This window comes from Triticum urartu, chromosome 1 (assembly GCF_003073215.2).
Source record: "Triticum urartu cultivar G1812 chromosome 1, Tu2.1, whole genome shotgun sequence".
NCBI classification, from domain to species: domain Eukaryota; kingdom Viridiplantae; phylum Streptophyta; class Magnoliopsida; order Poales; family Poaceae; genus Triticum; species Triticum urartu.
Genome location: NC_053022.1, coordinates 24,888,587 through 24,959,995, shown reverse-complemented (window position 1 = coordinate 24,959,995; position 71,409 = coordinate 24,888,587). Strand labels below are relative to the sequence as shown.

General features: G+C 46.3%; 4 protein-coding genes and 1 non-coding gene across 5 annotated transcripts; 2 read left to right on the top strand and 3 right to left on the bottom strand.

The window, feature by feature from the left end:
- The first annotated feature begins 8,444 nt into the window (after positions 1-8,444).
- LOC125532615 (BTB/POZ and MATH domain-containing protein 1-like) lies at positions 8,445-9,967 on the top strand. Its single transcript, XM_048696614.1, has 2 exons — positions 8,445-8,481; positions 8,913-9,967. Exons 1-2 carry the CDS (start codon positions 8,445-8,447, stop codon positions 9,965-9,967), a joined length of 1,092 nt encoding a protein of 363 aa, XP_048552571.1.
- Positions 9,968-16,179: 6,212 nt separating this feature from the next.
- Positions 16,180-18,869, bottom strand: LOC125543993 (putative clathrin assembly protein At2g25430). Its single transcript, XM_048707516.1, has one exon. The coding sequence runs from the start codon at positions 18,262-18,264 to the stop codon at positions 16,432-16,434; it is 1,833 nt and encodes a 610-aa protein (XP_048563473.1). The 5' UTR covers positions 18,265-18,869; the 3' UTR covers positions 16,180-16,431.
- Positions 18,870-32,631: 13,762 nt separating this feature from the next.
- LOC125532614 (BTB/POZ and MATH domain-containing protein 2-like) lies at positions 32,632-34,218 on the bottom strand. The gene is made up of 3 exons (XM_048696613.1): positions 34,101-34,218; positions 33,464-33,681; positions 32,632-33,423 (listed from the first exon to the last, which is right to left on the bottom strand). The coding sequence occupies exons 1-3, from the start codon at positions 34,216-34,218 to the stop codon at positions 32,632-32,634; spliced, it is 1,128 nt and encodes a 375-aa protein (XP_048552570.1).
- A 4,552-nt stretch (positions 34,219-38,770) lies between these two features.
- On the top strand, positions 38,771-42,702 carry LOC125543986 (nuclear pore complex protein NUP43-like). The gene is made up of 5 exons (XM_048707508.1): positions 38,771-39,488; positions 40,351-40,420; positions 41,892-42,126; positions 42,213-42,286; positions 42,375-42,702. The coding sequence occupies exons 1-5, from the start codon at positions 38,902-38,904 to the stop codon at positions 42,447-42,449; spliced, it is 1,041 nt and encodes a 346-aa protein (XP_048563465.1). The 5' UTR covers positions 38,771-38,901; the 3' UTR covers positions 42,450-42,702.
- Positions 42,703-42,817: 115 nt separating this feature from the next.
- LOC125533421 lies at positions 42,818-43,004 on the bottom strand. Its single transcript, XR_007294297.1, has one exon. It is a non-coding gene; the product is annotated as a U2 spliceosomal RNA (small nuclear RNA).
- Between the last annotated feature and the right edge of the window lie 28,405 nt (positions 43,005-71,409).

The window sequence follows — 71,409 nt, the reverse complement described above, 5'->3', positions numbered from 1 at the left end:
CATACCCCGTCGGCAACATTTTCCACCTGATGGACGTTGACGGCACCACCTGACACGTGGCAGCTTCTGGGCGACCATGGCCTGGCGATACGCCGACGGTTAGGCCGTTGGCATAGCTATTGAGCTATGCCGATGGCCTAACCGTCGGCGTATCGCCAGGCCACGGTCGCCCAGAAGCTGCCACGTGTCAGCTACGTCGACGGTTGGGCCGTCGGCATAGCTTGTGGGTCTATGCCGACGGCCTAACCATCGGCGTAGCTCACGCCAGGCTTCCCAGAAACAGCCACGTGTCGCCCGCTGGTAACACGTCGGGGGCTATGCCGATGGTTTAACCGTCGGCGTAGTTATGCACTATTTTCTTTTTTTCTGATTTTGTTACATTTCAATTCAAATAACAGCATATATATATCATCATCATCACAACAGAAAAGAGAAGATAATTATCACAAGTTCATCATCATCGCAAGTCCAACATGATAAACATCCTCACAAGTCCAACATAAAAGTATCATCATCGCAAGTCCCACATGATAAACATAATAGCAAGTCCAACATAGAAGCATCATCATCGCAAGTCCAACATAGAAGCATCATCATCGCAAGTCCAACATAGAAGCATCATCATCGCAAGTCCAACATGATCACAATAAAAGGCTTAAGTGGCATCACTTCCACTGCCAAAGCCGAGGCCGCCAAAGCCGAGGTCGTCACCACTACCGCTAGCGCTAGCGCCACCGCCACCGCCGCTGCCAAGCCAGACCGGAGTGACTGGGCTCTGTGACTCAGGAGTGGAACCATCAGTAGCACCACCACCGGTTCCCTGCATGTTTGGAAAGAGATGGTAAGATAATATATGATTGTATTGAATAAACGAGAAGTTGTGGTTGAATAGGTTGGTGATGTACTAACCGGAGTGACATTGTAGTGGTCTGCCAGAAATTGTTCAAACGTAGGCACCACTGGTTGTGGTCCAGGAGGTGGTGGTGGTGGTTCCATTGTAGGAATCTGCCCGGTTGCCATAGACGCAAACATAAGCTGCGTCATGCGACTGTTGTGCTCCATGGCTGCCGCAACTCTCTAGTTCCAGTCGTAGAGCTGCTGACGTTGGAACTCCATGTAGGCCTACAATATGACATGATGCAACTCATAATACATAACAAAGCGGAAAATAAAAGTAGAAAGAAAGAAGATAAGAGGGAAAATACTTATAGAGTTGCGCTGGGCTAGGATGGCCTGTGCGGTGGACATGCTCGGGCGCGGGCTCGGCCTCGGGTTGGTAGCTCGGATCCGTCTGTAGGAGATAGAAGGGGTGATCACCGAATCCAGAACCGCCGACCGACCATGACTCCTCGGCCCTATGCTCACCACCGCCCTCTCGTCGGAATCCGCAGACATGGGGTCTTCTTTGTCAGGATTCCACTTCTTAAACTCCTTCTTGTAGGACTCCAGGTTCTCCCCGGCCTTGCCATAGTACTCACTCTCGTCATCCTTGCGATTAGGCCGCACACGAGCGAGCCTCCAGGACTCGATGTCTGAGTGCGGCCGCTTCAATTTCTCCTCCTGCACCGCCAAACAAAGGTTAGTCATACATATAAGAAAATACGGCAAATAGAAGATCAAGAATGTTTCATGTACATAGATATACCTGAATTTTCTTGGTGTGCCAGTGGTTTCGGTTTCCCTGACCGTGTGTTCCGTCACGTCCTCGATTAGCCTTGTTTATGCTGCTCTTGGCAGCAAACTCTGTGTCCGCGCCGACCCACATATCCACCAATCCCGCCCATCCCTCAGGGTGGCGATAGCACCAATCAGGAGCCACCTACATAATGAAGCATAATGGCATGTGAACATGAAACAATGAAATTTACCACAAACGTCGGAACGAAAAGTCCGTTATGCTTACCAACATGTACTGCTCCCGTTCCAAGGTAAGGTCCTGTGCATGTTTTCTTTTATTAGGACAGTCAATAATATTGCATTTGCATCTTGCCACTAACTTCTTTCAACAAGAGGTCGTCACTAACTCGATCACAAATTGAACTGTAACACAGCAACAATCATAGGGAGGTACAAAACTAAGAAAAAGGAAAAAATCCTCACTTTTAGAGAGGGCCGGCTGGTCGGGGTGGGGACGGGGCGAGCTGCTGCTCAAGTTGGGGAGGGGGCGCCGGACCAGCAATAGAGAAGGGCCGTGGAGGGGGCGCCGGACTGCCGGAGCAGCGGTCGCGGCCGCGAGCGTGCCCAGCTCACCAGCAGCAGGAGGGGACAAGGACGACGGGGCCGCTGCGGGGACGGGGGCGTTGGCGGGCGGGGACGGACGGCGGCGATGCGGGATGGGCGGGGACGGCCGGAGGCGGTGCGGGGCGGGGACGGCCGGCGGCGGAGCAGAGCGGGGGCACGTGGTGCGGGGTAGGGAGCGATGGGGGCCGAGCGGGTGCGGGGCAGGGACGGCGTGATGCGGCCAGGGCGGGGGCGTCGCCGGCGCAGAAGAGGGCGGCAGCGGTGCGGGGCGGGGATGGCTGGCGGCGGCGGGATTGAGGGGCGGAGGGCGGGGATCGAGCGGCGGCGGGGCTGGATCAAGCGCGCGGCGGGGTGGATAAGGTGGACGATTGGATGAGGTTTTTTTTGGTTTTTTTAGTGTGAGACGCCGGTTGGATAAGATGGGCGGTATGCCGACGGTTACACCGTCGGCATAGGTGGGGCCGAACTATGCCGACGGTTATACCGTCGGCATACCTGTTTTACATTAAATTTAATTTATTTTAGGAATGTCCTTACAAAATTAATTATTATTTATACATAAACTAGCTATCCATGTGACAAGTTCGGCACCATTCTAAAGTACAGTAAAAATATTAAAAATATATTCGGTCGTACCTGCACGCCACCCGACCGGACTATATCCTAGCCCCGTTGACGCGGTGATCTAGCCCCCGCGGAGGGGGGCCAAACCCCGGAGCCCCAAGACGGGCGTCTACGCATGCAACATCACTTTCACACATGCATTAGGACCCAGTACGGTGTTTCGGTGGCAATGCTACACCCGGAAGGCCACCACGAAGCCCAGTTGACCGATGATCTAAGTGATGGCGGTACTGCCGTCCGTGGAGGGAGGCAACACCCCGTTGACCCAAGACGGGCGTCTACGCATGCAACATCACTTTGACACACGCATCAGGACCCGTTACGGTGTTTCAGTGGCATAGCTACACCCGGAAGGCCACCACGAAGCCCAGTTGACCCGATGATCTAGCACTTTGACTTTCACCGGACGGGCATGCCGCCAAATCTTGCGTAGGCGGCCTCTCACAAGTCTGGAAGTGTTGTGGCGGTTGCAAACGCCCGATACGCGTCTCCGGGGTGTGCCCCCCCTCACGGACGGCGCCGCCGCCGGCAGCTGGAGGGGGGAAACGGACGCATCGGGTCTACACGGAGGGGATATTGCTGTGGGTCTGGCCCGGATGTTGCTCCAAAGTGTTCCTATGGGCTGACCTAACACAACCGGGTGGGGAGGTCCACTGCTCAAAGCCCGTCTGTGCAAAGTCAAAGGGCTAGATCCCGTGGTCAAACGCTACAGGGTTAGGCGGGACGGGGCCCCTGGGAGGTAGCAATGCCACCGGAGCGTCGCACCAGGCCCTCATACATGCGGGGTGGTGTGGTGGCATGTCCGAAGAGGCGGCATGCGTCTCCGGGGTGTGCCCCCCCTCACGGACGGCGATGACACGGTAGTAGACGTTCTGCGGTAACGATGCGGTGTGAATATTATTAAATACTCGGAGCGCGATAAAATCATGAGTTTTTTTGCACAACGTGGGCACATGTGCTATAGGAACTATGGTAATTTTTCATATTTTTTGGTGATGCAGAAGTTTCCGAAAAATTCCCTCTACGCGGATTGCTCTTCGCGCGTCTACGACTGTGGCCGGCGGCCTCCGGGGGCTAGCATGCCGCCAAATCTTGCGTGGGCGGCCTCTCACAAGTCTGGAAGTGTTGTGGCGGTTGCAAACGCCCGGCACGCATCTCCGGGGTGTGCCCCCCCCCTCACGGACGGCGCCGCCGCCGCTGGCACCTTGAGGGGGGAAACGGACGCGTCGGGTCTACACGGAGGGGATATTGCTGTGGGTCTGGCCCGGATGTTGCTCCAAAGTGTTCCTATGGGCTGACCTAACACAACCGGGTGGGGAGGTCCACTGCTCAAAGCCCGTCCGTGCAAAGTCAAAGGGCTAGATCACGTGGTCAAACGCTACAGGGTTAGGCGGGACGGGGGCCCTGGGGGGGTAGCAATGCCACCGGAGCATCGCACCGGGCCCTCATACATGCGGGGTGGTGTGGTGGCATGTCCGAAGAGGCGGCACGTGTCTCTAGGGTGTGGCCCCCCTCACGGACGGCGATGACACGGTAGTAGACGTTCTGCGGTAACGATGCGGCGTGAATATTATTAAATACTCGGAGCGCGATAAAATCATGAGTTTTTTTGCACGACGTGGGCACATGTGCTATAGGAACGATGGTAATTTTTCATATTTTTTGGTGATGCAGAAGTTTCCGAAAAATTCCCTCTATGCGGATTGCTCTTCGCGCGTCTACAACTGTGGCCAGCGGCCTTCGGGGGCTAGCATGCCGCCAAATCTTGCGTGGGCGGCCTCTCACAAGTCTGGAAGTGTTGTGCGGTTGCAAACGCCCGGCACGCGTCTCCGGGGTGCGCCCCCCTCACGGACGGCGCCGCCGCCGACAGCTGGAGGGGGGAAACGGACGCGTGGGGTCTACACGGAGGGGATATTGCTGTGGGTCTGGCCCAGATGTTGCTCCAAAGTGTACCTATGGGCTGACCTAACACAACCGGGTGGGGAGGTCCACTGCTCAAAGCCCGTTCGTGCAAAGTCAAAGGGCTAGATCCCGTGGTCAAACACTACAGGGTTAGGCGGGACGGGGGCCCTGGGGGATAGCAATGCCACCGGAGCGTCGCACCGGGCCCTCATACATGCGGGGTGGTGTGGAGGCATGTCCGAAGAGGCGGCACGCGTCTCCGGGGTGTGGCCCCCCTCACGGACGGCGATGACACGGTAGTAGACGTTCTGCGGTAACGATGCGGGGTGAATATTATTAAATACTCGGAGCGCGATAAAATCATGAGTTTTTTTGCACGACGTGGGCACATGTGCTATAGGAACGATGGTAATTTTTCATATTTTCTGGTGATGCAGAAGTTTCCGAAAAATTCCCTCTACGCGGATTGCTCTTCGCGCGTCTACGACTGTGGCCGGCGGCCTCCGGGGGCTAGCATGCCGCCAAATCTTGCGTGGGCGGCCTCTCACAAGTCTGGAAGTGTTGTGGCGGTTGCAAACGCCCGGCACGCATCTCCGGGGTGTGCCCCCCCCCTCACGGACGGCGCCGCCGCCGCTGGCACCTTGAGGGGGGAAACGGACGCGTCGGGTCTACACGGAGGGGATATTGCTGTGGGTCTGGCCCGGATGTTGCTCCAAAGTGTTCCTATGGGCTGACCTAACACAACCGGGTGGGGAGGTCCACTGCTCAAAGCCCGTCCGTGCAAAGTCAAAGGGCTAGATCTCGTGGTCAAACGCTAAAGGGTTAGGCGGGACGGGGGCCCTGGGAGTAGCAATGCCACCGGAGCATCGCACCGGGCCCTCATACATGCGGGGTGGTGTGGTGGCATGTCCGAAGAGGCGGCACTTGTCTCCGGGGTGTGGCCCCCCTCACGGACGGCGATGACACGGTAGTAGACGTTCTGCGGTAACGATGCGGCGTGGATATTATTAAATACTCGGAGCGCGATAAAATCATGAGTTTTTTTGCACGAGTGGGCACATGTGCTATAGGAACGATGGTAATTTTTCATAGTTTTTGGTGATGGAGAAGTATCCGAAAAATTCCCTCTACGTGGATTACTCTTCGCGCGTCTACGACTGTGGCCGGCGGCCTCCGGGGGCTAGCATGGCGCGAAATCTTGCGTGGGCGGCCTCTCACAAGTCTAGAAGTTTTGTGGCGGTTGCAAACGCCCGGCACGCGTCTCCGGGGTGTGGCCCCCCTCACGGACGGCGCCGCCGCCGGCACCTGGAGGGGGGAAACGGACGCATCGGGTCTACACGAAGGGATATTGCTGTGGGTCTGGCCCGGATGTTGCTCCAAAGTGTTCCTATGGGCTGACCTAACACAACCGGGTGGGGAGGTCCACTGCTCAAAGCCCGTCCTTGCAAAGTCAAAGGGCTAGATCCCGTGGTCAAACGCTACAGGGTTAGGCGGGACGGGGGCCCTGGAGGGTAGCAATGCCACCGGAGCGTCGCACCGGGCCCTCATACATGTGGGGTGGTGTGGTGGCATGTTCGAAGAGGCGGCACGCGTCTCCGGGGTGTGGCCCCCCTCACGGACGACGATGACACGGTAGTAGACGTTTTGCGGTAACGATGCGGCGTGAATATTATTAAATACTTGGAGCGCGATAAAATCATGAGTTTTTTTTGCACGACGTGGGCACATGTGCTATAGGAACGATGGTAATTTTTCATATTTTTTGGTGATGCAGAAGTTTCCGAAAAATTCCCTCTACGCGGATTGCTCTTCGCGCGTCTACGACTGTGGCCGGCGGCCTCCGGGGGCTAGCATGCCGCCAAATCTTGCATGGGCGTCCTCTCACAAGTCTGCAAGTGTTGTAGCGGTTGCAAACGCCCGGCACGCGTCTTCGGGGTGTGCCCCCCCTCACGGACGGCGCCGCCGCCGGCACCTGGAGGGGGGAAACGGACGCGTCAGGTCTACACGAAGGGGATATTGTTGTGGTACTGGCCCGGATGTTGCTCCAAAGTGTTCCAATGGGATAATCTAACACAACCGGGTGGGGAGGTCCACTGCTCAAAGCCCGTCCGTGCAAAGTCAAAGGGCTAGATCCCGTGGTCAAACGCTACAGGGTTAGGCGGGACGGGGGCCCTGGGGGGTAGCAATGCCGCCGGAGCGTCGCACCGAGCCCTCATACATGCGGGGTGGTGTGGTGGCATGTTCAAAGAGGCGGCACGCGTCTCCGGGGTGTGGCCCCCTCACGAACGGCGATGACACGGTAGTAGACGTTTTGTGGTAACGATGCGGCGTGAATATTATTAAGTACTCGGAGCGCGATAAAATCATGAGTTTTTTTTGCACGACGTGGGCACATGTGCTATAGGAACGATGGTAATTTTTCATATTTTTTGGTGATGCAGAAGTTTCGGAAAAATTCCCTCTACGCGGATTGCTCTTCGTGCGTCTACGACTGTGGCCGGTGGCCTCCGGGGGATAGCATGCCGCCAAATCTTGCGTGGGCGGCCTCTCACAAGTCTGAAAGTGTTGTGGCGGTTGCAAACGCCCGGCACGCGTCTCCGGGGTGTGCCCCCCCCCTCACGGACGGCGCCGCCGCCGGCACCTGAAGGGGGAAACGGACGCGTCGGGTCTACGCGTCGGCACGATGATCTAGCCTTTGACTTTCACCGGACGGTCTTTGACCAGTGTACTCTTCCACCTGGTTGCGATTGGTCAGCCCATAGGAACAACCCTGAACACGGTCTGGACCCAACCAACTAATATATTCCCTCCGGTTCTACCCGACGCGCACGATTCCCCCCTCCAAGTGACGGCGGCTCTGCCGTTCGTAGAGGGGGGCACACCTCGGAGCCCAAGAAGGGCATCTACACATGTCACAACACATTCACACACGCATCAGGACCTGGTACGGTGTTTCGATGGCATTGTTACAAGGCGGTGCCAGATTATGATAAAAAAGTCATTTAAAAGTTGTCAAAATCTATGGAAGTATGAATTATTTGTGATTTTTACTAAGTATAAGGACCTATATGCAAAATTACATGAGGTTACATTTTAACGTACTCAAAAGTAAAAACAAACCGAAAATTCATAATATAGGGAAAATTCTGCCTGAAATATATATATAATTTCTGTATGTTTAAGTCTATATAAATTAGATTTAAACTAATCAAGTCTAAATTTTAAAATTATAAAATAAGAAATAAGAAACATATATAGACCACAAAAATAAAAAACATATAATTTCTGTATGTTTAAGTCTATATAAATTAGATTTAAACATATATGCCGACGGTTTGGCCGTCGGCATATATAGACCACAGATATGCCGACGGCCAGGCCGTCGGCGTAGATAGCACACGTGTTTTCTGACAACTAAAAAAAGTGTACTAACTATGCCGACGGCATCCGTCAGGGCCGTTGGCATAGTGGTGACAGCGTCAACTCCCCATCCGGTCCTGGGTCGGCGGGCCCATATGTGTGCCGACAGCGTATATATGCCGACGGTCCCCGTAGGTATAGTGGGGGAGATGCCGGCGGCTAATCTATGCCGACGGTGCCCGTCGGCATAGACGAAGTTTTGCCGATGGCTTCTGTACGCCTACGGCTTTTCCCCGGCCATCGGCGTATCTCCATCTATGTCGACGGGGGCCGTCGGCAGCGTCATTTATTCTGGTAGTGTATGTCCTATATATACATGGTCGATACTACATACAAGAGATATACATGGGAACAAACCCAAAGAATCTTATGTTAAAAAAAACCCAAAGAATCTTAACGATAAATAGTCTGATCGCATGGTACTAAATAACAGCAGGCCCAATAGGATTCTGGAGAAAAAGCGCAATGCGTTGGGGACGGTAGTAGATCGAACCCTAGGCATCCAGGAGACCCACGAGAAGCGAGCAGGCGACCGCACATCTGGTGTACGACGGCTCCGGCAAGGACCGTGACGGGGCCGGAACCACCGATCGCCGCCGCCAACTCCGGAGACTAGCCAGCCAGTGGGTGCCCTCTCGTTTGGATCGTCTACTGTGTATACTTTTCTTTTGATCTCCCGGTTTGAGAACCGGTGTATTTAACTCTTGTTTGATCTGATCATACAGTGAGCAAAGGAATCACCCGAACTCCGGTACTGCCGGCGTCGACGACCACCACTTGTGTGGATTCTGCTTCCATCCACTTCAGGGTAGACTACGAGCAAGTCAAGAACCTTGGCATCGACGAGGTCGTCTGCTCTGAGCTCCTCACCGTCGGCCAACACCTATGGAGGATCGACTGCTACCCGCGCGGACCGGTAGGGTACTCCAAGGATGACATGGGGAATTATGTTTCCATCTACCTTAAGCACATGAGCGATTCCGAAAGCGTACGCGCAACCTTCATCGCCTTCATAAAGGATAGAGATGACAAGCCATCAGAAATACGACTGAAAACTTACCTTCATGACTTCACAATCATGGGCGCCCCTGACCACCTCGACGACTGGGGATGGAATCGGTTTGTGCCAAGAAAGGACCTAGAGGAAACCTATCTTATTGACGGGCACGTCACGTTCGTATGCACCATCATGGTCACGCGTGATACTACCCCTGTTGTCACCGTGCCGCCATCCGACATCAAGAACCATCTCGGCTGCTTACTGGATCACGCTCACGCATATGGGACCGACGTGTCGTTTACCGTCCACGGTGAGACATTCCCCGTGAACCGAGCGATTCTTGCAGCCCGCTCACCCGTCTTCAAGGCAGAGCTTTTTGGGTCCATGGCCGAAGCTACAATGGCATCCATCACACTACACGATATCACACCTTCAACATTCAAACGTATGCTTCGGTTCATATACACGGATGAGTTTCCTACTACTACTACAGAGGATAACACATCCAATTCCAATGAGGTATTGTTTGACTTACTTGCCGCCGCAGATCGGTACGCACTTGACCGGCTAAAGCTTATGTGCGTCCAAAAGTTATGGGATAATGTGTCAATGGATACAGTTACAGATATTCAAGCTTGTGCTGACATGTACAATTGCCTCGAGTTGAAGGACAAGTGCATTGACTTTGTTGCAAAAGAGAAAAAATCGAAGAAACCTCTTGTTTCAAAATCGATTCGAAGAAGCCCACGACATCATCAGGCTAAGGCACAGATTTCATAGAATTTTGTTGGTGAGTTTAGACTTTAATTAGAACAATAGTGCTGGAACATTACATATTAGACTATTTCACATTTGTGTTTTCTTTTGTCTTTTACATTGGTGCATTGGCACCCGGGATTCTATTTGTGGTTTGACGAGAACTATGGTTATCTTGCGTTTGACAAGTATTTTACGTAGTACAAGAATCATTGTTTTCCTATGAAAAGGTGTGTCGAGGGGGGTTAATTTATTGTTGCTTTGTGGTTGCTAAATTCCTATACTGGATATGATTTCTAGTTTGTTAGAGGATTTTTTTTCTCACTAAGTAAGACGTAGTTGCATTTTAAAGAAAAAAATTGCTACTAATAAATAGTTATCCTCATAGATGAAAATGTATAATATATTTTGTAAATAATCGCTTATGCCATCAATGTAATTTTTTTCTCCAAAGCTCACGGAATTGCATATCAATTTGTATTAAGAAAACAAAGTCTACTCATAGATGGAAAATAGAAAGCTATTTAAAGCAATTTGTGACTAATTGTTCTTTCAAGACTTTTCACCACAACTTTGTAATATGTACTGCTCCAACGAAAATAATATCCTTTCATCTCCAAAGAAACTGGAACATCCCCATGCTCCAATATCTCTCGCGCGGGATGCATGCATACATCCAAACAGAAACCACTTAAAATATTTGTATCACTTCCTTGAATCTAATCTAGGAACCGAACAAAACAAGCCTTCACGATCACAGGGGGTCTTAATCCGTGTGACATCGCCTCTTCTCCCGCCATTTGCATGTAGCCGATGCACTTCTATTCGCATTTACGCATTTAGTCAGGGCATGATGTGCAGCGCATTATTAGGAAAAGGCCTACTAGTGGCGTATCAGCTTTGCCTACTAATGGCGCTATACTGGTGCGCCACTAGTATTATATACTAATGGCGCACCACAGGTGCGCCACTAGTATTATATACTAATGGCGCACCACGCCGTGCATCATTAGTATAGACTAATATGCGCTATTAGTATGCCTCCCAGGGGGCATATTTACCCATGTGCTTTGGCATACTAATGGCGCACTGTGGGGTGATGCGCCATTAGTATGAATATTAGTGTTTTTTTACTTTTTTGATTTTTGCACAGGTTACAAAATATATTATTGGACAGAATATAGACAGCATCACACAGCAAGAGGAGATTCATCGAATACAATAGAAAATTAGTCTTCGAATACAATTCATCATATTAGTTTCTGAATTCAAAAGACCGAACAAAGATAGAACATTACAAGTCTCGAGACCGCGAGTAGCGAGTTTGTCGGAAGTAATACTAATCCTAACAAGTCCTACTAATCATCATCATACAACTTCTACTCGTTATTAATAACAAGTCATACGATCATCATCCTGATAGTCATCGAACCAACCCTACTTAATTGTTCTTAGCACATGATCATCAGTATTATGCAGGGCCTAAATACCCTATTTAAGGTAAAATAGCATAAAACAATATAGACCCTGACTCTCCATTATGGAGAATGGAGAACATCCTGTCTCCAATTCTTGCGCTTCTCTTCCTTTTGCTTCCAAGAACCTCCTTACGACTGTCCATACATTTTTTTCCATCCTTTGATTTTCATGTCTCCACTTCTTTTAGAAATCTCGTATGGACAGTTGAGATTCGTAGGATGACCTGGCTGTATGTTCAAAACATTAAGACTACCTTTCTGATACATCAAATGAGGCACACAATTCTCTGGGATTATCTGTTGAAAAACATGGTAATAACTTCATAGTTAGCAATGATGTACTAGTTTTAGAAGTATGCAAAAGATGCACGGATGTCGTAATAGTAAAAATCTTACCAGGGTATCTCCATGGTAGTTACCGTAGTTGAACACATGCACAAGTGGCACGTATTGACCATAATGTTGAGGAGTTTGATTGTGGATATTGTAATTCTCAATGTCAGTACAAAATCTGACTAGATGATTTTTCTCCTTGTAAGTTGTTAATTCGGAGCCATCGGTGTAGTGGGTTTTGTCTACCATCTCCCGGACATTCTTTGAACAATAAAAATAAGCTGTCAATGGAAATAAGCTGTCAACTATTTTGAAATAAACAATATAAATTAGCTAATAACTATGTTTGAGAAACTCACATAGCGGTAGAACTGGAGGCGTATCAACAAGGACCCAAATGTCCATATTGTCTTGGTCGATGTCAGGATTACCAAGATCCATGGTGATAAGCATACCCTCATCAAAACCATACATCTTGCAAAATGCTTCCCAATTTTTGCAACCAAAATGGGTTACGCTCTCAGATTTACTTCAAAGTCCACATCGTGATGAGTCCTTAGGTGAATTTTTTTTGTTTCAGAAATTTCATGGTCTTCAAAATTCATCCTCTCCAAGATATAGCGTCTTGCATGGCATGGGCTAAGTTATACTCGAATTGTAAAAGATGAAAATTACACGTTGAAATAGTTGAAGTCATGCTTAATTATGAAAAAAACAATTGTCGTCGTTGCGTATCGTTTCAACTTCGAAGGTCTCCTCGAGCTTAATGCTGAAGCGCCGATCATCATCCAGGTGAGGCATGTCGCACAGACCTCGATCGTCGTGGCACCAGCCGCATTCCCCCGGGAGACTTTCGTCGTCCGATGACGACATTTCCTACATTCATAATTCAAAACTACATAGGATGAGTGGTTCCTCTTCCAGATTAGGGTTTATCGATGACGAGCAACTGACATTAGTAATAACTATGAGTTGATATCACACTTCTATATGTATAACACAAGAGGCAGTTGATCCTACTTAATTAAGTACTAAGATACCCCAGCCCATGCATTTGTCGCAAGTACCCCATATGTCCTATTTTTAGCAAAGTCATGCTAAAATTCACGAAAAATTTCAGCATGACCTTTGCTGAAAATAGGACATATGGAGTACCCGAATTTGCCGGAACGGAAGTTAATCGACATTCCGACAAACTCAAGGCCCTCTCGGGGTACCTGCAAAATCATTACGACACGATGGTCGGAGACAAAACCCAGCAAACTCCTTCCCTTCACTCGGGGTACAAAAATATATCTTCTAGCCATGAAAAATAATACCAACTAGGATCGGTATGACCTTGGTTTTTCATTTTCTGTATGATCAATTAAATCTTCTGCAAACTTATATGAAAAGGTTCGGCAACTTGAAACATAACTCTTGCTTGGTGTTCCAAATCATTTCATTTATATTTTAAATAACAGTAGGAATTATTTCATAATAGAATTTACCCCAAAAACAAATTCCTTTAATGCCATTTTCAAACTCTGAGTTGCCTCTGTTGCACTAAAACTAATTCAAATAATTTTTTACTAAAGTAGGAAATCAATGTTGACTAAATTTTTTAAGTGCTCTTCCTAAAAATCACTAAAGTATGAAATCTTTAACATAATGTACCCTGCAGCTTTGTTCAATTGGTACAGTCAACAGTGGGTTTCGTTCAATTGATCAGGAGTAGGAGATCTTGGTGTTAGACCAAAAATTCATTTATGTCGTCGTCCAAAAATTCCTAATCTAATGTCACAGTAGCCACTATCTACCACGCACCATACAGAAGCACATCAGGCAATCGAACTAGCAGCAGCAGCCAATTCACACTAGCAGGATCATTGGCTGTACCAACAAAATCACACTAAGCATTGACAGTACCAACAACATTGCCAGCACCATACAAAGTTGTTTCACTGGCAGCCACCAATCCAACCTAGTAGTTCACACTAGAGCAGTACACACGAGAGAGGAGACAGAGAGACGAGGAACTCACCGGCGTCAGGCGGTGAGGGCGGGGCGGAGTCGGGGGACGGCGGCGTCGGCGGCGAGGCGTGGAGGGGTCGGAGTTGGAGGAGGGAGACAGCCGGCGGCGCGCTTGGGTGGGGTGGGGGGAAACCTAACAGAGGGGCCGAGCGAGCGTGAGAGAGAGAAGGGCCAAAAATTCAGTGCTTCTTCAGAGGAGGGGAGAGGAGGTCAAGGACGACGGCGATGGCGGCGTAGCAGCGGGTGGGGCGGCGGCGGGTGGGGCAGGAGGCCGAAGGCGATGGACGGGCAGAGGAGGAGGGGGGCTTACGGGCGGAGGAGACCGGGCGGCGGCACAGTAGGTGGGGCGGCAGCGTAGTGGGTCAGCGGCGAGGACCGAGACGGCGAGGCGGGGCGGCGGCGCAGTGGGTCAGCGGCGAGGACCGAGACGGCGAGGCGGGGCGCGGGGGTCGTCGGAGCGAGGGGGGAGTGGAGGGAGGGACGAAGGGATCGGGTGAATTAGCTAGGGGGAAGATTACTAATGGCGCACCCCCTGGCGGTGCACCATTAGCTAGGGGAAAAAACTTAGTAATGGCGCACTGTTTACATAATGCGCCATTAGTACATTTGGAAAAATGAAAAAAAATTGTTACTAGTGGCGCCATTAGTGTCTTCCACACTAATGGCGCATCTGCACATGGTGCGCCACTGCTATATTGTAGTGACGCACCACATGTCAGGTGCGCTATTAGTATCTATTTTATTTATAGCCATTTTTCTAGTAGTGATGTATACACGCCATGCATAAACAAAGCCTTTTCATTCTGGCATGTTGCCTTGTTCGATGCACCTCTGCCTTCTGATATTGTAAAAGCATTTTCGGCAGATCTCCTGTCCTACAATCCTGTAATTTAATTTATTTTAAGGGATTAAACGTTTCTTCATCTAGCAGATCCGGGAAACTTAATCCATCAAACCAACTCGACCAAAAGTTCTCTTCATGTTCTTCTTCCTTCTTCCTCCTTCTTTCTATTTCTCCCTTTCACGCGGCCAAAGACGACTCTCGCCACTAGTGGATGTACGTCAGCCAGATCGGGCCTAGGATAGGTGATCCGGAAAAGTAAATGGATAGGGCCATGGTTTGGACACTTGTTCTTCAGAATGAGTTCTTCACATCTCCCTTGTCCTAGTGGCATGATGGTGTGGTCGAAACTCAACAAATCAATGGAATCGGCGCCGGCTACCATGTTTCTCTACACGTGATGTTTCTCCTCCATAGGACATTGTCAGCTCTTTCGCTGCTCTGCTGGTGGTCGGCGACGATGGGGAGGAGCACCGCCGAACCGTCGATGCTGACAAGAAGCGCCAACGTGGTCAGAAACTTTTGGGAAGACGAAAAAGTTTAAAAAAATGTTTGTCATAATCTTGCCCGAGACATTGAGGGAGGGAGGTGTGGCTGGGGGGAGGCACCACGGGCAGCGGGGTGGGACGGTGGGCAGCCGCCAACGAGGTGAGCGGCGGCGGCACTTGCCGTGGACAACATATCTTGAGATGCCCTTCTTTGGCCTAAATATAGTTTGAAGGGTGTTTTTGTAAAGGGTGTGAACTTGTAATTTTAAGGAGTTAGACGTTTAATGGATCTTCGAGTTAGGGTTAATTCCCTAAACGTAAAAAAATCCTCTCAAATATACTCATATTTGAAGCTGGTCGACCTCCATGCTTCTCCCATCTTGTAATCCCCTCCTAAAATCTAGAAAGATTAACTTTATTGTAGTGAGTGCGAACCATTTTTCGTACGAACCAGAGACTCTCTAGAGGACTACCTTCGTCCTGGTCTATTGGTCTTCATTGCATTTTGTGTCAAATTTTGGCCATAAATTTAACTAATAAAATATTCATGCATGTCACAAAAAATTATATCATTATCCGTTATATTTAAATACGAATCCAACGATATAATTTTTGTTGACATGCATTATCATTTTTTAGTTAAATATTTGATTAAATTTTGGCACAAATTACAAAGGGGACCAATAAACCAAGTCAGAGTTAGTGCTATAAACATATACGTACCTTGTAAATCACAGTCAATTAATGGGAATGTGGGGGGGAAACACTATCAGAACTAATGCTTGAAATATATTTCTGCCATCCAAAATATTGCATTTCAGCTTACTCCTATTGTTCTTTGATTGAAGCATCATCTTATTATTCTGTGATGTGAAGAAACATTCAACAGAGGAGGTATGACATTACATATTCTGGGGCTTTTGATGCTAGCCCCCAGCTGGATTTCAATATACCTTTCAGTTTTAGCATGTACCAAACCAAAATCACCATCATATACGTACATCACACTCTATCACTATCACGACAGTGACAAATTGGCATGAAAATTTCGTACGCCAGCAAACTCCAAACATCAAGGATGAATGAACAATCAATCAATCTCAAGGGGGGAAGAACTGATTTCTTATCAGTAGTTTACTACTGCGTCGTATAAGTATTTTTCACAATCAATCTCAAATTCTCAATCGCCATGGTAACCTCAGCGATCGAGCAGGATCAAATCAGTTCGCGTTACAAAAATTTTCATAGCAAATCACCATCAGAGTCCAGAGTATTATTCACATATAAAAGCTCGACGGGGGAATGAGCAGAGGCCGCTTAGCTCGAGGACTGGAGCTAGTAGTAGTACCCGCCGGCTCCGTGGTAGGCCATGGGCATCGGCACCGAGGTGCTCGACGCGAACGCGCTTCCGCCGCCGCCGACGGCGAGCCCGTTGAGGCCGCCCTGCCGGTACTGCGCCCACATCCTCTGCTCCTGCGCCAGCAGCTCCTGCTTCCGCTCCATCTCCGCCATCTGCACGTAGGACGGCGGCGGCACGGACAGCGAGGCCGCGAACGGGTCGCCGCCGACCGCGCCGTCGGGGCCCGGGAGCGCCAGGATGTTGTGTGCGGCGGGCGCGCCCGGGAGCGCCACGCTGCTCGCGCTCCCGGACGCGGCCTGCGCGCGCGCGTGGTGCCGGACGGCGCCCTGGTCGTACATCCCGTGCAGGAGGAGCGGGTCCATGCCGCCGCCCAGCGCTGCGGTTTGGCGCGACAGGTTGCTCGCCGTCTCCACCAGGGCCAGCTCCCAGTCGGCCTTCCCCGGCTCGGCCGCCGGCGTCTGCCACGCGGAGGTCGTCGTCGCCTTGGGGGCGCTGTCATCGGACGGGAACGCGACCCAGCTGCTGTTCGCGGACTGTGGCTGCTCCGAGAAGAGCGCGAGCGCCAGCTTGTTCCCCTGCTCGTCGGCTCCTGCCACGGACTCCCTGAGGTCCACCAGGTCAGTAGTCTGATCGGGTGCCCTGGACACCGGCGCGGCGCTAGCTTTCGCCGGCTCGGGCCTCGCCACCGTCGCAGCCTTGACATGCTCTGGGGCCGGGAGCGCCTTGATGCCGTTCATGTCGTACTCTGCTTGGTGGTGTTCGTCCTCGCTCGGGGAAGCTTCTTGAACAGCGTGCTGAAGCTGTCGCGGCGGCGGCGAGTTCTGAACTGCCCTGCCGCGCTCACGCACGAACTGCTCGAGCGTCTCGAGGAGCTTGTCGTCGATGCGCTTGACCTCCGGGAGGTCGGAGGACCGCGCCACGCCGGCGTCGTCGCACCACGAGTAGAAGGCGAGGAGGTCGTCGACGAGCCTGGCGGTGCTGACGTGCGCCTCGAAGGCCTTGACGCAGTCGGGGTACTCCATGTCGAAGAAGCGGTCGAGCAGGACGGCGAGCACGACGGCCACGTCCTCGTAGAGCCTGGCGCTCTCTTTGACGACGGGCCAGAGCGTGGCGAGCACGACGCGGCTGCGCCTGGCGGCTCCGGTGGGGCGGCAGGCGAGGAAGCGGTCGATGAGCTGCCGCAGCTGTTGCCCGCGCGCCAGCAGCCCCTCGACGTCCATGTCGTGGACCGAGACCGTCATGTCCGGAGGCGGCGAGGCGCCCCCGGCGCGGCCACCGTACCCGTACCCGTCGTCGGCGAAGCGCACGGTGCGGGGCGCGGGGAGGAGGGCGAGGAGGAAGCGGACGCGGTCGTCGAGGTAGAGCGCGTAGGCGCGCACGAAGGCGGAGTGGTCCCAGGACGCGGAGTGCGCCTCGTCGCGGAAGTCGGAGAGCGCCGCGAGCACGGGCGCCCCACCACCACGTCGACCCATCGAGACGGCGGGGCGGACGAGCTCGTGGCGGAAGTGCGGGTCGCCGTCGGCCACGAGGCGGTGGAGCAGCGCGAGGCACTTGGCGGCGACGACGTAGTCGCGGGTCCTGGCGAGGCGGCGCGACACGGTGGCGACGCAGGCGGCGACGTGGATCCTGGACGAGCCGGAGGTGAGGCGGAGCACCTCCTGCACGTGGCGCTCGTCGGGGGGGCCGTCGTCGTGCGCCGTGGCGCGCACGATCGCCACGTCCAGGTCCGGCGCCACCGCGCTGGACACCTTGGCGATGCCGATGGTCGCCTGGTCCTTGACCGCGCCCAGCGCCTTCCGGATCGACATGGCCGGCCGGAGAGCTCGCGATCAAGAATCCAAGATTCAAGAAGACGGTCGATCGGCGGGGTTCTTGAGGGGGGCGGAGTCAGGGACGGAGCAAGACGAGGACGCGGTTTTAGGAGGAGCGGTGGGGGTGCGCGGACGGCTGGGATTCGGCGGATTGAGGGGTCGGAGGGCCAGTCAATGGCTGCCGGCGGCGGCTGACGTGGGGGACCCGGCCGCGGAGTCTACGAGGGGGAGGGACTGCGGTGCGGTGCGTTGATTCTTCTGCTGCTGCGCGTTTCTTTCTGGAAAAATGGAGTGCGTCGTTGCGTTTCCTTCGGGCGGACCGGAGAATGCGGCACACAGACGAGATTTCGTTTCTGGGAAAATCCGGTAGCTTTCATGCTAAGGAAAATGGGATCAGAACGCCCCGGTTGAACCAGCATCGAAATATCCATATCTTCCATTTGGGCGGCGAGTTTCGGTCCGCCCGCTAGGAGTTAGTAGTACGTCTTGATGCATTTTTATTACTACATACAGATTTGCTAAATCACATCTAGATGGGATATAGTCATCTCATATTACGAAAGGCCATGCCTCTCTTGAGTATACCGTGGGATTTGCCAATGAGAATATGCTGCCGTACGATTCGTTCAAAGAGTATAATAACCTGGTGAAAATATGCTAGCTGCAGTAACGTCTGTTTCTTCACATCACAGAATAATAAGATGATGACATCATGCTGCAGTGCAGTTTCTTCAATCAAAGAATAATGAGCCGAAATACAATATTTCGGATGGTGGAAATGTATTTCAAGCATTAATTGAGTGTGATTTACAAGGTACTCCTTCCATTTCATATTACTCGTCGCTGATTTATTACAACTATGTACTAAATCATCGACAAGTAATATGAAACGGAGGGAGTATGTGTTTAAAGTACTCTTAGGAGGGGATTACACCACGAGAGAAACATGAAGGTCAACATGTTTCAAATATGAATCATGTATTCCGACAATGCAATGGAGTTGGGGGTTCTCTTATCGATTGGATTTGATCCGCATGAATCACTCTCTCCACATAGGCCAATCCTATTTCTCAAGAAGAAGAAAAGAAAACCTATCTTTGCTTGACATGTGGCAGTGCTAGGAGGCACTCGGGAAGAAAAAATGAGAGCTTGTAGCATCTCAGGCAGATGCCATAAAAGCTATATTTGAAGGGAATTAACCCTAACTTTTTTTTGAGGGGTAAGACAGTAGGAGAGGCTCCTACTGTGTGTATATATTTCTACCTTTTGAAAAGGTTACATGTGAGTTACAGTAGTGTTACAAGGGGTGTTCGACCACACCCCCATCACATGGAGGGGGGGTCGTGGAGGAATAAAAAGAGGTTACTATCTAGAAGGTACAAGGAGGGAATTAGGTAAGAGAGTTACAAAAAGTAGTTACAAATGTCCTCTGCGCCTCCTTTACCCTGTGTTGGAGGAGGCCAAAATCTCTCTTGAAACGTGTCAACCAAGAGCCAGTGCTGGGGTCGACCCCTCTGAAGTGTTTGTTATTGCGATCTTTCCACAAACTCCATGCTGCTGTGAGAAAAATTTCCATGAAGAGAGGTCGATGCTCAGACTCATTGATTTGTGCAATCAGATCAAGTCTGGAGTCAAACTCAGGCCAGTCAATGCCAAGTTTCTCCCAACAAGCTTCACTGAAGGGGCAGGTAAAGATCATGTGGTCTACGGTTTCTTCAATATGTTGTCCACACAGAAGGCAGTCAAAGACTTCACCAATGTTGTAATGACGACGTTTCAGCATGTTCCTTGTGTTCAAACGATCGAGAAGGAGCAGCCAGCCGAAAACTTTGATTTTCATGGTGCTTTTGGAACGCCAGAGCAACCTGAAGGTTGGGTGCTTTGGGGCAAGTCTAAAACAGAATCTGTAGTAATCAGCCGCTTTGAACTCTGTTTGCCCCCAGGTATAGTGCCAAACATCAGCGGTAGTCGTGGATGGGCGCATGTGGATGGACAAGGACTGCAGGTCTCGAACTTCCAATAAGGCTTCGGGAGAAAGCGGCAGGTGGAAAAGATCATGCAGTGACGTGCTCTCCAAGACTACCCTAACTTAACCGGGAGATACACTAAATGTCTAGCTCCTTAAATTTACAAGTTCACATCCTTTACATAAACACCCTTTAGACTATACTTCGGCCGAAGAAGGGCATCTCTCAAGATAAGTAGAGAGACGACCATGCTATCCACGACAACTGTCGCCGCCGCTCACCTCACCAAGAGTCGCCCCCCGGCCCATCCCGCTGCCCACAGTGCCTCCCCTTAGCCACACCTCCCTTCCTCAATGTCTCCAGCGAGATTACGACAAACATTTTTTTTACCTTTTTCGCCTTTCCAGACGTTTCTGACCATTGTGGTGCTTCTTCTCAGCGTCAACGGCTCGACGGCGCCCTACCCGTTGTTGCCGACCACCAACAGAGCAACGGCATGAACTGTCAAATCCTATGGACTAGAAACATCACATGTAGAGAAACATGGTAGCCCATGCCGATTCCAGTGATTTCTTGAGTTTTGGCTCACACCATCGTGCCAATAGGAGAAGGAAGATGCGAAGAACTCATTCTGAACAACAGGTGTCCAAACCATGGCCTGTGAAGTACGAATTCACCTACTTTCTCGATTCCATCTTCGCATGTGTACATCGCGCTCGACGAGCCTTATCCATTTACTTTTGCGGATCATCTGTTCTAAGCCCTAGCTAGCTGATGTACATCATCTAGTGGCGAGAGTCGTCGGTGGCCACGTGAAAGGGAGAGAAAGAAAGAAGGAAGAAGGAAGAAGGAAGAAAAAGATGAAGAGAACTTTTGGTCAAGTTGGTTTGACGGATTAAGTTTACTAGATCTGCTAGATGAAGTCAACTCTGGATACCTCACGCTGGATGGTGGCTATGGAGACTGATATACATATGGCCCCGCTGGAACATGTAATTGAGCCTAAAGATGTGCAGGTAAATGATATACCCGCAACTCGTCGTTCATTGTCTTTTGATGTTACTGGGGCTAACTCTGCTCAGGTTGTGGAGGTGGATGGTGACGTATACCCAGATCTGAAGACCTCAAGTGACTACATGGTACAGCTTCCTCTTTCTGATCACAACGATGAGATCATCCTCACACCTCCCCTTGCGCCTGAAGTGGCACTAAGATTCAGCAAGCGCAATACACAAGGGGGACAGGAGCATATTGAAGCTAAAGCTATTAACCTGGCTCAGAAGAAGAACCTGGAAGGTAACATCAGTATATCTTGCAAGAATTCTTCCGGTGCTCTTTCTGATAAAGAATTAATGTATAGAGCCACTTGTATGGGGGTCAAAATACCTGATAATGATTTTACATGTGTGAATGTGCTTAGAGAGCTGGATAGGGTGAAAGAAAATCTAGATAGTAAAAAGAATATTGGGGACAATAATGCTGATATTGAGGATGATATTTTAGTTACCAATGGACTAGGAAAATCCGTTCCTGCTAACTTGACCTGGCTTGACCAAGATGAAACTGTATTTGAACAAAAAACCTCTGGTAAACTGAAGAATAGGAGACATAAAAAGAAATCTGCCGTTAAGCTCTCTAGGCCTGTGAATAGGAGCCAGAATAAGGCAGTATCCTCTGAAGATGTGTGATGTAGTCCTGCATTGCCTCCTGACAGGACTACTAGATCTTATTTTCATAAAAAACGTTCCAAATGAGAGGGCTCATTTGGAACTGTAGAGGGGTAGGCAAGAAAGGAATGGCCGCCTGCCTCTCAGACATGATTAGTGACCATTCTCTGGATTTTATTGGTTTGCAAAAAACTATGAAGGAACATTTTACTCCTAAATGCATTAGGAGAATTGACCCTTTTGGTCTTTTCCATTGGGAATGGATTCCATCTATGGGGAAGTCTGGTGGCATCTTAGGAGGAGTGAGGCAAGATACTATGGAAATCACCTCCTGTGCAAAAAGGAAATATGTTTTGCAGTTAAACCTGCACGATAAGAAGAAGAAAGCTGATTGGGGCCTGCTGGTGGTCTATGGGGCAGCCCATGAGGAGTTTAAAGAGGAATTTCTAATAGAACTGGCTGCTAGTTGTAGTAGCATGACTGTGCCTTATATTGTAGGGGGTGATTTCAATGTCTTGCGCCATGGTGATGAGAAAAATAAAAAGATGCAGAATAATAGAGCTACTGACATATTCAATTCCATCATCAATGCCTTGGCCCTGAGAGAGATTTATATCAGTGGGGGGAAATACACTTGGTATAATAACCAAGCTCACCCTACCCTGGAAAAACTGGATCGCATCTTGATGTCTGAAGGATGGGAGGATCTGTTTCCTATGGCATCTGTCAGGAAGTTGGTTCGGGAAATCTCAGACCATAATCCTTTACTTCTCTCTGATGGAGAAGAGGGGCGTGAAGCTCCTAAGCCTCGTGAGTTTCGTTTCAACATTCCTTGGATTAAAGATGAAAATTTCCTTCCTACTGTGAGTAGGATCTGGTCGAGGAAAGTGCACTCCTCGGACCCTATTGATATCTTAAATATCAAACTTAAGAGGTTTAAGAATTACTTTAAAGGGTGGGGGTCCAATAAGTATGGTCATGACAAGAGAAGGAAAGAAGAGCTCAGGTTGGAGTTAGCCTTATTGGAAGAATTGGAAGAAAATGGCCCCCTATCCCCTGAGATGTACAGTAACAAAATGGATATTAGTATGGAACTGCATGAGCTTTTGGTGAACGAAGAGATCTTTTGGTTGCAGCAATCTCATGAAAGATGGCTGCTGAAAGGGGATCTCAATACTGACTACTATCATAAAATTGCGAACGGGCGTAAAAGGAAAAACATGATACATTCCCTGAAAGTTGGGGATGTGGAAATAGAAGGGACTAGTAATTTTATTGCTCATGCAACAGAGTACTACAAAAACCTTTTCGGACCTGCACCCGGCAATGAGTTCCATATGGATCCTGATACTTGGACCATTAATGAAAAACTTGATGAGGAGCATAATGCTGATTTGTGTCGGGTCTTTACGGAGACTGAAGTTCAGGAAGCTCTGTCTGCTATGGCACACAATAGAGCACCTGGGCCGGACAACATTCCTGTAGAATTCTATCAGGTGTGTTGGGATATCGTGAAGGATGATATTATGCTCCTGTTTGAACACTTTCATAAAGGGGAATTGGACGTACAACGCCTTAACTATGGAGTGATTACTCTTCTCCCCAAAACCGCGGGCGCAGACAAGATTCAACAGTTCCGGCCGATTTGCCTCCTGAGATGTCCGTACAAACTTATCACTAAGGTCCTAGATAGGCGAGTTGAAAAATATGCTGATAAGCTCATAAATAGGGCCCAGAACGCTTTCGTGAAAAAAAGGAATATCATGGACGGGGTGATGTCTCTGCATGAAATTCTTAACTATACTCACGTGAAAAAGAGAGTGGGGGTGATTCTGAAACTTGATTTTGAGAAGGCTTACGACAAAGTCAACTGGGATTTTATTCTTGAGTGTCATAAGCTCCGAGGCTTTAACGAAAAATGGTGCGGGTGGATTAGAAGTATCCTGCACAATGGGACTGTGAACATTAAGTTGAATAACCAAGTTGGCCCTTACTTTCAAAGTGCGAAAGGGGTCCGGCAAGGTGACCCCCATTCCCCTTTCCTGTTCAATTTAGATGTGGACTGTTTGGCTAAAATGATTACAAATGCCCAAAAAAGTGGCCTGATAGTGGGGCTGGCCGCTGATTTAATTCCTAATGGAGTAGCAGTTCTTCAGTATGCGGACGACACCATCATATGCCTGGAGCATGACATTGACAAAGCTGTTAACTTGAAAATGCTTCTCCATATATTTGAATTGATGTCTGGTCTTAAGGTGAACTTCCAGAAAAGTGAGATCCTCACTGTGGGAGGCGATGATAATGTGGTGAAAATGTATGCAGACCTATTTCGTTGCGAAGTGGGCAGTTTCCCCATTAAATATCTAGGGATGCCTGTCAGCTATACCAACCTTAGAAATTCAGATTGGGAATTCATTGTTACGAAATATATGAAAAAATTTGAAGCCTGGATAGGCAATGAAGCTTCGATGGGGGGGAGGCTGACCTTACTGGACTCGGTAGTCACCCAACTATCCTTATATCATATGTCTATGTGGCTCATGAATAAGACTTTCATTGAGCGCTTAGACAAACACAGAAGAAAGTTTTTCTGGCAAGGTTGCAATAAGAAGAGGAGGTACTATCTGGTTAGATGGGATAGGATCTGCAGATCCAGAGATAAGGGTGGCCTGGGTGTTAAGGATTTACACAAGCAGAATGTTAGTTTGATGGTCAAATGGTGGTGGAAACTAGAGACCCAAACGGGTATGTGGCAAGATATTGTTCGCGCGCGTTACCTGACTAATAAATCTATGGCGTCGGTAAAGCCTAGATTTTCTGATTCCCCCTGTTGGAAAGCCCTGCTTAAAGTCAAAGATATCTATTTGGTAGGTAGGAAAATTCATTTGGAATCTGGTGACCTTGTTAGAGTCTGGAAAGATTCCATAAACGGGATGAGTCCTTTTCAGACCCTCTACCCTTCGCTGTTTGAGATCTGCAATAATCAGGATTGCACTATTGATAGTTTCAAGTCTGTGGACGTCCACCCTTTCTTTAGAAGAAGACTCACCCCTGAATTATCTCGTCAATGGGAGGAAATAAACAAAATGATCAATAATATCCAGTTGAGTCAGGGTGTGGACAGGGTCTACTGGGGGCTTAATAGCAATGGCAAATTCTCCACCAAATCTGTGTATAAATGGCTTGAAAACCCTCTTAGTGGTTGTCATTATAGATGGATTTGGAGAGCCAAGATCCCTCTCAAAATCAAAATCTTCATGTGGCAACTGTCCCAGGACGCTGTGCTCACTAGACAAGTTATGAGAACGAGGAAATGGACTGGGAATCCCACATGTTCTTTCTGTAATGAGTTGGAAAACTCCCAACATCTGTTTTTTACTTGCCCTGTTGCTAAAGTGATCTGGAGATGCGTTGGGATGGTTCTGGGTACTGAGATGTGCCCGAATAGCTACTGGCAATATTTTGCTTGGTGCCACACTTTTCTTCCTGATGGACAAAAGTACTATACGGTGGGCTTGGCTGCTGCTTGCTGGGCCATTTGGCTAGCTCGAAATCGAGCTACATTCAAAAAAAAGTTTATCAAAACACCTTTTGAGATTGTTTTCTCCATGTGTTCTTTCCTACTGTACTGGACAGGACTGCAGGAAGAGGAGGGCGCCAAGGAGCTGCGAAGCGGTGCTGAGATGATCAGGTCGAGCACGATGCGCATGATGGAGATGTGCAATGCGGCGAGGGTGGCGATCGGAGGAGATTGAAGGGCTGCAATACCTCGTTGGCTGGAGCTGGGCGACCGTACGATCATGTGGTGGCGTTTTGGTTCTTTTGCGAATGTCTCATGTCTCGGTCTGTAGCTAAAACTTATGGGTGTTTGCCGTGGATATTTGGTGCTGTCTAGGTTTTCGCCCCATGACATTCGTTTCGATGGCAGGCGAATGTAGTGGGTTTCCTGGCGGTGCCCGGACTCGCTTTACCTCTTTCCCTCCTCCTGAAATGTTTCTGAACTCTGTATTTCCGTTCAATTGCAATGGAAAGGGGTATAGCCCGGTTCAAAAAAAGATCTGCTAGATGAAGAAAAGTTTAATCCCTTAAATAAATTAAATTATTAGCATAAGGCGTTTTTTTTTGAAAAGGAGGATGACCCTCGGCCTCTGCATCTGGGCGTTGCATGCAGGCATTTTATTAATTATTCACAAAAACCTTAAAAAGTTATATATCAGTAAGACTGAAGCCACCATTCATGGCAACATCTGTCGCAACTCCTAAACTCTTGATGAAGGGGTGCCGAAAGTCCGAGTCAAATACCAAATATACCTCGCGCCAAAACCTAACATCTAAAGCTGGAGGCCCCAGCCAAGCCATAATGCTAGGTCTGGGGCACATATCGGTCTGGCGCACTCTCAGCAGGCACCGCACGCGTACGCTGCAGAGGACGTCACCACCGTCTTTCACTGATCCATCTTCAGAGCAAGTACTGACGCATCGACATTGCCATGCCTGCCGTCAATGCCACCACGATGCCAGACAGTGCCCCTGCCCTGCGTGAGTCCATCATCTCACGTTCGTTGTCGAACCCTGATGTGCCATGCCACTGAGACACACCGTCGTCGACGCGGTAGATGTACACTGCTCCACTCTCTGCGTCCTCCATCCAGCAGCTCCTCCAAAACAATGCCCTCACGAGGGAGAGCGACACCGAGAGCGCCGCCATCATCCAATCCGGGATAGTCAGATCTGGGGTTTTCCCCGGAGCATATCGAGTGGGTAGAAGGTGGCTGCAATAACAATGCCTTCAACAAGGTAACAAGCCATAGATGCCGCACCTGCCATGACCGTAATCCGAGCTCGATTTCACTGGCAGCTATGCCTTCCCAACTCACCGCCGGGACTAGATGTGGGACCAAGAGGTCCGCCACAACCAGTCGGCACACCAACTCCGGCGGAGGAGTAGGCCATCACTGCCATGTTTGGGCCGCTACCTGAGGCTTCCTCATGCTGCAGGACTAACCCAGGAGCACCTCCGCGTACCACCGTCGGAGCCGTTAAGATGCAGAAGGGGCAATCAAGTGTAGGTTGCGCGCGCGCCCAAATCCATTTGGGCCCAGATCGGGCCCGCCTGCAGCACCTCGCGGCCACCCACTGCCGTCTACGCCGCTCGTCGCCGCAAGCACGTCGAGCCATGCTGGCCGCCGCAACCCTGCAGCACTACTGCCGAAGAGGCCGGGACGGGCACCGCTGCCGCGATCCAGATCGTCGACCAAGGAGATCCGCCACCGCCGCGCCGCGCAGGCTTTGCCCGGTGATGACCTCGGCGGCAGTGGGAGGAGAGGCGTCGCGGGGAGGACTGTTGGCAGCCGGCGTTGAGAGACCCCGTGTGGAACGGCGCGGCCGCGAGAGCTTGGGTCGGGAGCCTTTCTAGGGTTGAGAGTTTTAGGTCGTGAATGAAAAGGCATATGCTTTTTCATTATACGATTATAGGTTAGGAGATCTGCTGGAAATCTATATCTATACCTACTAATAAAGCAAGGTGCGTTTCTCCGATTTTTTCATCCGTTCACCGCTAAAAGATTATTTTTTTCCCTATATCTGAGGTGGTACTAAAGTTTCGTACTCCATCTGTTGGCAAAGGAAAAACGATTTATGCAGAATTTCGTACATGGGCTGCGCGCCTATGGCCGAGCTGGGTTACAGACCTTCACAGATCTGGCGTTCAATTCTGGATGGACGCGATATCCTTTCACAGGGGGTCATTAGAAGAATTGGGGACGGAAAAACCACGGAGATCTGGTCGCAAAATTGGATTCCAAGGGCTAGTGTCAAGAGGCCCATCGCTTCTTTACAGCAGAACCCGCCGATGAAGGTGGCACAACTGATTGATGCTACTTCTGCTTCGTGGAAGGAGGACTTGGTTAGGTCGACGTTCACTCAATTTGATGCTGAGGAGATTTTGCGAATCCCACTGTGTACACGTAATGTGGACGACTTCTGGGCCTGGCATGAGGAGAGCAGGGGGGTTTTCAGTGTGCGATCGGCATACAGAATGATTATAAGAACAAAATTGCACCGGGAAGCATGGCTAAATGAAGAGGAGGGAGCGTCCAATGACCAGCAAGAGCAGAATAAATGGAGCAGCATTTGGCATATACAGGTACCTTCTAAACTGCGCATGTTTGTGTGGCGTTTGGCCCATCAATCCATGCCAACCGGAACACTTTTGAAGCATCGTAACACGGCGACAGAGGAGACTTGCCTTATCTGTGGTGCGGTTGATACTTGGAGACATGCTCTACTAACTTGCCCCATGGCGAGCAGCATATGGGCCTTGGCGCCAGAAGATTTGGTGCAACAGTTGGTGGAGAGGCAGGAAGTCAATCCAAAAGAGTGGCTGTTTGCTTTACATGAAATATTAGACAGCAACAATTTTGTGAGGTTAATTGTTACCATATGGGCCATCTGGGGAGCACGAAGAAAGGCGATTCATGAGGACATTTTCAAATCACCTAGTGCTACAGATGGTTTCATTACTAGTTACCTCGCAGATCTTCAGGTTGTCAATGGCATAACAAAAAGACCGGCAACGGTGGTGCAAGCAAGACCGACACAATGGCAGGCTCCGATTGAGAGGTGTGTCAAGGTGAATGTAGATGCAGCGGTTTTTGGTCAAGCAAGATTCGGAGCTGTGGCGGCGGTATGCAGAAGCTCGGACGGAACGTTCCAAGGAGCCTCTACGATGTTTTTCAGGTATATTGTTGATCCCCAGACACTCGAGGCACTGGCCATCAGGGAGGCTTTAGCTTTGTCAGATGATTTATATCAGAGGAGGATACATGTTGCATCTGACTGCAAGGTGGTGGTTGACGATCTGAAGGAGGAAAACTCATCGGGTTATGGTGCCATTATACATGAGATAGTTCGCCGATCGAATGATTTTGAGATACGTAAATTTAGTCATGAGTTTAGGAGCTCGAATGTTGAAGCTCACAACTTAGCGAAGCATGCTTTATCCCTCAGGGTTGGCCGCCATGTTTGGTTAGGGCACCCCGCAGAACTTTCGTTCGTCCCTGTAAACATTGTGACGTCTTAATAAAAGCTTCGCGAGGTTGTCTCAAAAAAAAATTATATTTCCCACTCAATGCGGAAACTAATTTAAACTACGCACAGGGCGCCCAAGACTCGGCAGCTCATTTTTTTATGTGTTCCTACTGCAAGTCTATTTTATCCATTTTTTCAGAAATTCAAAATTTTTAAAAAATGTTCGCAATTGTAATTTTTCAATTTTTATTCAAAATTTCGTAAAAAATACAAACTACAAAAATGTGTTCCTACTCTGCAAAATGTTTGGATTTTTTTGTCATGCCAAAATTTATTCAAATATAAATTACAAAAATACTCCCATTTTTCAAGAAATGTTTGTATTTTTCAAAATTGTTCAACATCTAAACAAATGAATTTTAAAAATGTTTCAAATTCAAAAATATTCTTGTTTTAACGATATGTTTAAAAATTGAAAATAAAGTTTGAATTAAAGAAACACATTTTCTAAAAAAAAATCTGCATTTTTAAAACATGTTCCCATTTTAAAAAAATCACAACTTAAAAAATGTTCGTATTTTTATAAGAAGGTTCATGTCTTTAAGAAATGTATGTGCATTTCAGGAAATGTTCTGTTCAAATATTTGTTCTTGATTTGTTCAAAAATGTTTGGAATTTTCAAAAAAAACATCCATAATTTGGAAAATTGTTCAAGTTGCCAAGTATATTCGGTAGTTCATGTTATGAATTCCAGAATTGTGTTCCTATTTAAATATGTTTGAAATTATAATTTTTTCTCATTCCGATTTTTTTCAGACTATAAAATATTATTCCCATTTTTTGAATTTTTTTGGGTTTTTCAAAAAATAATTCAAGATTTAAAAAATGTTACAAATTAGAATTATTGTTTTAGTGATATGTTCAAAAATTGAAAATAATATTTGCATTAAAAGACACATTTCTAAATTTCTTCTATATGTTCAAAATATTTTCCCGTTTCCAAAAATTGTTCACAACTTAAAAAAACGTATTTTTATAAAACGTTCATGTTTTAAGAAATGTTTGTGGATTTCAACAAATGTTCCATTCAATTTTTTTGTTCGTCATTTTAAAAATGCGTGTAATTTGGAAAATTGTTCATGTTGCCATGTATATTTGGATTTCATAGTTATCGGTTTTTGAATTTTTTTTAAAAAAGTGTCGAATCTCGTGTTGCATTATATTCTTTTATATTTATGCTGACCATTGGTTAGCAGAACACGTTTGTTTGAGTGGCTAGCAACATGTGGTCGGGTCTTTGAGGTCGTGAGGTCGATCACTCCCATATTGGGCATGCTCTGCATCCGGCGCATCGAGTTAAGTCGGCTTGTTCAGAATAAGGGACACCATAAGTTATTGACAGTGGTAGCTTCCATGTGCCAATAAAAAAGAATATGCTGGTTAATTATAATTGAAACAAATTATAGGCATGTGTCAATAAAAAAGAATATACTAGTTTGGCCCTAATTAAAGGGTGCCATGTTGAACTAGAGAATACGGATATGTGAGGGTCTTAATTCATTCTTATATTGAGCTAGAGGTATATAATTTTATTATCTCGTTGCAACGCACGGGCATATGTGCTAGTGTTTTTACAATATCTGAAGGCAGAGGTGCATCGAACAAGGCAACATGCTAGAATGAAAAGGCTTTGTTTGTGCATGGAGTGCATACTCTGCACATCACTTTCCGAGTTCTGTATGTATGACAGAAATCATAATGCATTGACAGCATGCGAATAGCAGTGCATGGGCTACATGCAAATGGCAGGAGAAGAGGCGATGCCACACGGATTAAGACCCATGTAATTGTGAAGGCTTGTTTTGTTTGCTTCCTAGATTAGGTTCAAGGAAGTGATGCAAATATTTTAAGTCGTTCTGTTTGGATGTATGCATGTATCCTGCGCGAGAGATATTGATAGCAGTGCATGAGGATGTTCCAGTTTCTTTGGAGATGAAAGGATATTATTCTCGTTGGAGTAGTACATATCACGAAGTTGCGGTAAAAAATCTCGGAAGAACAATTAGTCACAAATTACTTTAAATGCCTTTGTATTTTCCATCTATTAGTAATCTTTGTTTTCTACTGGATTATGTAACTTTTAGGGCTTTCTCCAGAAATTTTCTTAATACAAACTGATATGCAATTTGGTGGGCGTCTGAGCCGCGCTTTCTAGCCATGCATGAGTTGTTTTTTGTCTGCTAGTGCATGTCATTATCAGTATTTAATAGTTCGATTTGAAAAAAACAGCTTCACGTACAATTATTTTGATTTTCTAAATTTTTAAAAAGCCATATCTATCAAAACGTGCGTCGGAATTCAGATCCGTCTTTACTGTTGAATTCTTTGCGACGAGATCTTTGAAACTAAATCCCGCATGGGTATGTTTCGACGAAATTTTTTTATGCCAACTTTGGCGCTATATTGTGCAACTTTAGTACTGTTTTGTGCAACTTTAGTACTACATGGTGCAATTTTTTTTAAACCCAGTTTTTTGGAGCTACATCCACAATAGTTGTAGTTACACACATAGTAGTCCTAGTTGGCACATGTACTTGCACAATCTGGTCCGCATAGTCGCATATGAATTGTCATAGTTTGTAATGTAGTCTAGTTCCACACACATTGATATTTAGTTGGCTTGTAACGTAGTCCAGTTGCACACACATTGATGTTTAGCTGGCATGAAGACTAGTTGCACACACATATCCTTAGTTGGCTTGTAATATAGTCTAGTTGCACACACATATGCTTAGTTGGCTTGTAATATAGTCTAGTTGCACACACATTGATGTTTAGTAGGCAGGGCACTAGTTGCACACACGTATGAGCAATTGGCACGACAATGTAGTCTAGTTGCACATAAATTGATATTTAGTTGACAGGACTATTGGCACACACATACTCAGTTGGCGCGGCAATGTAGTTTAGTTGCACACACATTGATGTTTAGTTGTCGCGACTATTGGCACACACATATGCTAAGTTGGCGCGGTATGTAGTCTAGTTAGACAGACATTGATGTTTAGTTGGCAAGAAGACTAGTTCGTCGAAACATCCCTATGTGGGATCTACTTTTGAAGAGCACGTCGCGAGTGTTTCAACAGTGAAAATGAATCTTAATTTCGATGCACGGTTTAAAAGTTATGGTTTTTTAAAAAAACTGAAAACATGAATTAAATGCGTTCACATTCATTCACATGTATGATTTGCAATTATTTATTCTCTTCACATATATCCACACCTGTTTACTTTTTCTAATATGAGTCACGGAGACAAAAACTTATCTTTTTCGGCCGGCCATCACGGAGGACTAATGGGCAGCTAGCCGCGGGTTAGACGCGTCCAACTATTTATTGGTAGCATTTTCTCTCTCCAGAATGCAACATAGTCTTACTTGGTAGAAGTCTTCTAACAAACTAGAAATCATATCTACTATAGGAATTTAGCAAACACAAAAACAATAAATTAATCCCCATCTGTACACATTTTCAAAGAATCACAACGATACTTGTATTACGTAAAACACTTGTCAAACGCAAGAAAACCATAGTTCTTGCCAAACTGCAAATAGAATCCTGGGTGCCAATGCACCAATGTAAAAGACAAAAGAAAACACAAATGTGAAATAGTTCAGTATATTATGTTCCAGCACTACTGTCCTAATTAAAGTCTAAACTCATCAAAAATAATCTATGAAATCTGTGCTTAGCCTGATGAAGTCGTGGGCTTCTTCGCACCGTTTTTGAAACAAGAGACTTCTTTGCTTTTTCCTCTTTTGCAATAAAGTCAATGCACTTGTTCTTCAACTCGAGGCAATTGTACATGTCAGCGCAAGCTTGAATATCCGTAACTGTATCCATTGACACATTATCCCGTAACTTTTGGACACACATAAGCTTTAGCCGGTCTAGTGCGTACCGGTCTGCAGCGGCGAGTAAATCAAACACTACCTCGTTGGAAAGGTTATCCTCTGTTGTAGGAAACTCATCCGTGTATTTGAACCGAAGAATACGTTTGAATGTTGAAGGTGTGATATCGTGCAGCGTGATGGATCCCATTGTAGCTTCAGCCATGAACCCAAAAAGCTCTGCCTTGAAGACGGGTGAGCGGGCTGTAAGAATCACTCGGTTCACGGGGAATTTCTCGCTGTCGACAGTAAATGACACGTCCGTCCCATATGCCTGATCCAGTAAGCACCCGAGATGGTTCTTGATGTCGTATGGCGGCACGGTGACATGAGGGGTAGTATAACGCGTGACCATGATGGTGCATACGAACGTGATGTGTCCTTCAATAACATAGTTTTCCTCGAGGACCGTTCTTTCCACAAACCGACGCCACCCCCAGTCGTCAAGGTTGGCGGGGTCGCCCATGAATGTGAACTTGTGAAGGTAAGTCTTTACTCGTATTTCTGATGGATTGTCATCTCTATCCTTTATGAAGGCGACGAAGTTGGAGCGTACTGGAATCACCCATGTGCTTAAGGAAGATGGAAACGTAATTTCCTATGTCATTTTTGGAGTAGAACACGGGTCCCCGCGGGTAACAGTCGATCCTCCACAGGTGTTGGCCGACGGAGACGACCTCGCCGATGGCAAGGTGCTTGACTTGCTCGTAGTTTAGCTTGAAGTGGAGGGAAGCAGAATCCACGGCAGTGGTGGTCGTCGACGCCGGCGGTACTGGTATTCTTGTGCTTTCTTTTTTACTCACTGTATATGATCATATCGAACAGTTAAGTACACCAGTTCTCAAACCTGGAGATCGAAAGAAAAGATTAGACACTACTAGACGATCCAAACGAGAGGGCACTCACTGGCGGCTGGCTATCGGCCAGAGTTGGCGGTGGCCGTCGGTGGTGATGCTGCTCTACCGGCCGTGCTTGTCGCCGCGGTCCTTGCCGGAGCCGTCGTCCACCAGATGTTTGGGCTCGCTCCTGGGTCCCTAGAGTTCGATCTATTATCGTCCCCAACGTATTGCGCCTTTTCTGCAGAGTCTTATTGTACCATGCGATCAGACCATTTATCGTTAAGATTCTTTGGGTTTATTTCCAGGTATATCTTTTTTTAATTGTTTAAATTGCTTACCGCATGTGTCACGTGGTAGGTATATCTCTTGTATGTATTTATACCATGTTTATATACGAGATAATCCAACAACAGGAGCGCAAGAAGAAGAAGAAGGTTCAACAGCGGCGGCACGAGCTTGAGAGGAAGCATGAGGCTCACCCCAACTGTGGTGGGGGCCATGGAGACCCAATGGCCAAGAAGCCGCGTGCGCCTGCAGATCCACTAGCGGTGGCGCTGCCCTGTGTGTCCAAGGGTACGGCGGAGAAGCCCATCACAGTGGAGGAGGCACTGGATATCGAGTGCTTCAAGTGCGGGCGCCGTAGCAATAGCAATAAACTAAACGATCATAGTGCTAAGCTAACGGATGGGTCAAGTCAATCACATCATTTTCTAATGATATGATCCCGTTCATCAAATGACAACTCATGTCTATAAGTAGGAAACTTAACCATTTTTGATTAATGAGCTAGTCAAGTAGAGATATACTAGTGACACTCTGTTTGTCTATGTATTTACACATGTACTAAGTTTCCGGTTAATACAATTCTAGCATGAATAATAAACAATTATCATGATATAAGAAAATATAAATAACAACTTTATTATTACCTCTTTCTTCAATAATTTATATCTCATCACGTCTTCACCATATCAGATCATAACATACCCTGCAAAAACAAGTTAGACGCCCTTTACTTTGTTGTTACAAGTTTTACGTGGCTACTACGGGCTTCTAGCAAGAACCGTTCTTACCTACGCATCAAAACCACAACGATTTTTCGTCAAGTGTGCTGTTTTAACCTTCAACAAGGACCAGGAGTAGTCAAACTCGATTCAAGTAAAGTTGAAGAAATAGACACCCACTAGCCACCTGTGTGCGAAGCACGACGGTAGAACCAGTCTCATGAACGCGGTCATGTAATGTCGGTCTGGGCCGCTTCATCCAACAATACCGCTAAATCAAAGTATGACCTGCTGGTAAGCAGTATGACTATTATCGCCCACAACTCTTTGTGTTCTACTCGTGCATATAACATCTACGCATTGACCTGGCTCAGACGCCACTGTTGGGGAACATAGTATTTCAAAAAAAATTCCTACGAACACGCAAGATCTATATAGGAGAAGCATAGCAACGAGATGGGAGAGTGTGTCCACGTACCCTCGTAGACCGAAAGCGGAAGCGTTTAGTAACGCGGTTGATGTAGTCGAACGTCTTCGTGATCCAACCGATCAAGTACCGAACGCACGACACCTCCGCGATCTGCACATGTTCAGCTCGGTGACGTTCATCGAACTCTAGATCCAACTGAGGCCGAGGGAGAGTTTCGTCAGCACGACGGCGTGGTGACGGTGATGATGAAGTTACCGACGCAAGGTTTCTCCTAAGCACTAGGACATTATGACCGAGGTGGAAAACTGTGGAGGGGGGCACCGCACACGGCTAAAGATCAACTTGTGTGTCTATGGGGTGCCCCCTTCCCCCGTATATAAAGGAGGGGAGGAGGAGGAAGGCCGGCCACAAGGGGCACGCCCAAAGGGGGGATTCCTACTCCTAGTAGGAGTAGGTTTCCCCCTTTCCTAGTGCAAGTAGGAGAAGAAGGAAGGAGAGGAGAGGGAGAAGGAAAGAGGGGGGTGCCACCCCCTCCCTAGTCCAATTCGGACCAGCCCATGGGGGGCGCGCGGCCTCCCCTTGTGGCCCTTCTCTCCTTTCCACTAAGGCCCAATACTTCCCCCGACGAATTCCCATAACTCTCCGATACTCCGAAAAATACCCGAACCACTCAGAACCTTTTCGATGTCCGAATATAGCCTTCCAATATATCGATCTTTACGTCTCGACCATTGCGAGACTCCCCGTCATGTCCGTGATCTCATCCGGGACTCCGAACAAACTTTGGTCATCAAATCACATAACTCATAATACAAATCATCGTCGAACGTTACGTGTGCGGACCCTACGGGTTCTAGAACTATGTGGACATGATCGAGACACATCTGCGGTCAATAACCAATAGCGGAACCTGGATGCTCATATTGGCTCCTACATATTCTACGAAGATCTTTATCGGCCAAGCCGCACAACAATATATGTTGTTCCCTTTGTCATCGGTATGTTACTTGCCCGAGATTCAATCGTCGGTATCATCATACCTAGTTCAATCTCATTACCAGCAAGTCTCTTTACTCGTTCCGTAATGCATCATCCTGCAACTAACTCATTAGTCACATTGCTTGCAAGGCATATAGTGATGTGCATTACCGAGAGGGCCCAGAGATACCTCTCCGACAATTAGAGTGAGAAATCCTAATCTCGATCTATGCCAACTCAACAATCACCATCGGAGAAACCTATAGAGCATCTTTATAATCACCCAGTTATGTTGTGACGTTTGATAGCACACTAAGTGTTCCCCCGGTATTCCAGAGTTGCATAATCTCATAGTCATAGAAACATGTATAAGTCATGAAGAAAGAAATAGCAATAAACTAAACGATCATAGTGTTAAGCTAACAGATGGGTCTTTGTCCATCACATCATTCTCTAATGATGTGATCCCACATGTCTATGGCTAGGAAACTTAACCATCTTTGATTAACGAGCTAGTCAAGTATAGGCATACTAGGGACACTCTATTTGTCTGTGTATTCACACATGTACTAAGTTTCCGGTTAATACAATTCTAGCATGATTAATAAACATTTATCATGATATAAGAAAATATAAATAACAACTTTATTATTGCCTCTAGGGCATATTTCCTTCAGATCACACTTGTGTATCGCTATTTTCGAGATGTGATGATATTTGTGTTGAATGATGATGATGATGATGATGGTATGATGAGACTATTGTATGTCTATGATATGATGAGAATAGTGTATGTTTAGTATGATCCGATGAAACTATTGTATAGAGCCTGTATAAATACAACACAAATATGTAGAGGGGTGCGGATCAGCGAAAGCAGGAACATTAGCAGTAGCGCTGGAAATCACCTAGCAATAGCGCTGGCTTAGCAGCAGCGCTTCATATGGACAAGCGCTACAGATAGTTATCAGTAGCGCTAGTCCAGGCAGCGCTACTGCTAACAATACTTACCAGTAGCGCTACTGCTACAACTTAGCTGTAGTGCGGTAGCAGTAGCTCTGGACCTAGCGCTACTGCTATGCATATTTCAAGCGCTACTACTAGGGTTTTCCCTAGTAGTGGTGCTGCAATTATATACTCCTCCCGCTGTGAGTTACAACACTGTGCAACGCCGTTGCAATCTGAATTAGCAACTTGTGTGGAAGGCATCTCCTTAGCCATCTAGTGGTCAGCTTTGCCAATCGTTATCCAGTCAGATTGCCCAGAGCTTATTCAGATGACCACTGATCAGGGAGACAACAGATCAGTATATATGATGATGGTCCATGAGATTAAATCGTCACTTCATCAGGATAATAGGGAGTTCATATTCAAGCATGTTAGGCCGGAGCAAAACGTTGTTAGCCACTTTTTTAGCAAACTATGGTAGAATACAGAAGTGCACTGCAGTGTGGCTTCAGTCTGGACCGGACGAGGTACCTAACCTATATAATGCAGACTTGGCCGCCGCTTGATGAATGAATTCTCTTTTTCCTCGCAAAAATTAAGAGCTAGGAAGACGCGAAGCAATGCACATGCGAGTTTTCAAGAATGGAAAAATGACATTCTATTCTTTTCCATCCAATATTTTTTTAGCAAGCTAACTTTTCTACGAGTCAGTGCATTTCTTGAGGATGTCAAAAACCAATTCTTCTACAATTTGTAGTCTATCTTTCTAATCATCCTCCACTGATATTCATTGGCAGTCTCTTCTCATTCATAGAATCACAAGAATAGCAGGGGTGTGCTAGCTAGGGTTTACAAGCAAAGCACATTGGGGGAAAGCATCTCTCACATGAACAACCCCACAATCAAGCTCCATGTAATAACATCTCAGTTATTCTCTAATATCCCAGCTCACATGTAGGGCTTACAAAAATACCTACACAACCCATTTTTTTCTAGATGACCGCATATCCTCATATATATCCTCTTGATTGATGCATAGGTTGCTGAACACAACCTCAATTTATAGACCCTTCAGTCATGCTTCCAGTATGCAATTCATGTACATGCATGGATGACATGCATGATGCCCACACACATGAAAAATACATGAATGTACTTTTCATTTTAGTAATCCACAATGCATACACGATGAGCTGCACGAAAGAGCTCATTATGTAGAGAAGATCAAGGGGGTCTTAGCGTCATCTAGCTAAATTCTAAATATACAAAACATTAGTGTGGGAAACTCTTGCACACTATATATGTCGATTACATTTTACATATCCTTGTTTCTGTAGACAAACTAGAGGATACTCCATACGTTGTTGTGGGAATTGAATGCAATATATGTCAATGAGATTGAAACACGAATATTTTAAGTAATAATATGAAAGTAATAATAAAAATATACTCTCCCTGTAAAAATATATAGGGATCTAAAAGGTCTTATATTTTTTTTACAGATGGAGTACTATATAATATTTATTTTATATTTATAAAATATTTATTGAACTAAAATAATATGGATATACAAAGACGGAGATGCAAAAGAGAGATAGGGACCATTTTCATTACTGTTTTTTTAGGATAGACCATTTTCACTATTCACTTCGGCAGCTGCAGCCCAGGGACGTCTAAAGGCCGTGCAGTGCAGCCCACGAAGAGAATTCCCCATAGACGAACGACAGCTCGCGCCGCCGCCCGTGAAACCTAGCTCCGCCGCCGTTGGGAGCGCGACTCCAAGCCAGCACCACCGCCCCAAACCCTCCAAACAACAGCCAACAATGGCGGACTCTCCCTCCTTCCGCCGCCACCCGCTCCCCTTCTCGATCGACATCGTCCGCTGGCTCCCGTCCTCCGCCTCCTCCGGCCGCCACCTCGCGGCGGCCGTCCACGACCCCTCCGTGCCCGCCTCCTCGCGCCTCAGCCTCCTACCGCTCCACGACCCCGCCTCCCCGCTCGCCTCCCTCCCGCTCCCCTCCCGGCCCACGGCCCTCCGCTGCTCCCCTTCCGTCCTCGCCGCCGCCACCTCCTCCGGCTCCCTCCACCTCCTCCCCTCCTCCTTCGACACCGACTCGGCGGTGTCCGTCCCCGGCGGCGCGGGGTTCCATGTGGGGCCCGTGCGCGGGCTCGACTGCGGCGGCGAGGGGTGGGTGACGGCGGGGGAGGACGGGAGGGTGCACGTGGTGTCGGACGGCGGCGACGGCAGGGTGGTGGCCAGGAGGGTGTGGGATGGGAAGGGCATGTCAGGGTACGGGGCGGCGAGATGGGCCTCGTCGGCGGAGTTCGCCACCGGCGGCGCCGGCTGCGGCGTGCAGTGGTGGGACCGCAGGAAAGGGGACGCCGTGGTGGCGCAGTGCAAGGGCGTCTGGTGAGTGCCGGCTCTTGCACTTTCTGCTGCTTGGTTGATCGCTCGAAAGCGCTCAGTTTCCACCGATTATTCTGAAGTTCAGGGATCTATACTTCACTAGTTCTGTTATTGTCTGGGTATGGTTGGTTGGGAAATTTTATCTCAGTGGCAATGCATTGATACACGGATACTTCATTTCAACCAGATACCTATGTGTTCGTGTTATGGTCTCATGTCAAGATGATTATGTTTGGTAGCAGTTTGATTCAAAATATTATGTAAATGCTTGGAGGCTATTGCTCATTCTTTTTTTCATTTTATTCGTCGATCAGTAGCTACACATAAGCTTGCAGGTGCCAAACTTCATAAGCTGCAGTCATGTCTGCCTATGTTTGAAGCATATTGTACCACTAAGATATTCTCAAATGTGTGTGCTAGCTGGTTCTGGTTCTATTAAATGAGATGTGGAAAGTTTGGACGTCCGAGGATATTCAGACAATTTATGGCTTTTAGGTCCAAGTTTACTCGCGCAAGTCGTGTGGCTTCAGCTGTAGCCTCCCAGCAAATATATAGTTGTACGGTCAAGGTTCTTTCACGTGTTCTAATATGGCACTGATTGTAGTTCTTACAAATTTCAACTGGTGGCTGAACCAATAGTCTACTGTCGATATCTAGTCCACAATTGATACGCACATTCCTCTTTGAACTGTTCCTTCTCGACATCAGCTGTTCAAGATCATATCTGCTAACCTGTGATAAAATTTAAGAACTCAGAAATGATCATTGTCTTTGCGCTGTTAAACTTCATTTCATTGAGTTTTCATCATCCCGACTGCACCATGTAGTGCTATTTATGCTGACTTGATGAACTGTGATTTTTTAGGGGTCGTGGTGTCGCCACCGGCATGGTGCACTCCATTGATATACATCCATCAAGAAAGCATGTCTGTGTGGTATGGTCAATATCTCTCTTTACATGAACTGGCAAATGGCAAATGAATGTTCACTTCAGTTTACGCGTGGTAGTTAAATAAATCATCATTTTTACAATTTCCTATGAAATTTGTTAGCCTCGTGTTGACCATAAAACATAACCTCCATTCTTGTACATGAGGATATCCTCGTCGTATATGCCTAGGTGTCTGGACCGGATATGAGTACCTGCAAGAATCGTTGTTTTACACCCAGAGCATAGGCTGCCTAGGTCGGTGGTGCTAGGTATGGCCCTCTTAGTCTTGTGTACACCTGCCCCCTTATGGCCCGTTATATGGTATATATACACACAGGGATATGGTAGTGGGACTACCCATCGTAAGAACTCATGTATATAGCTGAAAGTCAAACAACTTAGTGTCAATGTACAGCAATATGACCAAATATTTTTGAGGGAATGCCATCATGGCTAGCCAGCAATATGACCAATTTGTAACATGAAATTCAGTAGGATAGAACATCCAACACTAAGTGAACATTTACGTCTATCCCCAAAACTTGCAAAATTCCAGTATTCGAAACAGGCCCTGATTTAGTTTATTGAGGCTGAGCAATCCTATGTCAATAAATCATCAATATACATAGGTAAATCAGTCTTCCATAAATAAATATTAGTCAAAAATAGTACAGAGGCAGCAGTTGTTATGAATAGCACCCCTTTTACTCTTTCAGAGTATATCAAGTACTATATGTTTTGGTTTGTATATAACAATTGAAGCCTTTTCAGAGGTAAAGGTGACCAATATCTTTGCAATATCCTTGGGTTGGATGCTTTTGCCGATTTCATCGTAATCCTCAGAAGCTATGCACATTGTTTCCATGTTAAGCTTATATTGTGCGTAACTCAAAAGATTGAAATGGAATTACCAAAGGGCTTAATAGTATTGTGCAACTTAGGGGCTGGATGCTGCTCTTTTGTTAAGCTTATACTGTAAAGGCACTAGCTGCACTTTGCTCTTAAAGTTTCACTTCCTACATTTACCAAAGAAGAGCGAGCTTTGAACAGAACTCTTTTTGCATGTGATAAACAACAATGAGCTGCAAGTGTTACTTACCTCAACTAAGGATGCTCTAATTTTTCATTGTGAAATATATTCAGAGTTGTTTTGACTACCTGACTTACAAAATATACGTAGTGGAATTGTTGGTTAGCCCAGCAGTGTCCAGCCCCTATGTTGCACATTCAGCATCTGTGGTTTGTATACGTGGCAAGTAAGCCTAGTAGTAACTGTGGGAGACTGGGCCTAGGAAGTGGTACGGATTAACTGCTGACTGTCGAGTGGCAAGGTGATTGAGCTGCACAACTTGGATCACAATGTTAAGTCTAGAGTACGTGTAACTGGCCAGATAGTTAGAAACGAATTAATGGGAGTGTTTAGATGAGCCATTACTACAAATATAAATCACTTCTGATTCTCTGATTTTTTGTAGGTGGGAGGCTCCTCAGGAACAATATTTGCTTGGGACCTACGCTGGGCACAGCAGCCAATACCACTCTCTGGTGTAGGCCTTGACGAAACGGCACAACCCGTGTGCGAGAGTGAGGTCTGGGAGGTTCTTTTTGACAACTACACACAGTCTTCTGATATTATCTCGTCTGTCTCAACAAGAATATTACCTGTGATGCTGTGCTCAGAGGATGGAATCCTTGCAATCGTCGAACAAGGTGAGACTTTACCCAGAAAGCATTGAATTAATGTGTCTATTGTTGACTTATTCCAATTGCTTATGATATGACAATTTTGTCACTAGATGAGAGGCCTCTTGAATTGCTTGCCGAGCCCTGTGCTATCAACTCCTTTGATATCGATCCTCAGAACCCTTCTGTAAGTTTGTCTGCTCCAGGTTGAAAACAGCAAGATTTTTCCTTCTTTCTTGTACTTGCTTTAATTTTCTCCTTGTGTTTCTACACAGGATGTCGTCTGTGCCCTGGAATGGGAATCGATTGGTGTGCTTACACGTGGAAGAGATGCAATGGCAGAGGAATGAATGCATTCACTCCCCAACAATTCTATTGAATTTCCATGCATAACTTTCTGTGATGGCCCGTGGCGTGACTACTCACGCTGTCCTTTTGTTGCTCATCAGCTATCAATGATGGAAGAGGCGTGCTCGGCGTGTATCATTTGCGGTTTTGTGTGAAAGCACGGATCGTGTAAAACTTACTGTAACTCTGGATCATACTTAGCTGTGAATTGGTGTTCAGCATAGGTGAAATCGGAAGCTTACTTTTACTGTTCTAGCTCAGAACTTCTGCATACCGAATCTATGCTGTCGTAGTGGAGAAGTGTGTGATCTTTTGGATCCAGGCAAAGGCCTTGCACACGAATTTGGACCAAACTATTATTCTGTTTTGGTTGGGGTGCGCCTGTTCCAAGCAGTAGTGCAGCACTTGGACAACGCGTGAGAACCGCCAACAGGTGGATTCTCCCCCACAAAAAAGTTAACTTAATATATCATGGATCCGTAGATCCATGTATCAGAGATTAAACTGATAAGAACAGATACTACATTTGATCTTAGCCAAGAGGCCGAGAAAGGTATGCTTTGATCGGTGTCCCTGGTTCTGGTTTTATTGCCCTCTGAACCGCCTAATCTCAGCTTCAAAACCGGTATGGGATTATTCCAACGAGTCGAAGCTACTACCTACTCGAAAATTAAATAAAACTGCCGACTCTTATTCTACGTTTGTCGGCCTGCGCTCGTCCAGCCAGCGACGACCCCAACGAGTAGATGACGGCCCAAATGCTGCCTGGCCCAATTTGTCATGACTTTATAATAATCCCAAGTCTTATCTAGCGCTTCAGGCTCCAAATACAGGAAAAATGGTACCTGGTGCACCCTTGCTGCACTTCCTTCTTAAAATTACAGGAAAAAAGAAGCCCCTGGTTATCTGGTTTCAGTTGGTTTTTGCCTGGTCTTTTCCATTTTCCGTTTATTTTTCCTTTTTCGTTTTGTTTTATTTTTTTCATTTTCTTTACCTTTTCACTTCTTCATTTTCAAATGCATGAATTGTTTTTTTTTCTGAACTTCGTTCTTTATTTTTTTCTCTCAAATTCGTGAACCTTTAGCAAATTTCATGAACTTTTTCCTAAATTTTGATTTTTTAATTCAATCCAATTAATTTATCAAGTTCATGATTTTTTTCAGTACTGCAAACTTACTGAAAATTATCAAAATGTCTAATACGTGAATTTTCTCAAATTAGTGAATTTTCTCCCAAATTCGTGGACTTTTTGCAAATGGACAAACTTTCATCAAGAAAATTGATTTTTTTTTGTTTTTTTAATTTATTAACTCTTTTGAGTACATGATAATTTTTTTTCGAAATTCATGAACTTTTTGCATGTTCGTGAACTTGTTTTGAAATCTGCGAACATTCCAAGTTCGTGAACATTTTTCCAAAGTTGAGCCAATGGTCAATGGGTCAAGTCAACAATCAACGGGTCAGTTAATGGTAATGGTATTTGTGATCTTTTTTCCAATTCTTGATTTTTTTGTATTCGTGATATTGTTTTCTCAAATTCATAATTCGTTTCTCAATTGCTGACCCTTTTTTATCATCGACTGTTTTTTTTTCAAAATTTGTTAAGTCAAGAGTCAACAGGGTCAAACAGTCGGTTGTCCAGGGTCAAACGATGAATGGAGGACTGAGATAGGGATTTTTTTTAGCAGAACCGATCGAACGAGCAATGCTGCTGTTGAGCGATCGAGCGAAGCGAGCTCTCATGCTAATGGGCCGGCCTAAGAGACTGCGCACGTAAGCAGCGGTACAGCAACCGCCCAGAACGCTGGGGCAGATCCTATTTGACGCCCGCAGGCGTTAAAATGATGTGGCTTCGCTGAAGCCTGGCCACCATCGCTCCAGTTTTGGGCCGGCCCACCGTTGCTCTGTTTTTTTTCCTTTTTCCTGTTTCTTTCATTTCTTTTTTCTTTTTTCTGTTTCTGTTTCTGTTTCTTTTCTTTTCCTTTTTACTTTTTGTTTCATTTTTCGTGTATTCTAAAGAGTTCATTGCAAGTGTAAAAAACGGTCTTTGTATGTTAGCCATATATTAAGAAAAGGCTCAACATATTTTTGAAAAATGTTCATTGTGTATTTTAAAAGAATTCAACATATATTCACAAAAAAATAATGTGTAAATATTGTTCAGCGTATATCACTAAATTTTTTAGTGTGTATTTAAATATTGTTCAGCGTATATCATTAAAATGTTTAATGTGTATTTAAATATTGTTCAGTGTATCTCACTAAAATGTTCAATGTGTACTTAAATATTTGTTCAGCGGATATCACAAAATGTTCAGTGTGTATTTAAAATTTTTTCAGCCTATATCACATAATGTTCAATGTATATTTAAAACTTGTTCATAATTTGAAGTCTCAAAATGTTTGTTCACGTTTTCAATAATTTTTGCGTTTTTAAAGTTTCATCGAATTTATAAATTTCTTCATGATTTTCATTCATTATTCAAAAACTTCATTTTCCCCAAAGAAAGAAATATTGAGAAGTTTGAAAAAAGAAACGGATCTGCCATGTACATAGTACTTTAACTGATCAGCCGATACAAATTGGTTTTTAAATCCTGGCGCTGCAATCCTAGCACAAACTCGTGTGGTCTATTGGTTTCGAAGAGGTAACCCCTAGCGGGAGGTCACGAGTTCAAGTTCTCACTCTCGCAACTGCTTTCTGTCTAGTTTATTTTTGTGCACCTGAATTCACTAGCTCCGAAAAAGTAAGGCAGATGGCCTCTCCTCCCCCCCTCTCTCCCCTGTGGCGAAGCCACCCGCCCCCTCATCCCCTCCGGCGGCGACCTCGCCTCGTGCGACCTCCCCCTCTCCTTCTTTCCCGCGGTCTTCTCCCTGCTCCTCCTCCCCACTGGCTTCCTCGCCTCGCTCCGTCCTCCGCGCTCCCCCCGGGCCAACAGGTTTTGGGCGCTGGATTCGGATGGCTCTAGATCTGGCGCTGGGGCGGGTGGTGGTGCCTGCGTTGGAGATGTGGGCCCTTGTGCCGTGCGATGGGCCTGGTGGGCGTAGGTCGGCTCCTGCCTTGGCTTGCGTGTCTGCTTTCCCCCTCCCTTCCTTGGACTCTGGGCCGCGGTTGGCCCAGGCCCAGCCCCCCTTGGTGCCGTATGTCAAACCGGGCCTGGCTCGGTCCGGGTATATATGGATCTGGAAGGGACCGGTTCCCCCATTTCTAGGGTTTCCTGCCTCCTCATCTGATCTACGTCGGCGCCGCTTCCCCATTCACTCCTTCGTCCGATCTGCTCCTCCTCCCCTCTCTCGTTCTTTCGCGGCAGTGGTCGCGATGGATCGTTCGCGCGGGTCCTCCAATGAGGCTGTCTCTGGCCAGAAGCGGGGGCGCGACGGATCTGGCGAGGCGGCGACTGATCTGGAGTATGAAGCTGCGCTGCGCGCTAAGCTCCAGGCGTCACTCGCTCCGGAGGCGGGGTCGGCTGCGGCGGCGGCTGGTTCATCCCCGCGCGCCTCCGGATTTGGGCCGGCGGATCTCTCGCTGCCCTTGCATGGTGCTCCTCCGGCTGCTGCCGACCCATGGGAGGTGGCGGCTGCGGGGAGTCGGGCTGGCTCGTCAGGGCTGGTCCCGCCGCCTCCCCCGCATGGTGCTGTGTCCCTGGGTGGTGGGTCGGTGCGGGCTCCGGTGGTGGTTGGTGGGGGGCCGTCTCATTTCGTTCCGCATGGTGCGTCGGGGGCTCTGGCCCGTTGCCCCGTTGGCTCTCTCGCTGGGCGGGGCGTCGGATCTGGGCCTGGCGCGACTGGTGATGGTATCCTCCCTCCTCCCCCTCATGGTGCTGGTCGCATTACTCCTCAATCTCAGGTCGCCAACCCCACTCTCACCTGCTTCGCGTGTCACCGTCCTGGTCACTTTCAGTCCCGGTGCCAAAATCCCCCCTTCTGCCTCATCTGTAGGGAAGATGGCCACCTCACGGTGGACTGTCAGAATCGTTCCAAACCTCCTGCCTTCGTTCACTATGGCCTTGGCCTTCCTGGGTGCTCATTTTTCGCATTAAATAGGGAGGTCCCTGCTGCAGCTCCTATCCTTGCGCTATCCAACGTCGGCATCATCTTTGTCCAGTCCAAACGCATTACATACCAGGTCCTTGATGAGCTCCAAATGTGGGATGAGGGAGGGTGGGATTGGCAAATCTGCCAGCTTTCAGATTTCGAGTTCCTGCGACCTTCCCTTCCAAAGCAAGTCTCCGCATGATTTCCTCTTGTTCTAGCTTCACGCTACCTCTGAATCAATTGGTTGTTTCGGTCAAGGCTGCTTCTAACGGGTCCAAGGCTATCTCCTCCCTGTCTGATGTATGGGTTCTAGTTGAAGATGTGCCTCCTTCAGTGCGTACCACGGCGTTTCTGATGGCCTTCGGGGTTCTCATCGGCAAGCCTATTGAGGTCGATCAAGATTCTTTGGCTATCCTCGGGCCGGTCCATCTGTGGGTTTGGTGTGTTGACCCCCCGTGTATTCGTGGTTCCATTGATGTCTTCCCTTCGGCTGGTGGCTTTCGGCTCAGGGTTCGGGTGGAGGGTGCTTTGGGTCCGGTGTCGCACCCACCTCCTCCCCCGCCCCCGGCCTCTGGCAATGATGACAAGAGCAAAGATGGGGATGGTTGCCCGGGCGATTCTATGCATGGCACTGATCAGCGCTTAACCCAGTCGGAGTGGGACGGGCTCTCCCCTGAAGACCAGGATATATTGAAGGAGAATGCTCCGGTCGGTCGGGGGGCCAATGACTCGCTGCCGGACTTGGTTGGAGGGGATGCTTCTGTTGGGGCCAAGGGCACTCCATTCTCGATGGTGTGCTCTAATCTTCCTGCCCGCCCTGCCTCTCCTTCCCTCTTTGGCATCGAAGATCTGCCCCCGGCTGGCCCCTCTGCCTCCAAGAAGAAGAATAAGTCGTCGGTCAAGAAATACTCCGCTAAGAGCAGAGCTTCTGGTGATTCAAGGCAGTCTACGGCTGGGCTCTGTCGCAGGCTTGATGCTGACTTGGGCACGGCCTCGGGTCTGTCCTCTGCTGCGGCGTCTCCCTGCCGTGCTCGCCCTATTCTAGTGCGGTCGCCCGCTTCCACGATTCGTAAAAGTGGCCGCGTCTCCAACTGCGGTGAGCGGGTGGCTGATCGGGCTGCTCGGCGCGCTGCGGCTCGGGATCTGCCTCCTTCAAGTTCGCGCCCAGTTCCCTCCTCCTCTTGCCCCGTTGTGCATTCTTCGGTTCATTTAGTGCTTCCGTCTCAATCTGATGAACATTTGCTTAGTATTTTAGATGATGTGGGCATCTGCTTAGACGCTAGTTTGGGCTCTCCCACTGCTTTACTTGGAGTTATTAGGGCGAATGAATTAGCTCAGGCAGACATTGCAAAAGCCAAGGAGGTTGGGGTGGGTCCGAGTGCCCCACTGGTTGTGGCCGGTGGGGATGAGGTGGGAGATGATAGGAGTCAGGCTTCCCTGGCTGCTACTAAACATGGGGTTGGGAAACGTGCTAAATCCTACAAGGCTCTGAGCAGGTCAAGTCTTAGAATTAAAAACCTTTCCTTCAGATGAAGGCCCTATTCTGGAACATCAGAGGTTTCAGCGCTAGGGGGCGCAGGGACCAGCTTAAAGATTTGGTTCAGTCTGAAAATGTTGATTTTATTGGCCTTGTCGAGACTCTCAAACCCTCCTTCTCCCCTAGTGAGCTCTCGGCCGTTGCTAGGATAGATAGATTCAACTGGAATTTTGTGGCCCCTGATGGCCACTCGGGTGGTATTCTTCTTGGCACCAAAAAAGATGTTTTTGATTTTGTCAATTTTGATCATGGCATTTTTTGGGCTAGCACGGTGGTCTTTCATAGATCCCTTAACTCTTTACTTGAAATCATGGTGGTTTACGGTCCGGCTGATCATTCGTTCTCTTATATTTTTTTGGATGAACTTAGTAACAACATTGAGTCTTGTTAGCTGCCACTCTTGATTGGGAGCGATTTTAATCTGATGCGATATCCTTCGGACAAGAGTTCCTGTAATTTCTCTTGGCCTCTGGCTGATGCCTTCAATGCTTTCATTAGGGACACGGCTATTCATGAAATGCCTAGGGTTGGGGCCCGTTTCACCTGGACGAATCGCCAAGCCTCTCCCATCCGTTCTATCCTTGATCGGGTTTTCTTGTGTCCTAGGTGGGACTCGCTGTTTCCCCGTGTCAACCTCAGAGCACTAGCTATAGTGGGTTCTGATCACTCCCCCTTGATTCTTGATGATGGTGCTCGCTTAGTTGCCCTCCCGAGGTTTCAGTTCGATGCTTCGTGGCTCCAAGTGGAGGGTTTCGCTGACCTGATTGCGCGAAAGATTTCGGTTTTCCTGTCTTCTAATCGCCGATCTTTTGGCCCGATGGACGACTGGCATCAATGCTCCTATTTCCTCCGAAGATTCCTTAGAGGCTGGTCTAAAAACCATTATGCTGAGTCAAGGCGGGACAAAGCTAGGCTGGCTGCTCAAATTGAGGTGCTTGATGCCCGTGCGGATAATTTAGGCCTCTCCGCGGCCGAATGGCAGACCTGTTATGGTCTTGAAGAGGCTCTTTTAGGTATGCACCGTCAGGAGGAAATGTACTGGAAGCAAAGAGGCACTATTAATTGGACTTTAAAGGGTGACTCGCCCATGGCCTATTTCTTTGCCATTGCAACGGTAGACATCGGAGATGCCTGATTGATTGCCTCCTTATCGAGGGCGTCAGGGTCTCTGATCAGTCTGTGATCATGTGTCACGTGGTTCACTTCTTCTCTTCCCTATTATCTGCTAAACCTGAGACGGGTTTTAGGCTGGTGCCGTCCTTTTGGTCTCCCCTCGAACAGGTTTCGAGTGCTGAAAATGAGAGTTTGATGACCCCCCCTCTGAAGAGGAGATTTTCGAAGTGATTCGATCGGCCAATTATAATGTGGCTTCCGGGCCTGACGGTTTCTCCATTCCTTTCTTTCGGCAATTCTGGCCTCAGCTAAAAGGCCTCATTCAGGCTATTACTCAAGGTTTCTGGCTGGGTACTGTTGACATCTCTAGACTGAACTATGCGGTTCTCACTCTCATCCCTAAGGTCAAAGGTGCTGACTTGATTTCCCAGTTTCGGCCCATTGCTTTAATTAACAATTTTGCGAAGATTCCGGCTAAGGGCTTGGCAACTAGGGTATCCCCGATCGCTCATTGTGTCTTGCGTTCATAAAGGGGAGATTTATTCTGGACGGGGTGCTTTGCTTGCATGAGATAGTCCATGACCTGCGGACCAAGGGCACTAAGGCTATGGTTCTTAAGCTTGACTTTGAAAAGGCCTATGACTCAGTGAGTTGGACTTTCCTTCGCCAAGTTCTTCTTGCTAAGGGCTTCGAGGGTGCGGTGGTTCACCGTCTTATGCAGCTCGTCTCGGGCGGGCACACGGCTGTGGCGGTGAATGGGCAGATTAGTAATTTCTTTGCTAATGGTAGGGGCCTTAGACAAGGGGATCCGGCGTCCCCGCTGCTCTTTAATTTCGTTGCGGATGCTCTTTCTCATATTCTTTCTCGAGCAGCTATTGCTGGGCACATTACGCGTGTTAGTTCTCACCTTCTCCCCAATGGCATCACTCACCTTCAATACGCGGACGATACCATTATTATGGTTGAACTTAATGAAGACAGCCTCACGAACCTGAAATTTCTCCTATTATGCTTCGAAGCGCTTTCGGGTCTTAAAATTAATTTTTCAAAGAGCAAAGTTGTTGTGACTGGGGTGCCTGATTCGGAAGCTCAGAGAGTGGCGCATCTTCTCAACTGTTCTCTAGGGTCTTATCCTCTCAAATACCCGGGCATTCCAATCTCCCCTCTCAAGCTTCTGGCAAAAGATTTTGCCCCGACAGTGACTAAAGTAGGAAATAGAGTTTTTCCGTGGAGAGGCCGTTATAATTCCCAGGCGGGCAAGGTTGCCCTCACTAATGCGTGCCTCTCCTCCCTTCCGATGTTTCTAATGGGCTTCTATCTCTTGTCCGGAGGGATTCAAGCTGGTTTTGACAAGCATAGGGGTGCTTTTTATTGGAACTCCTCTGATAACAAGCGCAAATATAGGATGGTTAAGTGGGACCTGATTTGCAGACCTAAGAGCTTGGGGGGCCTAGGCATCATTAACACTTTGGTCATGAACAAGTGCCTCATGATAAAATGGTGGTGGAAGATTATGTTCCTCGAGGAGCGCCCCACCTGGCTATATCTTCTCAAGGCTAAGTACTTCCCCTCCTCGAGCCCTATGTTCGCCTCCTCCTCTGGTGGCTCTCAGTTTTGGCATCAACTCGTTAAAGTTTGACCGATTTTTCGTTCCCTCGTTAACTTTGTAGTTCGGAATGGTAAGTCCACTCGTTTTTGGTTAGATTGGTGGGTCTGGATACCACGCTTGCGGTGGCCTATCCAACCTTGTTCTCATATTGCGCTGATCCCGAGATCTCTATCTTTGAGCTCTCGGATCAGGACTGGGTCCTTGATTTCCGGCGTACTCTGTCTCTTGTGGAGTTGGATGATTGGCAACGTCTTACTGCCTGCTTCCCCTTGCTCTCGGAGGAAGAGGACTCTGTGGTCTGGCCTCTTTCTGCCTCGGGGCGTTTTTCTGTTAAATCTGCCTATTCCAAACTTGTATCGGGTGCCCGCACTGCTAAATTCAAGGATATTTGGCCAGCTCGCATTCCTCCTAAGATTAAAATTTTCCTATGGCAAGCTTTCCGGCGAAAGCTTCCTGCGGCCGATCAAATTAGGAAGAGGGAACGGGCCGGGCTCTGATAGATGTGCACTTTGTGGGGCTCTTGAAAACACCGAGCATATATTTTTTCATCGTTCTTTGGCGAAATTCCTCTGGAGTTGCATTAGACTTTGGCTTCATGTTAATTGGAATCCTTCTTCTTCTGAGGATTTGCGGCGTTGTGTTAATACTTTAGCAGGCCGGTCTAAGCGGGTTTTATAGGTAGGCTGGGCAGCGATCTGTTGGTCGCTGTGGACTACTAGAAACAAGTTCACTATTGAACACATTTTCCCGGCTAACCCTGTGAATTGCTTATTTAAAGCCAATGTCTTTTTGTAGTAGTGGAGATCATTGACTAAGGAAGGTGACCTAGAGGCATTCGACGACATGCTATCTAAGATGAGATCTACGACATCTTCCCTGCTGCGGCACTCTAGCAGAATGGCTTAGTTTCCGGTTCTTTTGGAATCTTTGCTGGCCTGCGTGCCTTGTTTTGCTGGTTGCCATGTACTCACACTTCTTAACTTTGATCTGCTCGGCTTATGTGTGGTTCGGTTGGCTGTGTTGTGACTCTGCCTGGTGGCTTTATCTATAAAGTCAGGCACATGCCTTTTATCTAAAAAAAATTCACTAGCTCCAAATGGGCCGGCCATTCGCGGTTCTCTTCAGCGAATGCTTTCTGTCTAGTTTATTTTTGTGCACCTGAATTTACTAGCTCCAAATGGGCTGTCCATTCGCGGTTCTCTTCAGCGAAAGGTCGTCATTTTGACGCTAATGGGCTTCGAGTAGGGACTCTCAAGCATTGGCTAGGATCTCAAGGTGAATCATCCATGCTACATGCAACTCACAATTTGTGGAGATGAAGAGTGCTGTGCGGACCAAACATCATTAGTACCGAGGATAACAGACGCTTTGCCATGCCATTCTCCGATTGTAGAATTAATTATATTTTTGGGAACATCATTGTTGAATTTGTGGAGCATAATTTAAATTCTTGAAAAAAAATCAATTTCGAAAAAGGTTTCTTCACTATTGTATGGTAATGGCGGCCTCGTAGGTTCTTGACAACCGCACACATCATCAACATGCGACACTAACAATCATCGATGTGCCTATGTCAAGCATCTAATGGAGCTGATGTTAGCATGTATAAGTTTACATTGTACGTTGTCATAATGGTCCTTCCAATAGTTCATTTCTTAAGTTAATATGGTGCTGTAGCCCGATATCTCATAAGTGAACATCGGTAACAATTCTGAAATGAAGAAAGGTCGGAACATGAAAAAACCGAGAGTCAATTCACCTGCTCAAGCAAACAGCTTATGTGTCGTCAAAAAAAGTCATGGCCAATGATCGTCACCAATGCAAATATAAACGCAATATGAACACAATCATTTGCAGTCAATTATGGAAAAACATTATTCAAATAGTTCACCTAACTTCTTGGTTTCATTTTGTTTTTAACACGTTACATGAAATTAATAAAGCATGATTTTCATAGGCTGCTTGACTTTTTGGTTGCAATTGGTCCCAAGGGGTCATCTAGGGAGAAAACATAGTTTGGTAGCATGCATTCTCCCAAGCCTGGCTAGGAAGAAATGCACACACAATTGTTTGGTTACAAGCATTTTCTTCTCAGATACAAAATGTTGTTGTTTGGTTACGGACGCACAGATAATTTATCTTATCTCTTATCCACGTGGTGAACTTACCCCACGTGGAAACGGGTGCTCATGAAATATGAGAAGGGACGACTCGAGGTAGAAGAAGGCGTGAAAGCCCTCAGGTGCTCATTAATGGCCGTGAAAACGACCGAGCACTTGTGCCCATGTGTGACACATTTATACACTGAGTTGAAGGAAATATGCCCTAGAGGCAATAATAAATTTGTTATTTCATATTTCCTTATATCATGATAAATTTTTATTATTCATGCTAGAATTGTATTAACAACAAACTTGATACATGTGTGGATACATAGACAAAACACAGTGTCCCTAGTAAGCCTCTACTACACTAGCTCGTTAATCAAATACGGTTAAGTTTCCTAACCATAGACATGTGTTGTCATTTGATGAACGGGATCACATCATTAGGAGAATGATGTGAGGGACAAGACCCATCCGTTAGCTTAGCATGTTGACCGTTCAGTTTTATTGCTGTTGCTTTCTTCATGTCAAATACATATTCTTTCGACTATGAGATTATGCAACTCCCGGATACCGGAGGAATACCTTGTGTGCTATCAAACATCACAACGTAACTGGGTGATTATAAAGATGCTCTACAAGTATCTCCGAAGGTATTTGTTGGGTTGGCATAGATCGAGATTAGAATTTGTCACTCCGAGTATTGGAGAGGTATCTCTGGGCCCTCTCGGTAATACACATCATAAGAAGCCTTGCAAGCAATGTGAATAATGAGTTAGTTGCAGAATGATGTATTACGAAACGAGTAAAGAGACTTGCCAGTAACGAGATTGAACTAGGTATGATGATAACGACGATCGAATCTCAGGCAAGTAACATACCGATGAGAAAGGGAAAAACATATGTTGTCATTACGGTACGACCGATAAAGATATTCATAGAATATGTGGGAACCAATATGAGCATCCAGGTTCCGCTATTGGTTATTGACCAAAGAGGTGACATAGTTCTCGAACCCGTAGGGTCCGCAGGTCTAACATTCGATGATGATTTGTATTATATGAGTTATGTGATTTGGTGACTGAATGTTGTTTGGAGTCCGGGTGAGATTCACAGACCATGATGAGGAGTCTCGAAATGGTCAAGAGGGTAAAGATTCATACATAGAAACAATAGTATTTGGACACTGGGAAGTGTTCTGGGGATACCAGGTACCGTTATCGGGTCACCGGAAGGGGTTTCTGGGCAACCCCATATAGGCCGAAATAGGAGGAGAAAGGAAAGGAGGGAAGGAGAAGGAAAAGGGGAGGACTCGGGCCTCCCTTTCCTTCCCCTCCCCCTCCTCTTTCCCCCCCCCCCCCCCCCCCCCTCCGATGCATATGGAAGGGGGGGGGAGGCCGACTAGGAGGAGACGCCCAAGTAGGATCCCTCCTACTTGGGGCGCCCCTTGCTGCTCCCCTCCCCATCCCACGGGGCACCGCTAGAACACACAACATTGATTCTTAGCCGTGTGCGGCATCCACCTCCACAGTTTACGCCTCCGGTCATATTGTCGTAGTGCTTAGGGGAAGCCCTGCGCAGATAACTTCACCATCACCGTCACCATGCCGTCGTGCTGACGAAACACTCCCTCGACACTTTTCTGGATCAAGAGTTCGAGAGGCGTCATCGAGCTGAACGTGTACACAACTCAGAGGTGCCGTACGTTCGGTGCTTGATCGGTCGGAACGAGAAGAAGTTCGACTACATCAACCGCGTTGTCAAACGCTTCCGCTTTCGGTCTACGAGGGTACGTGGACACACTCTCCCCCTCTCCTTGCTATGCATCTCCTAGATAGATCTTGCGTGAGTGTAGGAAATTTTTGAAATTGCATGCTACGTTCCCCAACAGTGGCATCCGAGTCAGGTCTATGCGTAGATGATATGCACGAGTATAACACAAAGAGTTGTGGGCGGTGATCGTCATACTGCTTACCACCAATGTCTTATTTTGATTCGGCGGTATTGTTGGATGAAGCGGCCCGGACCAACCTTACATGACCATGTTCATGAGACGGGTTCCACCGACAGACATGCTATTAGTTTTGCATAAAGGTGGCTGGCGGGTGTCTGTTTCTCCAACTTTAGTTGAACCGAATTTGACTGCGGCCGGTCGTCGTTGAAGGTTAAAATGACAAACTTGATAAATCACCATTGTGGTTTTGATGCGTAGGTAAGAACGGTTCTTGCTAGAAGCCCATAGCAGCCACTAAAACTTGCAACAACAAAGTAGAGGACATCTAACTTGTTTTTGAAGGGCATGTTGTGATGTGATATGGTCAAGACATGATGTGATATACGTTATTGTATGAGATGATCATGTTTTGTAAAAGTTATCGGCAACTGGCAGGAGCCTTATGGTTGTCGCTCTATTGCACGAAATGCAATCCCTGTTGGGGAACATAGTATTTCAAAAAAATTCCTACAATCACGCAAGATCTATCTAGGAGATGCATAGCAACGGGCAGGGAGAGTGTGTCCATGTACCCTCGTAGACCGAAAGCAGAAGCATTTAGTAACACGGTTAATGTAGTCAAACGTCTTCGTGATCCAACCGATCCAAGCACCGAATGTACGGCACCTCCGCGTTCATCACACGTTCAGCTCGATGACATCCTTCGATCTCTTGATCTAGTTGAGGACGAGGAAGAGTTCCGTCAGCACGATGGCGTGGCGACGGTGATGATGAAGTTACCGGCGCAGGGCTTCTCCTAAGCACTATGACGATATGACCGAGGTGTGTAACTGTGGAGGGGGCACCGCACACAGCTAAGAGAAGACTTGGTGTGTCTTTGGAGTGCCCCCTCCCACGTATATAAAGGGGGAGGAGAGGAGGCCGGCCCTAGAGGGGGCGCGCCAAGGGAGGAGTCCTACTTGGACTCGCGGTCCAAGTAGGATTTGGCCCCCCCTTTCCTTTCTGAAGAAGGGTGAAGGGGGAAGGAGAAGGAGGAGAAGAAGGAAAGGGGGGCCGCCCCCCAACCCTAGTCCAATTTGGTTTGGGCTTGGGGGGGGGCCTCCACCTGGACGCTGCCTCCTCTCTTCCACTAGGGCCCATGAAGGCCCATTAACCCCCCGGGGGGTTCCGGTAACCCCCCGGTACTCCGGAAAATGTCCGAACCTTTCTGAAACCATTCCAGTGTCCAAACATAAGCTTCCAATATGTCAATCTTTATGTCTCGACCATTTTGAGACTCCTCGTCATGTCCGTGATCACATCCGGGACTCCGAACAAACTTCAGTTCATCAAATCACATAACTCATAATACAAATCATCATCGAACGTTAAGCGTGCGGACCCTACGGCTTCGAGAACTATGTAGACATGACCGAGACACATCTCCGGTAAATAACCAATAGCAGAACCTGGATGCTCATATTGGATCCTACATATTCTACGAAGATCTTTATCGGTCAAACCGCATAACAACATATGGTGTTCCCTTTGTCATCAGTATGTTACTTGCCCAAGATTCGATCATCGGTATCATCATACCTTGTTCAATCTCGTTATCGGCAAGTGTCTTTACTCGTTCCGTAATGCATCATCCCGTGACTAACTCATTAGTCACATTGCTTGCAAGGCTTATAGTGATGAGCATTACTGAGAGGGCCAGAGATACCTCTCCGATACATGGAGTGACAAATCCTAATCTTGATCTATGCCAACTCAACAAACACCATCGGAGACACCTGTAGAGCATCTTTATAATCACCCAGTTACATTGTGACATTTGATAGCACACAAAGTGTTCCTCCGGTATTCGGGAGTTGCAATAAGTCATGAAGAAAGCAATAGCAATAAAACTAAACGATCATTATGCTAAGCTAACGGATGGGTCTTGTCCATCACATCATTCTCTAATGATGTGATCCCGTTCATCAAATGACAACACATGTCTATGGTCAGGAAACTTAACCATCTTTGATTAACGAGATAGTCAAGTAGAGGCATACTAGGGACACTTTGTTTTGTCTATGTATCCACACATGTATCAAGTTTCCAGTTAATACAATTCTAGCATGAATAATAAACATTTATCATGATATATGGAAATATAAATAACAACTTTGTTATTGCCTCTAGGGCATATTTCCTTCAGTCTCCCACTTGCACTAGAGTCAATAATCTAGTTCACATCGTCATGTGATTTAACACCAATAGTTCTCATATTTATGTGATTAGTTCACATCGCCATGTGACTAATACCCAAAGGGTTTTACTAGAGTCAATAATCTAGTTCACATCGCTATGTGATTAACACCCAAAGAGTACTAAGGTGTGATCATGTTTTGCTTGTGAGAGAAGCTTTAGTCAATGGTCATGTCACATTCAGAGCCGTATGTATTTTGCAAATTTTCTATGTGTACAATGCTCTGCATAGAGCTACTCTAGCTAATTGCTCCCACTTTCAATATGTATCCATATTGAGACTCAGAGTCATCCAGATCGGTGTAAAAGCTCACATCGACGCAACTCTTTATCACTTCCATAACCGAGAAATATCTCCTTAGTCTTCTAAGGATAATTTTGACCGTTGTCCAATGATCCATTCCTGGATCAATATCGTACCCCCTTTCCAAACTCATGGCAAGGTACACAATAGGTTTGGTACACAACATAGCATACTTTATAGAACCTATGGCTGAGGCATAGGGAATGACTTTCATTCTCTTTCTATTTTCTGCCATGGTCGTGTTTTGAGTCTTACTCAACTTTACACCTTGAAACATAGGCAAGAGCTCCTTCTTTGACTGTTCCATTTTGATCTACTTCAAAATCTTCTCAAGGTATATACTCATTGAAAAATCTTATCAAGCATCTTGATCTATCTCTATAGATATTGATGCTCAATATGTAAGCAGCTTCACCGAGGTCTTTCTTTGAAAAAACTCCTTTCAAACACTCCTTTATGCTTTCCAGAAAATTCTACATAATTTCCGATCAACAATATGTCATTCACATATACTTATCAGAAAGGTCGTAGTGCTCCCACTCACTTTCTTATTAATGTAGGCTTCTCCAAACGTCTGTATAAAACCACACTACTGCAGGATGCTGCTAATGCGACACTATGATCAGAGACCCTTCGACGAAACTGTGTGCGATGCAATAATCGCAAAAGGTGGTGTAAAAACCCGTCAAAAAGGTGCAAAACGTTTGCGATGACGGATGCATCAAACACGGTTCAGATTTTAGTTGCGTGTGCGATTCAGGCCATACAGTTCAGTTCAGTTAACCGTTTTCGATGAGGAGGAACAAAAGAAACGGGCAGCCAGATGAAGGTGTGTGCAATCTACAACATACGGTTCACTCGGATGAACTGTTTGTGATTAGGCAACACAAAAGAAACGGTCAGCCAGATCAAGGTGTGTGCGATGTATAGCATACAATTCACTCGGATGAACTGATTGTGATTAGGCAACACAAAAGAAACGGTCAGCCAAATCAAGGTGTGTGCGATGTACGACATGCGGTTCACCCGGATGAAGTGTTTGCGTTGAGACAAGAGAACAGAAACAATTCAATATAACAAATACCATATATATTGCAAGGTTCAAATTCAAAGATTACAACGCCCAAATTCAAACATTGCAAGTTGCGTCATTTCTGAAAAGGGATCAGCCGCTGACGAGTCATGTATGGGTTTGACATAATAACTTCCAATTGCTTTGCCATATGCTCTTCCAATACGGAGTTTGGCATTTTTGGAGGCACTTCCATTCCGCAGTACCTGCCGGCTCTGATAATCATACCATTGATCTTGCCTAATTAAATGCATTTTCAACCTTAGTACCCTCAGCACCTTTGCTCTGGCAAGAAAGAACCTGACGAGTGTAATCTCCGGTGGGGTCCCTTGGTAGGAGTTCAAAGTAATATTTGAGAGATGAAGATCCAGGAATTTGATGTGATTGTCATTATAAACATCTTCCATCGGGCCTAATATGCACTGCAAAAGAAGAGAACGTGTTAGTGCCTGCATGCACTTTTGAACACTACTACATGCCCATTTGGTTTGCGGGATTTGTGAAATGCACCAACGTGCCATCTTTGATTTGGCATGATTAACATGGGCATTTGATTACAATCTAGAAACATGTAGCCTTCTTCACAAGAGGTTGGATTGGATGAAAAATTCCCTAAGAAAACTAGTACAGATGAATCCAAAGGAGAAATGCTTATGGACGATTGTAACCATATGAATGAATCAACCAATATGGGGTGGGGGTATATGTCCTAAAATACTCCAAAATTCCTTCAGAAATCGTAGTACATTGGGAAAATGTGCAAAAAATTGAACTCCCTTATGGTTAACATTTAACAGGAAATGAACATCACCTTGATATACAGCTTCTTTAGGCACGGAAAGCATCTCAGACAACTAAAAACTTGGTCCAGGTTGGGGACGACAGATTCTAGTGCCAAGACCTTCACTGTGCCCAGAGTCTGGGTGAAGCTTTGCTGGATGACAGACGAACATACATCTTCAAAACTAGAAATAACGTTGATATCAAGAAGGATAGGTATATAAGGCGACTATTGTACCTGAAAGTTGTAGTATTTGACAGACGAGTAGCCCACCACTTTCAATTTTGGCACAGAAATGACATTGATTCTCGTCGGACCTTGTTGATCAACTACAAGTAATCTCTCAAGTGAAGGTGTGTCTTGGATGACCATATTGTGGTCAACCTTTTGCGATCTCTCGTTGCAGCACCAGCAACACACATAAATAGCTCGGAGAGTCCTGGAGGTGATGTGCAAGGTACTCGACCAATTCATCGCTTGAAGAGGAAGGAACTCGAGTGCAGTACAGCCGCGGAGCAGGCACTCCATGTCATCCTTTGGGATGTGGACGGCGACGAGCTTGAGGTGCTTCAGTCATGGTAGAAAAAGAGCGGGCACGTCATTAAGGGGGGAGGGGGAATGGCAGTTCATGAATTTGGCGAGGCACAGTGTGGGCGCGAAGCGGAGCGCGGGTGTTGGCAGCAAGCGCATATGCCCATCATTATAACTTAGCTTCTCGAGCTGATCTATGGCGCGGGATCGGAACCACTCGTCACGCTTGGCTTGTTCCTTGCCATTGGAACGGAACTTTCCCGTGATAAGGCCTTTGATTGGGCCATCATGACTGCCGAGGATCTGGGAGAACGCATCCAAGCTTTGGCGATAGGCATGGCAGAGCTTGTGGGCGTCGAGGAGGTCGACAGGGGTGCAGAGCCATAGGGTGCGCCAATGCTGGGAAAGGGCGGCTTTCCTCACCCGATATTTGATTGGGAGGAGGGATATGATGACTATCAACATATCATCGGGGAGGTTGTTGATGAAATCTAGGCCTGCTGGAGTCGCTTGCGGTTCTTTCTCGACCCGCCTCCGCTTGTTGGCAGCCTCGTTCTCCACCTCGTCGGTGGGGATGGAAACCTTTCACGCCGTGCTCTGGTGCTTCAGCAGCCCCGGCGTCGCCACTCCCTCCGATGGGGCGCTTCGACGACATCCTCATACACTGACGGCTTTGAGGACTTAGAGCGGCGTTGAGGATGCGGGTGGAGAGAGAGGAATTGTGTGTGTGGCAAGGATGGGGGGGTGCAGCCGCTCGGCGGCGCCATTAATATAGGCCAGTGGGAGCAAGGCAGGCGGCGGTCCAAGGCTATGTCGCTTCCCGGTGAGAACAACTGCTTAATCTCTAGTATGAATGAAATCTATGCTTAATCCCGGTGAGAACTATTAATTTTTACCTGCATATTTTGACAAATCGCAGTGCCTTTTGGCTTAGCGCCGATGTCTGGCTTTAATTTGCATACCGTAATCTAAACCGTTTGCGTTGAAGAGATGCACAGATCCTGAGTTGAACAGCTTGTACGCTTCCCGGTGAGCCTGCGCACCGTACTGCGCTCGCACGCCTCCCGTTCAGTCAAGCAGCTGTCCACACGACACTTCCTATAGCCATTAAAACCAAGACACGTGGCGTCACGTGAATGGTTAACCGAACGCACACAGTGTGAATTATACAAACGTTTGAGATATTAAAGTGGCAGCTATTTTTTTTGAAAATGCCTTTTTTGGCTGTCATTATTCGAGTGCGCCTTCTCTCAAAATGGACACGAAAAATACCACAACATGTCTGGTGCCCTTCCATGATAGCATGCCAAGTTTCCTGAATTTCAGACGAGTTTTAATTTAGTAGAATTTAAAAACAAAGTATCTCAATGTTTTGCCGGCAATCAACGGTGCCCTGGTGTTTGAAATTCATTCCCATTTCTTGCATGTACCCAAGGACACAAATTTTATTTTTCAACCAATTTATATGCACTGGAGCATGCGCATGTAGTTCAAATTTGAATTATGCACATAAATGCACTGAAAACTCGGACAATGCAAAAAAATGTCCAAACGAACCCCGAAAAATCACAAAAATTCACACAACACTCCTGTTGTTCTATGTTGACACGAGAAAACAATTTGAAAGCAATAAGAGGCAATGGATATCGTTTTGTCCCCAAAGGTGGGGCGTTCCCTACCGAAAACCATCATGCTTGTTGTGAGAAGCTCCGGTTTGTGAGAAGCATATACCCAATCCTGCCCTAAATGGGACCAATTTTTTACCATGGCATGTTGATGCCGCTCCATGATAGCATGCCAAGTTTCAAGAATTTCAGACAAGTTTTGGATTTACTAGAATTTAAAAACCAGGCATCTCAATGTTTTGCTGGCAATCAACGGTGCCCTGGTGTTTGAAATTCATTCCCATTTCTTGCATGGGACCTAAGCATGCATCCAAGGACCATCGATTTGATTTTCAACCAATTTATATGCACTGGAGCATGCGCATGTAGTTCAAATTTGAATTATGCAGAAAAATGCATTGAAAACTCAGATAATGCATAAAAATGTCCAAACGAACCCCAAAAAATCACAAAAAATCACACAACACTCCTGTTGTTCTATGTTGACACGAGAAAAAAATTTGAAAGCAATAAGAGGCAATGGATATCATTTCTCCCGAAAGGTGGGGCGTTCCCTACCGAAAACCATCATGCTTGTTGTGAGAAGCTCCGGTTTGTGAAAAGCATATACCCAAACCTGCCCCAAATGGGACAATTTTTTTACCACGACATGTTGATGCCGCTCCATGATAGCATGCCAAGTTTCATGAATTTCAGATGAGTTTTGGATTTACTAGAATTTAAAAACCAGGCATCTCAATGTTTTGCCGGCAATCAACGGTGCCCTGGTGTTTGAAATTCATTCCCATTTCTTGCATGGGACCTAAGCATGCATCCAAGGACCACATATTTGATTTTCAACCAATTTATATGCACTGGAGCATGCGCATGTAGTTCAAATTTGAATTATGCAGAAAAATGCATTAAAAACTCAGATAATGCATAAAAATGTCCAAACGAACCCCAAAAAATCACAAAAAATCACACAACACTCCTGTTGTTCTATGTTGACACGAGAAAAAAAAATTGAAAGCAATAAGAGGCAATGGATATCATTTCGCCCGAAAGGTGGGGCGCTCCCTACCGAAAACCATCATGCTTGTTGTGAGAAGCTCCGGTTTGTGAAAAGCATATACCCAAACCTGCCCCAAATGGGACAATTTTTTTACCACGACATGTTGATGCTGCTCCATGATAGCATGCCAAGTTTCATGAATTTCAGATGAGTTTTGGATTTACTAGAATTTAAAAGCCAGGCATCTCAATGTTTTGCCGGCAATCAACGGTGCCCTGGTGTTTGAAATTCATTCCCATTTCTTGCATGGTACCTAAGCATGCACGCAAGGACACATATTTGATTTTTCAACCAATTTATATGCACTGGAGCATGCGCATGTAGTTCAAATTTGAATTATGCACAAGAATGCATTGAAAACTCAGATAATGCATAAAAATGTCCAAATGAACCACGAAAAATCACAAAAATTCACACAACAGTTGTTCTATGTTGACACGAGAAAAAAATTGAAAGCAATAAGAGGCAATGGATATTGTTTCGTCCCCAAAGGTGGGGCGTTCCCTACCGAAAACCATCATGCTTTTTGTGAGAAGCTCTGGTTTGTGAGAAGCATATACCAAAACCTGCCCCAAATGGGACAAATTTTTTACCATGACATGTTGATGCCACTCGATGATAGCAAGCCAAGTTTCATGAATTTCAGACAAGTTTTGGATTTACTAGAATTTAAAAACCAGGCATCTCAATGTTTTGCAGGCAATCAACGGTGCCCTGGTGTTTGAAATTCATTCCCATTTCTTGCATGAGACAAAAGCATGCACCCAAGGACATAGATTTGATTTTTCAACCAATTTATATGCACTGCAGCATGTGCATGTAGTTCAAATTTGAATTATGCACATAAATGCCTTAAAAACTCAGATAATGCATAAAAATGTCCAAATGAACCCCGAAAAATCAAAAAAATTCACACAACACTCCTATTGTTCTATGTTGACACTTGAAAAAAAATTGAAAGCAATAAGAGGCAATGGATATCGTTTCGTCCCCAAAGATGGGGTGCTCCCTACCGAAAACCATCATGCTTGTTGTGAGAAGCTCCGGTTTGTGAGAAGCATATACACAAACCTGCCCCAAATGGGGCAAAATTTTTACCACGGCATGTTGATGCCGCTCCATGATAGCATGCCAAGTTTCATGAATTTCAGACGAGTTTTGGATTTACTAGAATTTAAAAACCATGCATCTCAATGTTTTACCGACAATCAACGCTGCCCTGGTGTTTGAAATTCATTCCCATTTCTTGCATGGGACCTAAGCATGCAACCAAGGACACATATTTGATTTTTCAATCAATTTATATGCACTGGAGCAAGCACATGTAGTTCAAATTTGAATTATGGACATAAATGCATTGAAAACTCAGATAATGCATAAAAATGTCCAAACGAACCTCCAGAAAATCACAAAAATTCACACAACACTCCAGTTGTTCTATGTTGACATGAGAAATTTTTTGAAAAAAAGAGGCAATGGATATCGTTCTGTTCCCAAAGGTGGGGCGTTCCCTACCGAAAACCATCATGCTTGTTGTCAGAAGCTCTAGTTTGTGAGAGGCATATACCCAAACCTGCCCCAAATGGGACAAAATTTTTACCACGCCATGTTGATGCCTGATACGTCTCCAACGTATCTATAATTTTTGATTGCTCCATGTTATATTATCTACTATTTTGGACATTATTGGGCTTTATTATCCACTTTTATATTATTTTTGGGACTAACCAATTAACCGGAGGCCCAGCCCAGAATTGCTGTTTTTTGCCTGTTTTAGGGTTTCGAAGAAAAGGAATATCAAACGGAGTCCAAACGGAATGAAACCTTCGGGAACGTGATTTTCTGATCTAATAAGACCCAGGAGACTTGGACCCTAGTCAAGGCACAAGAGAGGAGGCCACGAGGTAGGGGGGCGCGCCTGCCTACCCCAGGCGTGCCCTCCACCCTCGTGGCCCCCCTGTTGCTCCACCGACGTACTCCTTCCTCCTATATATATCCACGTACCCCAAACAATCAGATACGGAGCCAAAACCCTAATTTCACCGCCGTAACTTTCTGTATCCATGAGATCCCATCTTGGGGCCTGTTCCGGAGCTCCGCCAGAGGGGGCATCGATCACGGAGGGCTTCTACATCAACACCATAGCCCCTCCGATGAATTGTGAGTAGTTTACCTCAGACCTACGGGTCCATAGTTAGTAGCTAGATGGCTTCTTCTCTCTTTTTGGATCTCAATACAATGTTCTCCCCCTCTCTTGTGGAGAACTATTCGATGTAATCTTCTTTTTGCGGTGTGTTTGTTGAGATCGATGAATTGTGGGTTTATGATCAAGTCTATCTATGAATAATATTTGAATCTTCTCTGAATTCTTTTATGTATGATTGGTTATCTTTGCAAGTCTCTTCGAATTATCAGTTTGGTTTGGCCTACTAGATTGATCTTTCTTGCAATGGGAGAAGCGCTTAGCTTTGGGTTCAATCTTGCGGTGTCCTTTCCCGGTGACAGTAAGGGAAGCAAGGTACATATTGTATTGTTGCATCGAGGATAACAAGATGGGGTTTTCTTCATATTGCATGAGTCTATCCCTCTACATCATGTCATCTTGCTTAAGGCGTTACTCTGTTTTTAACTTAATACTCTAGATGCATGCTGGATAGCGGTCGATGAGTGGAGTAATAGTAGTAGATGCAGGCAGGAGTCGGTCTACTTGTCTCGGACGTGATGCCTATATACATGATCATACCTAGATATTCTCATAACTATGCTCAATTCTGTCAATTGCCCAACAGTAATTTGTTCACCCACTGTAGAATACTTATGCTCTCGAGAGAAGCCACTAGTGAAACCTATGGCCCCTGGGTCTATCTTTATCATATTGATCTCCTACTACTTAGTTATTTCCTTTGTTATTTACTTTGCCTTTATTTTACTTTGCATCTTTATCATAAAAATACCAAAAATATTATCTTTATCATATCTATCAGATCTCACTCTCGTAAGTTGCCTTATAGGGATTGATAACCCCTATTTGCGTTGGTTGCGAGGATTTATTTGTTTTGTGCAGGTACGAGGGACTAGCGCATAGCCTCCTACTGGATTGATACCTTGGTTCTCAAAAACTGAGTGAAATACTTACGCTACTTTGCTGCATCATCCCTTCCTCTTCGGGGAAAACCAACGCAGTGCTCAAGAGGTAGCAAGAAGGATTTCTGGCGCCGTTGCCGGGGAGGTCTACGCAAAAGTCAAGATACCAAGTACCCATCACATACCCTTATCTCCCGCATTACATTATTTGCCATTTGCCCCTCGTTTTCCTCTCCCCTACTTCACCCTTGCCGTTTTATTCGCCCTCTCTCTCTCTCTCTCTCTATCCTCCCTCTCTTTCTCTATTTTCCTCTTTTTGCCCGTTTGCTTTTTTTGCTTGTGTGTTAGTTTGCTTTCTTGTCGTTATGGCTAGTCCTTTACCTTCTGCCTCTATGTTTGAAATTGAGGAAACTATCGTCGATAATAATTCTGATGCTCCTACTAAAGAACCCACTATCTCACATATAAAAAGATTCTGTGTTGGTAGTGGTAATATTATTGGAAAAGGAGTTATTCAAGATTTCTTTACTTGTGCCAGTGCTTTACCTTCTATGGGTAATTCTATCCTTCATAGAACTAGTAGCCTTGCAGACACTATTGCCATTCTTGTAGTTGAACTTGAAAGACAATTCATGCACATGCATCCTTCCATACAAAGGAATTTTCTGGAAATTTCTAATATTGAACATTCTTCTATTAAGCGTGCCGCTACTATCTTTTTGGCTCATGAGTTTAGATTCATAATAAAAGAGGCCAAAGAAATCTTTGCACATTATAGGGTGGACGCTTGCCGTCCTCCCATAGAGGCTATCCTCTTTGATCAAGAAGAAATAATGCGTTTTCAATCTCTAGACTATGTTGCTTTCAATGAAAATCTTAGGAAAAGGGTTCCTACCAATGTTTTAGTTGACAGAATCTCTGAACTTAATGATGATTTGGCTATTCGAAATAATGAACTGGGATATTCTCTTGAATATAGGCTCACAAAGTTCTGTCAAAAGAATGCTTATAATGATGAATTGGTTGTGCAATATGAAGGACCAAAGGAGGAACCTATACCTCCCAAGGTTGATCTTGGGGACTTTTGTCCCATTAAAGCTCACCCTTTTGATTACTTTTGCTTGCCTCAAAGAAAACTTGCCGCCGAACGTAGAGAATATGACATGTGTTTTAATAATCTATCTTATTATTATGGCAATACCTAGATCTATTCTTGCTTGTTATGCCTAGCTAGGGGCGTTAAACGATAGCGCTTGTTGGGAGGCAACCCAATTTTATTTTTATTCCTTCCTTTTTTCTCCTGTTTAGTAATAAATAATTTATCTAGCCTCTGTTTTTGTTGTGTTTTTTGTGTTTAATTAGTGTTTGTGCCAAGTAGAACCACTGGGAAGACTTGGGGAAAGTCTTGTTGAACTTGCTGTACAAAATAGAAACTTTAGCGCTCACGAGAACTACTGCCATTTTTATTTGGAAAGTGATATTTAGTTAATTATTTTTGCAGGTGATTAATAGATAGATTACTCACGTCCAGAAATTTAGTTTAGAACTTTTGGGGTTCCAGATCTTGCGCTAGCTACAGATTACTACAGACTGTTCTGTTTTTGACAGATTCTGTTTTTCGTGTGTTGTTTGCTTATTTTGATGAATCTATGGCTAGTAAAATAGTTTATAAACCATAGATAAGTTGGAATACAGTAGGTATAACACCAATATAAATAAATAATGAGTTCATTACAGTACCTTGAAGTGGTATTTTGTTTCCTTTCGCTAACGGAGCTCACGAGATTTTCTGCTTTAAGTTTTGTGTTGTGAAGTTTTCAAGTTTTGGGTAAAGATTTGATGGATTATGGAAGCCTAAGCTTGGGGATGCCCATGGAACCCCCAAGATAATCTAAGGACACATAAAATCCAATGCTTGGGGATGCCCCGGAAGGCATCCCCTCTTTTGTCTACTTCTATCGGTAACTTTACTTGGAGCTATATATTTATTCGCCACATGATATGTGTTTTGCTTGGAGCGTCTTGTATGATTTGAGTCTTTGCTAGTTAGTTTACCACAATCATCCTTGATGTGCACACCTTTTGGGAGAGCCATACATGATTTGGAATTTGTTAGAATACTCTATGTGCTTCGCTTATATCTTTTGAGTTATATAATTTTGCTCTAGTACTTCACTTATACCTTTTAGAGCACGGTGGTGGATTTGTTTTATAGAAACTATTGATCTCTCATGCTTCACTTAGATTATTTTGAGAGTCTTAATATCATGGTAATTTGCTTAAAATCCTAATATGCTTGGTATACAAGATTAATAATAAAACTTTCTTATGAGTGTGTTGAATACTATGATAAGTTTGATGCTTGATAATTGTTTTGAGATATGAAGATGGTGATATTAAAGTTGGGCTAGTTGAGTAGTTGTGAATTTGAGAAATACTTGTGTTGAAGTTTTTGATTCCCGTAGCATGCATGTATGGTGAACCGTTATGTGATGAAGTCGGAGCATGATTTATTTTTTGATTGTCTTCCTTATGAGTGGCGGTCGGGGACGAGCGATGGTCTTTTCCTACGAATCTACCCCCCTAGGAGCATGCGCGTAATACTTTGCTTTGATAACTTGTAAATTTTTGCAATAAGTATATAAGTTCTTTATGACTAACGTTGAGTCCATGGATTATACGCACTCTCACCCTTCCATCTTTGCTAGCCTCTCTAATACCGTGCACCTTTTCGCCAGTATCATACACCCACCATATACCTTCCTCAAAACAGCCACCATACCTACCTATCATGGCATTTCCATAGCCATTCTGAGATATATTGCCATGCAACTTTCCACCGTTTCGTTTATTACGACACACTCCATCACTACTAGGAAAAATCTTATACACATAATCTTAGCAGCAGCAGCAGCGCAGCTTGAGAAAACCGCGCTACTAATAACTCGATAGTAGTAGCGTGGGTTTTTACCCCTCGCTACTACTAAGTGATTTCCACCGTGTCATCCGGGACCAGCTGTAGTAGTAGCCTGGGTTATAAACCCATGCTACTACTAAGTCGATAGTAGTAGCGCGGGTTATAAACCCCACGCTACCACCTGCATCTGCTCCCACCCCACCAACCATGCCACGCCATGTCTCAAAAAAACACTCAACGCCCGATCCAGATCCCCAATCCTGTCTCCGCTCCCACCTCCTCTCCACCTCTCCCAAGTCCCAACCCGCCATGGAGGGGGAGCCGCCCGCGCAGGGCCCGCCCCCCAGCGCCGCCGCCGCCTACGGCTCCGGGCTTTTGGCAGCCATGGCGATCTCGCACCTGCGCATCCTCCCCCTCCCCTCCTCCTCGTCGTTCTCCTCCGCGCCCTCGCCTCCCTCCCCACGTAAGCCACCGCGAGAGGCGGCCTCGACCCCTCACCAGGTTCCGCTCTCTCCTCCCTCTCTGGATTCCATTTCCTGGGGCCTGTGTGCAACGACGCCGTGCTAGACGGACCTCGATCGATCTCGGACGGGTAGCTAGCTTGGTGGGACGCGGATCCGTTAGTTGGCTTGATTTTGTGCATCCTCCCCCTAGTGCGGCCGTGCCTAGGGCTCAGTTCATTTCAGTAGAACCTGTACGGATTGGGAATGGCGTTAGTTTTGAGGAGCAGGAGCACCTTGGATTCATGGGCGGCGGCTTCGAGGGACGCCATGGCGCCCAGCTGCTGCCATGGCTCTCCTTCCTCCGCAAGGCCGCGGAGCGCCGGGGCGTCCGGCTCGCCGTCCAAACCTGAATTTTCCATGGACCATGTTAAATTAAAGCTGTCAACTCAAGAAAAAAAATTGGGTCCTGGTGATATATAAGGAAGTCAATTAAAATATTTTTCGTTGACCATTTGTAGTAGTATAGATTTCTTAAAGGATTAAACAAAAATCTCCTATGTCTAGAACTAGAAGACATCTTAGAAAATTAGGATACAGAGCTAGAAGGATGCACAACTTCAGGAAAGAACAATTATTATATTTTTAAGGTTGTAAAGGTTGTATGTTGTGTTGGCTAAGACTAAAGATTGTAAATTCATCATCGTACCAATGTCGTTCTCTTTGCAGATGATTCTAGATACTATATTATTCTAGGAGTGCCTTACTGCAGCAACTAGCAACAAGTCCAGTCACTGGTTAAACTGGAAAGCTGTACTGACTTTCAGCAAGATCATGTGATGATCTTAGTGTGCTTCTGCTGCCAAGTAAGAAATACAATTTGTCAAAGTATGGATGTGGGCTAAAATGGAACCCGGTGGACAGATCGTACCCTAGAAAATCCGTTGAATATGTGAATCTAGAAGTACTGCTGATTGTAGAGATTGATTCTTTGAATTTGTGAATCTAGCGGACAGATTGCCTATCTGCCCGCTCGCTCGCCAGCGGCAGCGTTGCACACCGAGGTACGCGCCTCCCCCGTCGGTGTTCCTCTTTCATTCGGGAACTCGCTGGTCGATGCGCATGCACGGGGCCAATGTCTGAAGCGTAGTACAACTGTCCAGTTCAGCGATGGTGGCGAGCCGGTTAAATTTGCAAATCTAAGTTTGTTTGTGCTTGAAATTCCTGCCTGTTGAGGGTGTAGCTTTCGGACGATTAGTTACCATGGGCTGCACTACGATTTGTGAGTTATTAATGCTGACGAAATGACGAGTGATTGATTCTACTGATGCATCTCTTTATGGCAGAAAAGCTCAACACTCTCAAGGACCAGCTCAGGGGACTGGAGGCAGGTCCAGTAGAAGCTCTGCCTAGTAAGCATTTCTTCACCCTTGGGCAACTTTGCACAAATGGACTGTGTATTAAACTCCAAGTGCTTCTTTTTGTTATGGATGGTTCGGTCTATGAACCATGTGATCAATGTTTGATTTCATATTGCTCTATCGTTGTCCTGCTGCATTTAACGGACTTGTAAACTATCTCTGCAACACAAAATTTGACCATGGAGATGACTAACATGGCTTCTCTGTCTTATGCTCTATTTGTCAGTGAAAAATCTTGCACCTTGACCGACATAATTAAGAGGGACTAGAATGGGGAAGGACCTCTGATGTATCAGCTAACAGTAACACATCAGCAGTACCTAATGATGTATGGTTCCAACCCTCAAGCCTACGACGGAACTGGTTACTTGAATGTGAATGCCCAACTCCATGCCAGCTATCTTTTAATCTTACTATGCTTTTGCATTATCTTCTTCAGTGAGAAGTTGTTATATTTGAAAGGGAACAGGGAAACATGTTGCACTCTTGCTTTTGTTAGAGCACTATATTTTATTGTTAACCATGCTATGGTCCAAACTCCTTTTTATTCTGCTCATATGATATTGCTCATCTTTTGTTTTCTGTCCTGATGCCTCCTGTATTTAGAGTAGAAATATTCTTAATTTAGTGTTTCTTGAACATGGCCAGGGCAATGGATAAAATCTACTCTGGAGAGTTGACATAGGGAGCACATGCTAAGTTGACTTTTTCCTACGGATTTTGCTTATCGTGAAGATGCTTGCAAGGATGTAGAGGGAGCGATCATTTGGAGAGATGCCACTGTTTGGTGTTTTTATGCATTTTGGTTTGCTTGTAACTGTGTTTGCACTAGCTGGCAAGAAGTGTAGGTGTTTTAATTGAAGGCCTGAAAACCATGACAATTGTATGCTCTTACAGGATGTGCTCTAATGCCCTGGTTTATTATAAATCTTGGATTAGTAATGATGTGTAATGCAGCTGGTTTATTGCAAATATGTGTTTGTTTTAGTTGCTGGAATTGTATGCATATAATGGAATTGGTGGCTTTTATTTTTTTAATTCCTAATTAGTTAGTAGTAGCGTGGGAAAAACCAAACGCGCTACTACTACTTCGTTAGTAGCAGCGTGGGTTTGAAACAAGGCTACAACTAACTTTTTAGTAGTAG

What these genes read in the sequence shown, in the direction of transcription:
- LOC125532614 (XM_048696613.1), bottom strand. Translation starts at nt 34,218, where the DNA reads ATGGCCCCCACCACAGTTGGGGTGAGCCTCATGCTTCCTCTCAAGCTC. An exon ending in TTATCTCGTATATAAACATG is followed by an intron (nt 33,682 to 34,100) that starts GTATAAATACAT and finishes GATCATATACAG; the next exon opens with TGAGTAAAAAAGAAAGCACA. An exon ending in ACATAGGAAATTACGTTTCC is followed by an intron (nt 33,424 to 33,463) that starts ATCTTCCTTAAG and finishes GTACGCTCCAAC; the next exon opens with TTCGTCGCCTTCATAAAGGA.
- LOC125532615 (XM_048696614.1), top strand. Translation starts at nt 8,445, where the DNA reads ATGTCGACGGGGGCCGTCGGCAGCGTCATTTATTCTG. An exon ending in CGGCAGCGTCATTTATTCTG is followed by an intron (nt 8,482 to 8,912) that starts GTAGTGTATGTC and finishes CTGATCATACAG; the next exon opens with TGAGCAAAGGAATCACCCGA.
- LOC125543993 (XM_048707516.1), bottom strand. Translation starts at nt 18,264, where the DNA reads ATGTCGATCCGGAAGGCGCTGGGCGCGGTCAAGGACCAGGCGACCATC.
- LOC125543986 (XM_048707508.1), top strand. Translation starts at nt 38,902, where the DNA reads ATGGCGGACTCTCCCTCCTTCCGCCGCCACCCGCTCCCCTTCTCGATC. An exon ending in GCGCAGTGCAAGGGCGTCTG is followed by an intron (nt 39,489 to 40,350) that starts GTGAGTGCCGGC and finishes GTGATTTTTTAG; the next exon opens with GGGTCGTGGTGTCGCCACCG. An exon ending in TCGATCCTCAGAACCCTTCT is followed by an intron (nt 42,287 to 42,374) that starts GTAAGTTTGTCT and finishes GTTTCTACACAG; the next exon opens with GATGTCGTCTGTGCCCTGGA.